This window comes from Eublepharis macularius, chromosome 6 (assembly GCF_028583425.1).
Source record: "Eublepharis macularius isolate TG4126 chromosome 6, MPM_Emac_v1.0, whole genome shotgun sequence".
Lineage (NCBI taxonomy): Eukaryota > Metazoa > Chordata > Lepidosauria > Squamata > Eublepharidae > Eublepharis > Eublepharis macularius.
The window spans coordinates 8,757,712-8,829,800 of NC_072795.1; the positions used below are offsets into that span (position 1 = coordinate 8,757,712).

The 72,089-nt window shown below is 43.5% G+C and overlaps 2 protein-coding genes across 3 annotated transcripts in view; both read left to right on the forward strand.

The window, feature by feature from the left end:
- Nucleotides 1–3,136: 3,136 nt before the first annotated feature.
- On the forward strand, nucleotides 3,137–40,001 carry LOC129332788 (cytochrome P450 2J4-like). The gene is made up of 9 exons (XM_054984039.1): nucleotides 3,137–3,378; nucleotides 19,758–19,920; nucleotides 22,013–22,162; nucleotides 25,687–25,847; nucleotides 32,386–32,562; nucleotides 35,593–35,734; nucleotides 36,393–36,580; nucleotides 38,111–38,252; nucleotides 39,352–40,001. Exons 1-9 carry the CDS (start codon nucleotides 3,211–3,213, stop codon nucleotides 39,540–39,542), a joined length of 1,482 nt encoding a protein of 493 aa, XP_054840014.1. The 5' UTR covers nucleotides 3,137–3,210; the 3' UTR covers nucleotides 39,543–40,001.
- Nucleotides 40,002–47,837: 7,836 nt separating this feature from the next.
- LOC129332010 (cytochrome P450 2J2-like) overlaps nucleotides 47,838–72,089 on the forward strand; it is a 27,020-nt gene continuing 2,768 nt past the window's right edge. Inside the window, exons 1-8 of one of the 2 annotated variants that reach the window (XM_054982758.1) lie at nucleotides 47,838–48,143; nucleotides 52,362–52,524; nucleotides 55,740–55,889; nucleotides 57,794–57,954; nucleotides 62,048–62,224; nucleotides 62,769–62,910; nucleotides 66,428–66,615; nucleotides 69,918–70,059. In XM_054982758.1, the coding sequence (XP_054838733.1) occupies nucleotides 47,976–48,143; nucleotides 52,362–52,524; nucleotides 55,740–55,889; nucleotides 57,794–57,954; nucleotides 62,048–62,224; nucleotides 62,769–62,910; nucleotides 66,428–66,615; nucleotides 69,918–70,059 (1,291 nt within the window). In that variant the 5' untranslated portion in view covers nucleotides 47,838–47,975. Of the gene's footprint in view, nucleotides 48,144–48,993; nucleotides 49,034–52,361; nucleotides 52,525–55,739; nucleotides 55,890–57,793; nucleotides 57,955–62,047; nucleotides 62,225–62,768; nucleotides 62,911–66,427; nucleotides 66,616–69,917; nucleotides 70,060–72,089 lie in introns of those variants that run through there. The other variant, XM_054982759.1, reaches the window with a different exon arrangement.

The window sequence follows — 72,089 nt, forward strand, 5'->3', positions numbered from 1 at the left end:
ACATGATTAACTCAGAAAGAGATTTCTCTTATTTGCCTATGGGTATGGCATAGTACATAGTGGTTACAGGTGCATCTTACTACCAGTAAGCTAGGCCAGCATACATATGTGGGTAGCCTTTCACCAAACTTCACTTAACAGGCACCTCACAGTGACTGGCATTTGCACATGTCATCTGCCTGGATACTCTACTCCAGTCTTCACACTCTGTTTCGCACAGTAAAAATACAGTTCAATTACATTAAAATGGGGAAGTCACATAAAATATTTCAGTCCATTAAATTCACTTTCCACAAAATTGTTGAACAAAGTTTGGTGTACGTGGAGTATGAACGAGCTTACAATTTATAAATATATGTGGACATGGAAATTATGGTCACCTTCAAAATTATCATAACATATATTGTGAAGTAGAAAGGATGCAGTGTGTGTTATGTACCGTCAAGTCGTCTCTGACCTATGGCGACCCTATGACTGAAAGAGCTCCAAAATGTCCTCTCATTAACAGACTTGCTCAGATCCTGCAAACTCGAGGACGTGGCTTCTTTTACTGAGTCAAGCTATCTCATTTTGGGGCTCCTGCTTTTCCTACTGCCTTAATCTTTTGCTAGTATTATTGAGATTTCCAGAGAATCTTGTCTTCTCATGATGTGATCAAAGTACTATAGCCTCAGTTTCATCACTTTAACTTCTAGGGAGAATTCAGGCTTGATTTGATCTAGAACCCACATATTTATCTTTTTGGCTATCCATGGTATCTGTAAAACTCTCCTCCAGCACCGTGTCTCAAATGAGCCAATTTTCTTCATTGTCCAGTTTTCACATCCATATATAGCACATACGTGCCAACATGCATATATGAAAGACAGACACATACCTAAAGGGACAGTAATATTAGAGACACAAAGCTATTAGATGCCCCTCTCTAGCAGTCCTACAAAGGATACTAGAATGCGTTCAGTGGTGTTTGAGTTCTTTTTTGAGTTATTGTGGATACAATGAAATGTATTATATAAAACTCTGATACTGTGTTTGCTGTAAAGTATAGCAATGACAATGACAGCAACAGCAACAACAACAATAATACGGCCCTCCCAGCCAGCAGCTTCCACTGATAAGGCCGGGGGCCGCTCTTTGGGTCCCTGGAAGGAGGAGACAGAGCATTTCCATGGTATCTGGGTCTCAGGCCGGATGGGCGGAGAAAGGAGCCTTATGAGGCAACTCTGCCCAGCCGGCTGGCAGTTACTCTGCATGCTCGGCCCACCCACCTCACCCTGTAGTAGTGCAGGACTAGCCGGCTGCTGTTGACGGAGCCAGGTAGGAATTTTTCCCCCCTTTTCCCTAATTGGCATGGGAAAGAGGTGGGGTTTTTTGCCTACCTTGTACTGTTTGCAGAGGTTTGAGGTAATCGGCAAGGTGGAGCCACCTTAGGATGGTCACTGGCAGGAGACAGTTTGGGAATAGGGAGCGGGCTGGTGAGTACCCTAGGCGCTTCTCCACTGATGGGGAAGAGGGGTCTGCCAGGAGCGGATGGTACTGCTTGTGACGGCCGCCATGCTGCATGGGCAGACTTCCCATGTGCAAGTCCTTCCCTCACTGTTGTACGGCTGAGGCTTAGGAGCTTGAGCTGGGGGGATCCATTTTGCCGGCTGGCCGGGTCTTAGCCATCCATAGGATGGCATACACTTGGGTCTTCGGGGCTTGCCCAGACAGGGTCAAGGTGGAGGTCCAGGGGTGACCCTGTGGCTTGACCTGTACTGCTAGGTGGCTCTTGCTGTATTAATGGTTGATGTTATGTTTAATAAAGTGGCCCTTTAGTTCCAAGCCTTGTGTCTGTCTCATTATTCCGACTAGGGTGGCAATGTAACTTTTCATATATCTTTAAAAGAATATGTTTTAATAATCATAATTATTTTTCAAAATACTTGATAATGAATAACAATATATTTAATTGGAAGCGTAAATGCATACAAGTTTTATGTCTGCTCAACCATCAAGCAGAGGCAGCAAGTTGGATGATATTATGGAGTAACGAAATATTACATGCATGTCCTCACTGACAAATTCAACAAACATTTGCCGGACCATGGCTATATTTTTATTTCATTTATGTTATTTATAGAAAAGAACAAGAGACCAGTAGCGCCCATAAGACTAACAACAGTTGTGCTACTGGACTCTTGCTCTTTTCTTCTGCTACAGATAGACTAACACAGCTAACCGTCTTATTTATAATCCACTTTTTATTTATAATCCACTTTTCTCACTGAGACTCAAAGTGGATTACGCAGTGTGAGTTAATATGATCAAGAGCTGGGACATTCGATTAGCAATAAAATGGGGTATGGATTGCAGAAAACAAGCATAGATTTGAATACAGATTTAAACAGAAACAAAACATAAGTAATTTGACATGTCATAACCTGGAAACTCCCATTAGGAGCATATCTACACAGCAGATAGTACTTGGCCAGTACCATACAGTCCATGTCTCTTTACCAAGGCATCTCTCTGAGCCATTTCTTTCAGCGCAGACCAGTTATCTGAGTAAAAAACACTCCTGAACAATTCATCATCAGTTTGCTTTACTATTTTTTTCAAGGAAAAATTAATAAACTCACATGTGCACTACAGGACTTAAAGAACACAGAATAAATGAAATATTTTATAGATTTTCTAAGGATATCTGACAGCATTTAAAGGCAAAGAAGGAAACCACAAATATAAATCAACTGGTTTAGCATGATTTATACACAGCATTAGGAAGCATCTGGTTTAGCATTTCCTTATGCAGTGTATAAATCACGAGTCTGTGGTAAGTTCTCTTTGAACAATGGTTGTTGTGGGTTTTCCGGGCTGTTCTCTTTGAACAATTTGTATGGCACGTATTGGCCCATTGCCTAGGTTTGAGTCATAATAGCATATAATAAACTATCCGCAGAATTATTTGGATTATATTTAAATTAATGTGCCAATCGCTGCACACGATATCCTACTACACACTTGGAGGATCATATTTCAAGGAAGTGGTTGTTTCGGCGTACAAAGTTTCTACATTCATTTTAATTATTGGGACATATAAAAGGGTGTTAATAGAAAAATCTCAGAGAAGCAGCAATATCTCTGAGGAGCACAAACTGCAGCTAGAGAAAAAGCATCTCATATTCCCAATTAAAAAGGAAAGCTACGAACACAGAGGGGGGAAAGATAATGTGGATACCGGCAACTTTGATAGCAGTGCTTATCTGTCTTCTGATTGTGCACTTTCTGAAACAACTCTGGTCACACAAGAACTATCCTCCAGGACCTCTTCGGGTTCCTCTCATTGGAAGCATTTGGCAGATACCACCGAACTTTTCTCAGGATATTTTCATTAAGGTATGTCCTTTAGAATTGTTAGCTGCTGAATAAGAGGATGCTGGAAGAGCTTTTTGACTTCTAACCTTTCCATGGTAGAAAAAAGTTATGTGTGTGTTTTATGTGCTGTCAAGTCACCTCCAACCTATGGCGACCCTATGAATAAAAGACCTGCGAAACATCCTATCACTAACAGACTTGCTCAGATCCTGCAAACTGGAGGACGTGGCTTCTTTTATTGAGTCAAGCCATCTCATTGTAGATCTTCCTCTTTTCTTACTGTGTTCCACTTTTCCTAGCATTATTGACTTTTCCAGAAAATCTTGTCTTGTCATGATGTGACGAAAGTACGATACCATTAGTCATGTCATTTTAGCTTCAAGGGAGAATTCAAGCTTGATTTGATCTAGTACCCACTTATTTGTCTTTTTGGTTGTCCATGGTATCTTAAGGAGGCGGTAACATTTTATAAAGCCCCCTATGACTGTGCTCTATCCTGAGATAATTTTGCTGTCTGGGGACATGATTGTGCTGCCCTATGAATTTATTTCACAACATTTCTCCTGTTTTGTCTGTATTATTTATGCCAATAAAGGTTGCTGTGCTGCTGGTATCTTAAGGAGGCAAAAAAGGAACAACAGTGAAAGTCAATCAATTATTCATTCATATAATGGTATTGCACAATATCCGGCAACAGTCCATATATAGTCACTAAAGTCCAAATATATGTCTTTTTACAGATAAGGAATCAGCAGTCACCGATGGGATATCCGAGGCATTTATTAAGCCGACCTGCTTGTAAGCCCAGTCATGGTTTCCTTCGCTGTGATGGCCGAAGGCTCCAGCGGAGTGGCAATGAGCCTGCCAGCATGTTTACTCTATGTGTGTTTAACTCAGCACTTTGAATCACATCATAGACATGAACGTGAATTTAGATTTTCTGTATTGGAAGTAATAAAACTATGTGATAGTGCCAGTAAGATATTACATCAGATTGAAGCTCAATGGATTTTTAAAATGGACAGTCTTGCCCCTAAAGGACTGAATAATGAAACTGACTTTTCTGTATTCTTGTAATTGGAGTCCACCATCAAATGTATATTTTTCTACTATATGTATTTTTCTACTACATGTATTACTCAATAAAATGAATTCTTCTATTTTTCTATAAAATGTATTTTTCTAATGAATATTCCATGTAAGAAATTGAATTTTTGTATATTGCACTGCTGTTTTTAATATGGTCCCTTTAAGATAAGAGCACTGTTTATGATCACACTGTTAAAATAGCAATTGGCTTAATGATTTGCACCCACACCTGACTGATGAATTGTCTTATGATGTATTGGAGATAATGAAAGCACACTGAAATGAAATAGTAAGTCCATTGCAAGTTAATTTTTATTTGAATGTTTACTATAAGGATGTTTGTAAAGTTATTATTGTAAATTGTAGAAATTGTGGCTGGAAGAAGAATTTCTCGAAATGAGCATAGATTAAACATGCTGGCCGGCTCGTTGCCACTCCCCTGGAGCCTTTGGCCATCACAGAGAAGGAAACCACAACCGGGCTTACAAGCAGGTCGGCTTAATAAACGCCTCTGTAAAAAGACATATATTTGGACTTTAGTGACTGTATATCAACTGTTGCCGGATATTGGATTCGGTTTCGTTTTCTCCACCATGTCGGACGCTCCTCTTCGCTGGCTCGAGAGGAAGCGGCCGAGCACCCTGTCCGGGCGGCTGATCTGCGAAGATTAGCCCCCAAAACTCCCAGTGAGGGAGGCTGGGTCCGGGACGCTGCGGGAAGAGCCCCCCAGAATCAATGCGGGGGGTTAATTGCCCGTTTGTCCCTACGGAGGCCGGCGGACGTGCGCGGCGCCTCGAGTGCTGCCGGGCCATGAGAAACGGCAAAGAGCAGAACTAGGCGAGAGCCTACAAGTAAGCGAATTCCTTCTGTTATTACAAGCGTACGTGAAGGAGAGGTGAGATCTGAAGCTAAGAAGGCTCACTCTTCCCCTTTGCTGAGTCTCAAAATTTGGTTGGCGGCCCCCCCCAAATGGCAACAAAAAAACAAAGTCCTGCCCTTGGCAAGTCAGTTTCGGCTGCCTTAAAGGGAGAATCGCTGGAGGAAATTGTACGGAGGGCGGTTGGTGAAGCTATAAAACCCTTTGTTGACAAGCTGAATGAAACAGATCAAAGGGTGGGCTTAATTGAGAGCGAAGTGAAAACCATCAAGGAAGCAGCGGGGGGGGGGCAGAGAAGTCTGCTCGGGAAAGTGCGTCACTCGTGAAGGCTACGAATAAAGAGCTTAAACTGGTGGAGAATCAGTTGATTGGGCTACAAGTGGAACGAACACAGACAATTTTGCGCCTCCAGAATGTGAAAGAGGAGGAAAACGAGGACTTACGGGGTCTTGTCTCGGAACTATTGGCGACACCCGCGAGGGCAACTAAAGAAGAAGTTAAAAGCGCCATTTTGGAAGCCCGTCGGGCTACTTCAAAGTATGCAATGAAGCGTCAGTTGCCGCGCGAGATCATAATCGATTTTTCATCTAAGAGGATCCGGGACACTATCCTATACAATTCATATAATGCGGATTTGGACTTCTTGGGCAACAAAATTAAGATATTGAAAGACGTCCCATTTCTAGTTCGGAAAAGACGTTTTAAGTATAAAAAGTTCGCAGCTCTTCTGAGAGAACGTGGAATAAAGTACAAATGGTTATTTCCGGAAGGAATCTGGTTCACCCATAAAGATCAAGCCTTTAAGATATTATCAGAAGATCAACTAAGGGATTTTGAGGACAGGAACCCAGAATTCCAGTGCACCAAGCAAGACGAAAAGGAGAAGTCTGAGGGGGAGGGGGAGGAAACGAGCACTGCGGCTGCAGTTGCGCAGAGAGAACTCCGTCCGGGACCCAGGAGGGGAAGAAAAATTTAACTTGAAATTAAATTGTAATTTGCATTTAGTAAGGTCAACCACTCCATCAATATAATATAAAGCTTTAACTTTTGAATAATGGCAGTATGAAGGGAAAACAGAAATGTAGTGTTTAGTGTTTAGTGTTTGTAGGGTACCTTCCCCTTTTTTCCACCCTTCCCTCCCTCTCTCTTTTTTCTCTACTCTTTCCTATCCCTTGTGCTATTGTAGTCTTTTGTAGTTACTGTTTTGTAGGGTATGTATGTATGTAGTAGTTGTATGTTAGATATTGAAAAAAATAAAAAAATTATATAAAAAAAAAAACTGTTGCCGGATATTGTGCAATACCATTATTTGAATGAATAATTGAATGACTTTCACTGTTGTTCCTTTTTTGCCTCCTTGAGCTACGCTCTCCCTGTTGTATTGTATGCTAGGAGGTTACCCTTGTCTGACACTGCTTAGTATCTGGTGTGGGGAATATGACTGATTATACAGTATTATACAGATACTTTTGCTTTTTCCTCAGAGGAGAGAGAAAAAAATACTCTCTATAGTTCCCTCCACTTCAGAAATTTGGGGTTTACCTCCAGCCAAAGACTGGGATTTACTAATCGAACAATTAACTAGACAGACTAGACTGAAACGGCATGCTGCCTCTTTAACTGAATATTGTAAAGAAAAAAATCATTCCTAGAGGTCTTAGAATCCATAAGCCCCCTGGAATGTATAAAGATGACGAGACCTTTAAAAAAAGATGGGCAGAAATATTAAATAAGTGCTCTTTCGACCTAACGTTATTGCTGATTGACTGTTTAGCTAAAGAGAAGAATCAAGTGACTACAGAAACTGATCAGTTGAAAAACCAGTTAAAGAGTTCCTATACAGAGGAGGAATTTACTAATTGTAACAATGAGGTAGACTGCCTAATTAAAGACTGTGAAAGTAAACTAAAGGAATTAAATATGAGGAAGATTAATAGGGACAAAAAGAATCACAGTACAGGTAACATATATATTTGGAAGGAAAATCAACCTCATAAAAACATATCTTGGGCTAGATCTGCAGCTTCTGGGTCAGAATTTGAAACAACTGACCCGTCCAATAACGAACAATCAGGAGATGGACAAGGGGGATGTATGCTTAGAAACCGTACTGTTCCTATGTACCGTACTAAGAATTTTTTAGATAAAAGCCACCGCACGAAGCGGGTGAGGTACAAAACTTAATCTTTAATCTTTCCTCCAAAATGCTTACTCCAGTTGAAACACGATTGTCAAACAAAGGTTTGGGATTTGTAACATTGGCAAAATACAATGCTTTTTGCACCAGAGTCGACTTCTTTAAATTATTTCGGCTTCTTAAACTGAGAAAACACTTTGGGAACACTACATATGCCCCAGGAAGTAGTGGGATTAAACACTGTTCAACCTTTACCTCCGAAACTTCTGATAGCTTAATAGAAACCTTTGAAAAATTAATTATCAGGGATGTCAAGGAAATAGAGAGTAAATATCACAAGGTATGGTACAATTTAACAAGAGAGGAACATATGGCTTTAACAAATCTTAGGGAAAATGAGCACATCATGATTAAACTCGCAGACAGGGTGGGGGGTAACGTTTTACTCACACCTCAGACTACATACAGGAAATTAATTGCCAGTTGTCAGACTGAGAATATTACAGACCTATTGATTATGATTTCCTTAATGAAATTACTAGAGTCATTCAAATTGTATTGGATGAAGCTCTGGGCTTTAGTGAAATTTCTCAATCTGAATATAGAAATTTAATTAACAAGAATCCTTGCAATCCTGTCTTTTATTGTTTACCAAAGATACATAAAGGTATATCGCCTCCACCTGGGAGACCTATTGTATTGGCAACTAATTCAATACTTGAACCTCTTGCTATATACTTAGGTCAAATATCACAACCTTATGTTAGTAAAAGTAATACATACATTAAAGATACCACCTCCTTCATTAATTTTGTGGAAAATTTAGACATCCCTCACAGAGCGTACTTAATGACTTTAGATGTACAATCTTTGTACACGTCTATACCACACTTAGAAGCTAGACAAGTTATCGAAACCATTCTGAACTCCAGACCATCAGATTATCCCTCCACCCCATTCTTGCTTAATCTCCTAGATATAATCTTAGAACACAACTAATTCAGATTCCAACAGCAGTTCTATTATCAAGTATGTGGAGTAGTCATGGGGTGCCCAGTGGCCCCCAGTATTGCAATCTTGTATATGGCAGATCTAGAAAAAAGATTTTTTTCTGAATAACTGTTAATCCTTTCTCTAATCAACTAGTTTATATGTAACGCTTCATAGATGACGTGTTTTTGGTCCTTTATAATCAATACTGTGCCAAAGAATATGTAGACTGGATGAATTCAGTAGATCAGAATATCAAATTTACCTACCAAGGCAATCAACAATATATTACATTTTTGGACATTGTTATGTATGAACGTACTTCGATGAAGCTGGGGGTGAGACCTTACCGTAAAAGCACAGATAGGTGTGCTTATTTAGAATACACATCTTTCCACAGAAATAATTTAAAGAGAAATATACCATACAGTTAATTTCTCCGACTAAAACACAATGCATCTGTATCTTCTGATTATATAAGAGAATCTGAAAAGTTGACCAGTTCATTTAGATCTCATGGATATCCACTACAGGTGATCCTACAAGCTAAGGATGGAGCAGACAGTATTCCAAGACACTATTTATTACAATACAGAAACAAAAATAAAAATCACAATGCCGATATTACCTGGGCTTTAGATTTTTCTCCTCTGTCAAAAGAAATTTCCCAGGTGATCAGAACAAATTAGCATATTGTGCAAGACTTGCCACATTGTAATACACCGCCAAAAATTGGTTACAGAAGAACAAAAAGCTTAAGAGACCTTTTAGTGAGCTTAGGTTTAAAGTCCCAGCATGAAGAAAGAAATTTACCACTCAGCCACTTCACATGCAGGCGTTGCAACTTGCAATGTTTGCTCATTGAGTGCCAATTTAAATACTTTCAAACATCCACACACTGGTCTCCCCCTTTATTCTAGAAATTTTTCTACATGCTCTATCTCCAATGTGATATATATTTTAGAATGCACTTGCGCTTTAATATATATTGGAAGCACTACACATCCTATTTGAACACGAATTCAAGAATATCTTTCTAAAATTAGGACTAAAAATAGAGAGGCTCCTTTAACTCAGCACTTTAAATCACATCATAGACATAAATGTGAATTTAGATTTTCTGTATTGGAAGTAATAAAACCATGTGATAATGCCAATAAGATATTACATCAGTTTGAAGCTCAATGGATTTTTAAAATGGACAGTCTTGCCCCTAAAGGACTGAATAATGAAATTGACTTTTCTGTATTCTTGTAATTGGAGTCTACCATCAAATGTATATTTTTCTACTATATGTATTTTTCTACTACATGTATTACTCCATAAAATGAATTCTTCTATTTTTCTATAAAATGTATTTTTCTAATGAATATTCCATGTAAGAAATTGAATTTTTGTATATTGCACTGCTGTTTTAACATGGTCCCTTTAAGATAAGAGCACTGTTTCTTTTATATATATTTTTTATTTTAATTTCTAACATAGAAAACTACAAAAGACTATAAAAATATAAAGGAAAAAAAGGGGACTGGGGAAAAGGGAAGAGCAACATATAAACAGAAAACACACAATACATCTACATGTCTTGTATTCCCTTCATACTGCAATTTTTCTTTAAAGTTAATCCTATTATTTGATTCTCCAAGAGCTTTACGTCTTTACTTGTTGCTTTCATGAGTACTACATTTTCGCGTGCAGACTGCTCTGCTCCAGATGCTGTTTCTTTAATGGTTTTCACTTCACTTTCCACTGAATCAACCTTTTGCCCCATTTCATTTAACTTCACTGCAAAGGGCTGCATAACTTCAAAGACCACTCGTCTGACCATCTCTTCCAGGGTTTCCCCTTTCCCCTGTAACATCGCCATCACCGATTTACTCATCGCAGGGCTCTGCTTTTTCATCGCCATCTTGGGGGGGGGGGGGCGCCAGCTAAGTTCCGAAACTCCGTGAAGGGGAAGAAATCCGAGCCTTCTTAGCTTCAACTCCCACCAATCCTTCGCATACGCTTAGAAATCAGAAGGGATTTGCTTACTTACAGGTTTTCACCTTAAATCTGCTTATTGCCGTTCTCCATGGCCTGGCGGCACATGATGTGCTGCACAAGTCTGCCGGCCTCCGTTGGAGCAAATGGGCAATTTACCCCCTGCATTGCTCTCAGGGGGTTCTTCCTGCTGTGCTCCGGACCCTGGCCCCCTCACTGGGAGTCCGGGGGGTTAACCCTTGCAGGTCAACCACCCGGTCAGGCTGCTCGGACGTTTCCTCCCGGACCTGCGGAGAGGAGCGTCCGACATGGCTGGGAAAATGAAACTGAATCAAGATAAGAGCACTGTTAATGATCACGCTGTTAAAATAGCAATTGGCTTAATGATTTGTACCCACACCTGACTGATGAATTGCCTTATGATGTATTGGAGATAATGAAAGCACACTGAAATGAAATAGTAAGTCCATTGCAAGTTAATTTTTATTTGAATGTTTACTATAAGGATGTTTGTAAAGTTATTATTGTAAATTGTAGAAATTGTGGCTGGAAGAAGAATTTCTCGAAATGAGCATAGATTAAACATGCTGGCCGGCTCGTTGCCACTCCGCTGGAGCCTTCGGCCATTGCACAGAAGGAAACCACGACCGGGCTTACAAGCAGGTCGGCTTAATAAACACCTCGGATATCCCATCGGTGACTGCTGATTCCTTATCTGTAAAAAGACATATATTTGGACTTTAGTGACTATATATCAACTGTTGCTGGATATTGTGCAATACCATTATATGAATGAATAATTGAATGACTTTCACTGTTGCTCCTTTTTTCCCTCCTTGAACTACGCTCTCCCTGTTGTATTGTATGCTAGGAGGTTACCCTTGTCTGACACTGCTTAGTGTCCATGGTATCTGCAAAACTCTCCTCCAGCACCACATTTTAAAGGAATCAAAGGGAAATTCAAGCCATGGCTTAGGATGCTGAAAGATCAACACAGAAATACAGTATCTGACCGGGACAAAATAAAGAAAAGATGGAAACAAAAGATGGATCAACACAGAAATACAGTATCTGACCGGGACAAAATAAAGAAAAGATGGAAACAATACACTGTCAAAGATTTTCTATTCCTTGGTTCCATCATCAACCAAAAGGGAGACTGCAATGAAGAAATCAGAAGAAGATTCAGACTTGAAAGAGCAGCCGTGAGGGAGCTAGATAAGAACCTTAAAGATAAAAATGTTTCTCTGGAAATCTAGGTCAAGATAATCCAAACTATGGTGTTCCCTTTTGCTATGTATGGATGTGAAAGCTGGACAAAGCTGACAGGAAGAAAATTGATTCCTTTAAAATGTGGTGCTGGAGGAGAGTTTTGCAGATACCATGGACACTAACTCCTTATGGAGTTTCTGCCATCCATCATATGGAGGCAGAAGGAGACAAACCTAGTAGTGGGTACAGGAAAACTAGGGGCTTAGAAACTGCTCTTACAAATGCAGCATCAGCTTTGTTGTATACATCAATTACACAAAGTTTCATAAAGATTGTTGATGTCAAATAGAATTTTTGGACAGGTCTACACCAAAAACATCTGCAGAGGAAGCAGAGGAAGCGACCATTAGTGGTGTGAACAAAAATGTTATTATTTGGATGTGTTGTCTGTTCATTTTTTGTTTCTAATTTTGTATGCACTCTTTAAAATGTTTTTTGGTTAAGGTTGGATTCATTTTAGGTGGCTAGCCATGTGGAAGAACAGCCTGATTTGAGTCCAGAGGCACCTTAAAGATGAACAAGATTTTCAGGGTGTATGCTTTCATGAGTCAAATTATATGAAGAAGAGGGAGCTTTGACCCTCAAAAGCTTATACCATGAAAATCTTGTTGGTCTCTAAGGTGCCATTGGACTCAAACTTAGGGGTTGGATCCGTTGCTATGGTTGAATTACTTTTCCATTGATCTCAAACGGGATTCCATTTCAACCTGGAATGTTTTTTGCCATTGCTAGTGTGATGAAGTTTCCAAGAAGTTCTCTTCCTCCTTCCTTGGGAAAAAACAAAAGAAAACAGACAAAAAACGTTTAAGCTTGTGTTTTCCTGCTCGAGTTTTAAATCTTTGAAAAGATGTAGGAGGAAAGGAACAGCCTGTCTCCTAATGATGAGTTTTCCTGATCTTTGAAGTAGCCACCTGAGGCTGTTAATTAGCATTAGAGGCTATTTGATACTTGTTTTGGCCCTTAACTTGTCAAGAAGCAATGTGAGAACACACACACCCATTCATCCTGAAAAGGAACTGAATGTGCACAACTCACCTGGTTATGAGTCAGCTTAGAGTTTTCAAGAAACAGGTTTCCCACCCCCTTCCTTTATCATATAATCTGTTGCACAGAACAAATATACATGACAAATATGTATGAACAGTGATGCACTTTGCTAACATATGATGCCACATATAAACACACATGCTTGCTCATAGATGCACACACAACTTTTCTGAGCAAGAACTGTGGTGGTAGAATTAGAAATGGGTGCAATTACTGTGGTAATGATATGATGTATGCCAAGCATGTCATAAGGAAAGCTGGAGTGAAAAGTATAACTATTTGAGATACGCAGATGATACCATGTATAGGCTTGAAATGACTACTGATGAAAGTTAAAGGAGAAACTGCCAAGGCAGGATTATAGCTGAACATCAAGAAGACAAAAGAAATGACTACCAAGGAATTACACAATTTTAAAGTTGAGAATGAGGAAATTGAAATGGTTCAAGATTTTCTATTCTTTGGCTCAATCATCAACCAAAAGGGAGAATGTAACCAAGAAATCAGAAGATTGAGAGCTAGAAGAGAAGCAGTGAGGGAGCTAGATAAGTTCCTTAAAGATAAAGATGTCTCTCTGGGAAACAAGATCAAGATAATCCAATAGATGATATTCCCCATTACTATGTATGGATGTGAAAATTGAACAGTGTTGATTGCTGACAGGAATAAAATTGATTCATTCGAAATATGGTGAAGGAGGATAGTTTTGTGGATTCCATGGAGGGCCAAAAAGAAAAATAAGTGGTTTGTAGATCAAATCAAGCCTGAATTCATCCTAGAAGCTAAAATGACAATAGTGAGGATATCATACTTTGGTCGTATCATCATGAGATGATAAGACTCTGGAAAAGTCAATAATGCTGGGAAAAGTGGACGGCAGCAGGAAAAGAGGAAGTCCTAAAATGAGATGATCTGAATCAATAAAAGAAGCCACGTCCTCCAGTCTGCAAGAACTCAGAGCGGAACTACAAGTGACAAAAGGCACAGGTTGGACACTTGTCAGCTTCCCTCAAGTTTTGATGGGAAATGTAGGCATCCTAGTCTTGCAGCTTGGCTCTCCGACTGCTGTCCAATGGACTTTTCAACTGTCACTTGTCCAACATTCTGCCAAGCTGCCTACATTTCCCATCGAAACTTGAGGGAGGCTGACAAGTGTCCAATCTGTGCCTTTTCCACTTGTAGTTCTGCTCTCAGTACGTCTGTTAACAATAGGACATTTTAGACGAATTCATGGGGTCACCATAGGTCAGTGACTTGACACATGACACACACAGTGTGGCAATAAATGCAAGAAATATGTAATACACTTTTATCCCTTGATGAACTCAGGGCTGGGTGAGAATGAATAAACTGCAACACTATTCAGACAGAATGCTGTTACTTGGGAGGTGGCATCTTTGGAGTTGAAAGTGGTATATTGTTTATTCTTAATGGGATAGCTTTAAAATACCGAGACTATAGTTGGAGGATACTGCCTAGTATAGAGTATCTGTTGCATAGTGGTTAAGTGGCTGGGCTCTGAACCAGCCCAGCACATCACTGATTCAATTTCCACTACTGCCATGAACTCTGCAAGTGACCTTGGGTAAGCCACTCTTCTCAGCCCCAGCTCCCCAGCTGTATTATGGGAAAGATGATAACACTGACTTTGTTCACTCTTCAGAGTGTGGCACTAATCTGTTCAGAAGAGCAGTAAAAAAATAATAGAGTTGGTATATCCAAGGTCATCTAGCTGAACCCCATGCACAATGCAGGAAATTCATGACTACCTCTCCCCACACCCCCAGTGACCCCTGATCCATGCCCAGAATATAAGCACTACGATCTTGTTGACTTAACTTTCAATGTCCAAGTGGCTTCTGTGATGAAATGTGTTTTACTGCTATTGATTGGTCCGTGAACTGTCATTTTTTTAAAAAAGGAAATAGCTTCAGTTATCCATATCAATGCTTAGTTAGTGGGGTACACATGTATGAACCTCAATATTTGGAGCATTCCTCTTGAGTGTAAAACATAAGGATGTATTCTTAGGGCAACTTTTAATAAAAGAGATCACTGTCTAGTGTATACAGGGGTCTGATATCAGGGCAATGCTTTATTGGAGTGGGGAGTCTCCCAGAAATAAACATGGAAAGCTAGTTTGGTGTTGTGGTTAAGAACACGGGACTCTAATTTGAAAACTGGGTTTGATTCCCCACTCCTCCACTTGAAGCCATCTGGGTGACCTTGGGCTAGTCACAGTTCTCTGGAGCTCTCTCAGCCCCACCCACCTCACAGGGTGTTTGTTGTGGGGATAATCATAATAATATACTTTGTAAACCACTCTGAGTGGGCATTAAGTTGTCCTGAAGGGTAGTATATAAATCATATATTATTATTTACTAGCAATAAAGCCTGTTGTGGGGGAAAAATACAACAGGCTCTAGAAAGGGGAGGGCAGGCAGGCAGGCATTTGCTCCTCCTCCGTCACTGATTCCAGCTGATGAAGAAGGGGAGTGGGTGGGCACTGTCATCTGCTCCATGCCTGATCTGCCTGGTCTCCGTCATGTGAAGCTTTGTTACCTGCTCCATGCCTGATAATGCCGGGTAAAGGTGGGGGCATTGGCTCCTGTTCTGCACCTGACTATGGCTGAGTGAAGGGGGGCAGGCATTTCCACCTTCTCCAAGCCTGATCCCAGCTAGGTGAAGGGAGTAACAGACATTGCCTCCTGCTCTGCTCCTGATTCTGGCAGGTTGAAGGGGGGGGCAGGCATTGCTACATGTTTGGCTCCTAACTCCAGCAGGGTGAAGACAGGGCGGGCATTGCCACCTGCTCTGCTCCTTATCTCAGCTGGGTGAGGGGAAGAAAGGCATTGCCTCCTGCTCTGCACCTGATCCCAGCCAGGTGAAAGCACGAGGTGGGCACTGCCACCTGCTGCAGTCCTGATCCAAAGTGAGTGATGGTAAGCAGTGTGCATTGCCACCTGCTCTACCACTAATACCAGCTGGTTTAAGGCAGGAGAGTGCATTGCCACCTGCTCCACTCCTAAAACCAGCTGGGTTAAGGTGGGGGATGGGCATTGCCACCTGCTTCACTCCTAATACCAGCTGGGTTAAAGCAGGGGAGCACTGTTAGCTGCGTCACACCTGATTGCAGTTGGGAGAAGGAAGGCATTGCCATCTGATCTGCTCCTGATTCCACCTGGCTGAAGGGGAAGGGTATTGTCACCTGCTCTGCTCCTGATCCCAGCTGTGTTAAGGTGGGGGCAGGCATTGCCACCTGCTCTGCTTCTAATATATGCTGGATTAAGGTGGGGGTGGCATTGCCACCTGCTCTGCTCCTAATACCAGCTGGGTTAAGGTGAGGCTGGGCATTGCCACCTGCTCTGCTCCTAATACCAGCTGGGTAAAAGCAGGAGGCGGGCATTGCCACCTGCTCCCATCCTGCTCCCGGCCTGGGCTTCCCATCATTTCACGTTTTCTGGAGGGACATGGTGCCTTGCCTAGGCTTCTCTCCATGGCAGCTCCCTCTGGTGGTGCACAAGGGTATAAAGGGAGTTGTCTGAAACAATTTTACTCAATTATATAGTATGATTAATATTATAAAAGACAATAAAATAAAAACCATTGTGACAATATAGTATAGGGAAATAGTAAAGAAGGCACGCTAAGAGTTGAGCACAAACTCCAACATATACACACTCATACACAGTAAGGCTCCAAACCCGAATTATTCCACCTAAATCCTAAACATTAGGAAAAGTAATAAGAGACAGGCAATAAAATGGGTAGGGGGAGGGAGAGAGACAGATGCTTGTCCTGAAAAGGGAGGAAGAGCTGGAGTATCCAAAGAAGAGTGTAGAAGACCCAGCAATACTTATGTGCTGTGTGATCCAATCCCAGGTGGTGATTTGGTGCCGATTGAAAAGGAAAAGAGGGCAGAGACAGAGGCTCGCTCAAAGTCTCCGACAGTCTTTTGGACAGTCAACAGGGAAGATGTAGGAAGTCTGGTGGAAAACTGCAGCAAAGTACCAGAGTTTCTGTGGCTTTTTGTGTAGCTAGTAAGTCCTGAGAGTGCAAGGATGTGGGAACTCATGGACAGGGACTGGATCGAGGATGAGAAGTTTGGATTTGATTCGAGGGTTTGGGCAGGAAAGTGTCAGAGTCAATAAAATGATGACAGCTGGAGCCAAACACTGGAGAATTGACAAGACTGTCTCAGACTGTGTTCATGGATGCTGATAAGTTTCTGATAAGGGTGATTGCTCAAGGAATCCTTCCTTGGGTCAGGCAGTTATTAGGTCTAGTAACTGAGGCATCTCTATAGTTCTGAATGTGAGGGGAGACTGATATGATTACTTCTAGGCTGACCGTTTTGTGCAATGGGCTGCTTCCTCCGATTGTGTGTTATCCTCTGGAATCCCTTCATTAATTTGCTATGCATTTTATTAAAGTTGAATCCTCTGAAGACAGAGGTGCTGTATCTAGGCTGTAGAATGATGAGTTTAGGAATCTGCCTCCCAACCAGTTGATGGCCATCGTTGATGGTGAAGAGCCTAGACATGATCCTGGATGCCACACTTTTGAAGGAGGCCAGTTCACGGCAGTTCACAGTTGCATTTTTCGTCTTCAGGTGGTCTGGCAGCTTGCGCCGTACCTCTCCTCCAGGACCTAGCTTCGGTGGACTATTGTAACTTGCCCTATGCAGGGCTGCCCTTGGGCCTGATCCAGAAACTGCAGCTGGTCCAGAATGCAGCAGCACATGTCCTTATAGGGACGCTGTTACCAGAAGTGGTCTCCTTGCAATAAAATAATTTGTGAGGGAATTAGCTAGCAAGGAGAATGGCTATGCAAGAGGCCGGTAACTGGGATCTTATGCACCAGTGTCTACGAGGATCCATTCCTCTAGAGAACCCTTTCAATAAGCAGGCAGATATTCAATCAAAAAGGTTTTTTTATTTAAAATATTAAGATCAATTGCATGCAAAACACACAGGACACACAGAGAGCTAACTAGAAAAAGAACAGGGAGGAAAGTTGGAGAGAGTTGCAGAGTTGGCTTTATAGTTACCAGATCCATTAGATTGGGGGTGTCCGAGGGAGAGCAGCTTCAGTGAGCAGTACCTCGTGGCAAGAGGGAGAAGGGCTCAAACATGCCATCTGAGGATGTGTGGAGGGTCCATGACACACACACACTGAGCACATGGCAGGACAGTCAGATATGCTGTGCAACATACCCTGAGGCAGGACTGAGCGTCTCTGCCCTAAAACGATGCCTTAATGGTTCTTCCCAGGGAGGGACAAAGGACTGGGAAACTGTCTCCAGGGTGAGACAATAAGCCTGGCGAAATGTCTCCAAGGTGGGACAATGAACTAGGAAGGTTTGATTAGGTCTTCCTGGGAGGAACTATAGGTGTAAAAAGATTATTTGATGACCCACGATGGTTGGACGGCTGAGGCTACAATAGGAGAGTGGGTAAAGGGTAGAACTGGCAGGGTGTGTGAATGGATTCATTCAAGTACTTCTGGAGACCTCCATTGTTCCATGGTTATGCACAACCCTCCGGGGTATGTGGCTAAGTTAGCCTTACTTCACTTCTCATATTCCAGTATTTTTCCATCTCCTGCCTAGCCAGGCAGCTTGTTTGTGTTTTAAAAACATGAGCAGAGGGGCTTATGATATTGCCATATTCATAAGCCTTAATATGGTGCGGGCAAGTATGACCACTTACAACACCATTTAGGGCACATATCCATCTGGTGCTATGTCACCTGCACTGGCTCCTGGTTGAGTTCTGGATTGAGTTTAAGGTTTTGGTTTTGATATGTAAAGCCCTTATTGGACTGGGAACAATATACCTGCTGGACTGCCTCTCCCGTTATGTCGCTTGGAGGGCCTTGTACTCTGCAGACAAGCAGTTAGATCTGGGGCCTGTAGGATTTGTTGCAATTCTGCAGGGCCTATAAGATGGAGATGTTCTGCCAGGCCTATGGCTGAGGTGTTGGTGATCTGTCCTTCCTTATTGCCTGTGCCCTTTCCTTGTGCACTATATCATGCCACCCAGATGTGATTGGTAGTTCCCTCTCACTTTTTCCAGGGTATGGCTTTATTACATCTAATTGTAGATGCTTTTTAATGGCTGGTTTTTATTTGATTTATCCATGTTTTGAAGTATATTTAATTGTGTGTGATTATTACTGCTGTGACCTGACCTGAGTCTCCTTACATGAAGCGTAGGATATAAATGGAATAAAACCAACCAACCAACCAACCGAGATATTTGGAACAAAGGGCTTTTGCCCCAGGGATGATAATGAAGCCTCTGGTACCAACTGGTTAGCTTGCTTACTCGTCATGAGGGTGGACAGGGCCTCTGGCCTCTTGCTGTGACCACACTGTCCTATTGGGGAAAAGCTGGGGAAACAGGCCTCCCGGGCATGCTCCCAGGGCTTTGCAATTACGTCACTTCTGGGAGTGATGTTGTTGCACCACCCTGGAAGCGCACCCAGGGGGGCTTATTCCCCCATTTCCCCTCCCCTTGCCAGTCAGGTGAGTGACAACAGTTAGGCAATGAACAAGGGGAGTACCAGGTCCTTTCTCTCCTGCAGGGAGAACAAGGGGACCTGGCAACCCTTGCTGCAAGTCTTGCATTCTTCTGTGCTAGATATGCCAATGTTTGTTAATGCATCTTCATTTTCTTTCCTGGTTTAGTTTACCTTATATGTTGAAATCGGTATAGTTATTTAAATGTTCAAGTAAGTAACTAAACCAAATCAATCCCTACATTTAAAGTGGCAGTACTGTATATCACAGGGAATGCAACAGGGAGCTAGAAAGGAAATGTCCAAGAAGCAAGGAGTGGAGGGAGATGTGAAGGAAGACAACTGGGAGGGAGAATAGGCAGAGAGAAGAGCTTCACCGGACAGCCGAGGAGCTGAGGAAGGATGAGGTTAACATATCTATTTGGAATCATCTTATCTGCTTGAAGATAATGCTTCTCTTCTCCTTTTCGGTCCAAACGGCAGCTGGCCAAGAAGTATGGAAACATTTACACCATATGGGTGGGGCCTCTGCTTGTGGTGGTATTTTCTGGATTTGAAGCAGTGAAAGAAATTATGGTCAAACATTCGGAATATTTTGATGAGCGACCAGTGACTCCTTTCTTTAAAACCTTAGGAAATGAAAAAGGTAAGTTCTCGTGAAGAGGAAAAGGTTTTCTTTGTTTTCCTTCCCGAGAAATCTTCAAGGAGTGTCACACAAAACACCGTTGTTCTCACCTCCCCGCTTTTCTCCTCAATGGAACTTGAAGTGGCCTGCACCATCATTCTCCCCTCCTTCATTTTAGCCTCACAACAACTCTGGGCCAAGCTACACATGACGAATGACACTTGAACAGCAAGTGTATTTCTCCCTGTTCACTTGCCCTCCACTCAGTCCACTTGCCGTTCAAGTGTCATTCGTCATGTGTAGCTTGGCCCACTGTGAAGTAGGTGAAGATAAGAGTGTACAACTGGCCCAACATTACCCAGCAAGCCTCCATAGCAGAGTACAGTTCGGGATCTCTGAGGGCCAAGCTACAAGTGACAAATGACACTTGAACGGCAAGTGTATTTCTCCCTGTTCACTTGCCCTCCACTCAATCCACTTGCCATTCAAGTGTCATTCGTCACTTGTAGCTTGGCCCTCAGATCACTGTCCAACCAGTACTCCACATACACACTACTATAATGAACTGGTCCCGGAAATTAATCAGTAGCCAGTGAAGGACCTCAGAATAACAGTAACAACATTCCCACTGGCTATCTATCTGTCTGTCTGTCTGTCTGTCTGTCTATTTATTTAAGCATTTATACTCTGCCTTTTCACACAGCTCAAGGCAGCTTACAAAGCAATTTAAAATTTCTCAGTTAAAACCAAGATAAAATCTCTTCCTGCTGTTACAACCTTGACATATCACCTTTCATTGTAAACTTCCCTAATACAGGTTTAGGGGCTTCACAGTCAGTTAAAAACCATGCGTTTAACCTCTATTTTCTAGGCAGAGAACCCTGACCCAAATATTTACCGGGTCCCCTATTTCCTCTCTCAGAGGCTCCACCAGGCATGCAGCTCATTCCCTACATTTACTTCCCCTTTCCCAGCAACTGCTCAGGACTATTGGGAACAGGGAACTCATAGTTAACTTTGCCTAATGTGTTGCCACCATTTATTTTAATTTTGGCCTGTTTGTGTTAACCAGAACATCTGACATTTGTATGTGTGTGTGTGTTTTTATTTCCCCTCAGAAAACAACTTCAAGCCAACCAGAGTTAAAACAAAAACAAGAATAAATTTTATTTGCAACATAGAACATGGGAGTGAATGATTTTAAAACTCCTAAATATACTGTGTTTAAACAGGGAATATTTCAGTGTATCAGAACAGGTTTCTAACAGCCAGCAATATCTCTGCTGCCTTCTCTTAGCAGCTCTGAAAACCTCCACCACACTAACTCTTTTCAACTGACTCCAATTGCCACTGGCCCAGCATTCCACCTGTTCTCATTGGCTGTTTCTGAGGGCAGGCAGAGCTGGAACCAGGCCTGTCTAAAAACCCCTCAGTTCAAGGTTGGTGAAGGACCTTATACCTAGCCTGAGTCAGCTGTGTCAAAGTAACTACAGGCCAAGCTACACATGACGAATGACACTTGAATGGCAAGTGGATTGAGTGGAGGGCAAGTGAACAGGGAGAAATACACTTGCCGTTCAAGTGTCATTCGTCATGTGTAGCTTGGCCCTACATTGGAATTGAAAGCCAATTTACATTGTGCATTGTTTCTCCATGTAAACTGTCCAAACCTTACTCGTGTGGTATACACTTTTACTTTAAGCCTTTAGGGGAGATATCCACGTGTAATACATTTGCATGCAAAAACTGTCATATATGATGCCATGATATGGCCATTAATCACAGGTATGTCTGCAGTGGTCTCTTTTATACCTCTCATGCAATATGACAGACTCACTTTTTAGAACTATTTTATGAACAAGTCCTACATTTCTTAGTAGTTAAAACTGGAAGTAAATGGTGCCCTTGAATGTTTGTAAGCATACAGAGAGGACCTGTTTCATAGATGTAACACTACAAGACAGTGAACAATTCTTGATCAATATTGTACTTCTTAAAGAATCAGTAATTCTGGAATGTTCAGTAGTTCAAAGGCACTGCATTTTGCACTTTTGGGCCAGTAACCTGAAACATGTTTATATTGATTGTTGTTATAATTTTTCACTATCTTCAGGTATTGGATTTTCAAACGGTCACATCTGGAAGCAACAGAGGAAGTTTGCAATACTTACCCTGCGGAAGCTGGGACTGGGGAAGAAAGGCATAGAGCACAAAATAGAAGAGGAGGCCCACCAGCTTGTTGAGACTTTTGCACGTGCAAAGGGTATGCATTACAAGGAGATTACTCTGATATTTGTTCCAATATGCAGAACTCTATGGATTCTCTTTATTTTTAAACTAGCAACAAAGCTCATTGTGGGATAAAATACAATGGGCTCTAGAAGGAGAGGGTGGGGAGGTGGGCATTCCTTCCTCCTCCATTACTGATCTCAGCCAGATGAAGGCAGGGGCGAGCGGGCATGGCCACCTCCTCTGTTCCTGATCCCGGCTGAGTGAAGAGGGGTGGGCATTGCCACCTGCTCTGCTCCTGATCCTGGCTGGATGGAGAGGGGATGGGCATTTCCATATTTTCCACTCCTGATTCCAGTTGAGTGATGGTGGGGAGTGGGCATTGCCACCTACTCCACTCCTGATCCTACCTGGGTGAAGGTGGAGGGTGGGCATTACCCCCTGCTTTGTGCCTGATCCCAGCTGGGTGAAGGTGAGCTGGGTATTGCCACCCTCTTCACTCCTGATCCCAGCTGGCTGAATGCAGGGGGGCAGGCATTGCCAGCTGCTCCCCTCCTCATCCCAGCTGTTTGAAGGGCAGGTGGGCATTGCCACCTGCTCTATAACTCATCTCAGCTGGGTGAAGGCATTGCCTCCTGCTCTGTTTATGATCCCAACTGGGTGAAGGCAGGTCATGGTGATTGCCACCTGCTCCACTCCTGATCACAGCTGGATGAAAGCAATGGATAGGCATTGCCACCTGCTCCGCTCCTGATCCCAGCTGGGTGAAGGCATTGTGTGGACATTGCCTCCTCTCTTCTGATCCCAGCTGGGTGAAGGCAGGGGCAGGCATTGCCGGCTGTTCTGCTCTGGATCCCAGCTGGATGAAGGAGGGGGCGGGCATTGCCACTTGCTCAGTGCCTGATTTTGACCAGGACTTCCTGCCACAGCATGTTTTCTGGAGGTCTGGCTGCCTCTCCTGGGCTTCCCTCCACAGCAGCGCCCTCTCGAGGCACACCAGGATAGGACGTGAGTTGTCTTGAATACGCTTAGCCTTTTATATATTAGGATTCCCTTGGAGCACAAGGAATTCTAACATTGCATTTTCAAGGTGTTCCAAATAGTTTGTTTCAAAAAAGTGTGTTGTTTTTGTTACGCTACTGACTCTATCATTCTTCTGGAATGCCAAATGGGATGTTTTGCAAGCATCCTTTCTTCCTTCCATCCATGTCTCCCCCTCTTTTCAGGCAGTTGTTTCCTAAAGAGGCTCCAATCATTTAAGAGAGATAAACCCAGACCTCAGGTGTATAATCTAAAATGACAAAACATACAGAAAAAAGGAAGGAACAGGTAGATATCAGAGATGTTTGACAGAATCAGAGAATCATAGGGTTGGAAGGGACCTCCAGGGTCATCTAGTCCAACCCCCTGCACAATGCAGGAAATTCCTATCTCCCCTTCCCCCATACACACCTAGTGACTTTTGCTCCATGCTCAAATAGTATAAACTGTTTTCATGTTACATTATCCTCATGTAGAATGGCTTTTTCTTTGCTTAAAGTATAACATGTAAATGATTTTATACAAGAACAGTGTGTCTTACATTGCAAATTTGCTACTGTAATTCACAGTGGCTAATCTTGGAAAAACCAGTATGCACGAACACTTAAAACTGCCTTATACTGAATCAGATCATTGGTCCATCAAGTTCAATATTGTCTGCTCAGACTTACAGCATCTCTCCATAGTTTTAGGTAGAGATCTTTCACATCACCTACTACCTTATCTTTTTAACTGAAAACCCTTGTGGTTGAACCTGGCACTTTCCGCATGCCAAACGCTATGTCAGATATGCCTACAAACCTATCTGCCATGAATGTGTTTTGCATACTGTACTGAACCTCTGAGAGTATATTGAGTGTATTCTGTATTCTGTACTGATTCTATGAGAGTGTGTACAATGCCTACTTGCGGTTAGACTCGTAGCTGCTTTGCTTATCTCGCAGGTGTCCACTTTCGATTTTGGAGCTGACTAGAGACTAGAGAATAGCCTTGAATACCAGCTGAGGTCTGGGAACGAAATAACTTCTTACTTTATCTCCTCTTCTCCTGTCTTGTCACCTCCTCCCCCTCCCCCTGGCTCCTTTGTGCCAGAATCCTAACCGTCCCTATCCTAAAGGCGGGAATTTCCCTATAACTAACCTAACCATCCCTACCCACGTCACTTCTGCCAATACTGTTGTCTGTGTGCACTGATAGTGAAGGATCTCTAATATAAAAACTTTAACTCTTACACGGGAGTGTTTGCAGTGAAGTACTATTGGGATCTAACTGCCAGAACCTGACACTTGGCTATGTGGCATCTGGAACAGATGCTCCAGACCCTGTCCTTGGAGGCCACAGGGTTATGTGTACATGGGTTACCACCATGCAGATGCCTTGGTTGCTGCTGCTACCTTTTCTTCAGTTGCAATAGCAGCTCAAGAGACAAGTCAGACAGATGCTACCCCACCCTACTGCCATGAAACTACCCTACTTACTCCTGCCTGCTGTTCCATACAAGGCCACCAGCCCACCAAGACCTCAGCATTTGCTCACCTCCCCCTAAATAGGCTTGCCAGATCGGGTCCAATTTAATACCGGACCCTGGGGACAATTGGGCAGGGGAGACTTACCTTTTATATGCACAGCATGCACGTGCTCCTAGAGCAGCATGATGATGTCAGTCATCATGTCAACACCTCTCCCTACTTCTGGCTGCCACTCCTTGGTGGCACCACACAGCCACAGGAAGCTGGCCTGGCACTCAGGCTGACTGGCCACTTTGCCAGCCCAGCCCAGCCCAGCCCAGCTATCAACTGCCTTCTCTCACCAGCCTCAAAAGTCATCTCGCTCACTCTCCAATGGACACCAACGATCATTGGCCCAGCATTGGCCCCACTCTCACTGTGTTCCAACGGACACCAACTGTTCCAGCTGCCATTGGTCCAGCATTCTGCCTGTGTCATGTCTGAACCCCATCCATGCCAATTTTGATTCTTATTGGCCGGCCCTGTCCATCACACAAATTTATTGAAATGTCTTTGATATTGACTGTACTGACTTATATGGTGTAATCTGCCTTGAGTCTTAGTAAGAAAGCTGGACTAATTAATTTTGCTTGCCTAACAGCATGAGTGACTACAGTGGAAATTTTTGGGTGTCCATGAAGTTATTCCCAGTACCACGTCAGGCCTCCCTGCACTGATAGAAGCAAATGTAAGAATGCTTTCCTTGGAGAAATCTCTGCTAAAAAGACTTGAGTAGAATACTGAGTAGACCTAATTAGGATTGCTCTGATAGCTTCCTTATAATATAACACTTATTACAACTGCTGAGACTGGTAGAATTTAAGTTTTATATTTTCTACATTTTTGGAATACTAATAAGTATGTTCTTTACTTGTTTTCTAATGTAAAATTAAATGGTAAGAGATTTCAGAGGCCTCACTTTCTCAGGGATCACTCCATGGTGAAATCCTACTCTCAGAATTAACCAGAGAGGTAGAAATATTATTATTATGAACATTTCATTTTTCAGGGCAGGCTCTTGACCCTTCATCACCCATCATTAATTCCATCACCAATGTGATCTGTTCTCTGACTTTTGGTCATCGATTTTCTCTCGAAGACGAAGAATTCATCAAGTTGAGAGATGCCTTCCAGGATATCGTACACTTTACCATGACCTTCTTTCATTTAGTGAGTTGCTTTTTTTTCTCCAAAGCATTCATCAGTACAATATACTCACAGACACTAACATTTAACCAAATTTCTTTTCTTATCTGGACAGGACATACATTTCTATGCCCTTGAATTTAGAGTGGGAGGCATGTGAAGGGGGGGGGGTAGGTAGATGATGGTGACTGACAAGGAGACATCAGATATTTTGTGGAGAAGTTATGAGGGATTCCTCTCATCCATTTCTGTGTACATACAGGAAGTTTTAAATCACATGAGACATACAAGTTTGGTTCCGTTCTAATGATGAAAACACCATTTAATTTAATATTCTTTTTATGTGTGTATGTATGTATGTATGAGACCCAAGGCAGATTACACAGTGCTAATCAAATAATCCACAGCTATGACATTCATTGAACAAATACAATATGGCAGGCAAGCAGGAACAAATGAGTCAGGGTACACCTACAATGGTGGAATGTTATTTCCAGTGCCCCTGAGGACTGCTCTTGCAGAGGTGGCTAGCCCCTGGTCCACTTACAGTATTCCTAGTCCATTCCCTAAAGGGATTTGTCAGAGGCTGGGGGGCAAGCAAAAGCCCCAGAGGGGCGCTCTGTGAGCCGTGACTGTGCCAGTGTCCGTAGCAACCATGCTGCTATGCCCAGAAGACTTTTAAAAAATAAAGTATTTATTTATAGTCTGTTCTTTTTTTCTTTTCTTAATTTTTTATTATTTTATTAGTGCAAAACAGAAAAAAAAAATTAAGAAGCCAACAGGGAGAGAAAAAAACCCAGTGCAGGATACAACAGTACTATTAGGAAATCTATACATAGGTATTGATAAAAGGTTTCCAAATATCTAAAAACTAGCAACAAAGCCCGTTGCGGGAAAAAAATACAAAGAGGAGGTTGGGCAAGCAGGCATTCACTCCTCCTCCGTCACTGATTCCAGCTGATGAAGGAGGGGGGTGGGCACTGTCATCTGCTCCACACCTGACCTTCCTGGTCTTGATCATGTGAAGGGATGGTGGGCTTTGATACCTGCTCCATGCCTGATAATGCCGGGTAAAGGTGGAGGCATTGGCTCCTGTTCTGCACCTGACTATGGCTGAGTGAAGGGGGGCAGGCATTGCCACCTTCTCCAAGCCTGATCCCAGCTGGGTCAAGGGAGGAACAGACATTGCCTCCTGCTCAGCTCCTTATTCTGGCAGTTTGAAGGGGGGGCAGGCATTGCTACATGTTTGGCTCCTGACTCCAGCAGGGTGAAGACAGGGCGGGCATTGCCACCTGCTCTGCTCCTTATCCCAGCTGGGTGAGGGGAAGAAAGGCATTGCCTCCTGCTCCGTGCCTGATCCCAGCCAGGTGAAGGCACGAGGTAGACATTGCCATGCAATCATGATCCGAAGTGGGTGATGGCGACGGGTGAGCATTGCCACCTTCTCTGCCACTAATACCAGCAGGATTAAGGCAGGAGAGGCCATTGCCACGTGCTCCACTCCTAATATCAGCTGGGTTGGGTGGTGGGCATTGCCACCTGCTCCGCTCCTAATGTCAGCTTGTTGAAGCCAGGAGTCAGGCATTACCACCTGCTCCCATCCTGCTCCTACAGAGAAATAGGTTGTTCCTGTAATGAACTATAATGCAAAAAGGAGGGAGGTAAATCCCACAAGGAACAAAATAATCAATTTCATGCAATTTATAATACAACAAATTAATTTATAGGTGCAATTGAAAGTGCAAAGTGCTAATCATTCATAAATATTCCAACAATATAACAGATTCATAAATATCCATTCACAAATGTCCATACCAGTCCATGCAAGACAATATTTCATATATGAGCATTCTCCAAATAGTCCACAACTTCCGGGTGAAAATCAAGGTCTGTTCACTTTCTTTCCAAAACTTCGTTCTCATACATTCATAAATATAAAATAGAAAGGCTTTCCTGCCGTGAGGTGAAGCATAGGACCAGCAGTCAACCTCACTCCTGCATAACACTCGTGGAGTGAGTTGTAAAGGCAGCAGTAAATCTCATTTCTGTGTCACCATCTCCTGTATAACACTAATGAGGTAAAATCAAAAAGAGTCCAGTAGCACCTTTAAGACTAACCAATTTTATTGTAGCATAAGCTTTCGAGAATCAAGTTCTCTTCGTCAGATGCCTGATACAGAGACTGGTATCAGCAGGGCCGGCGCGCCCATGGAGGCCAGGTAGGCGGTGGCCTCGGGCGCGTGTGCACGGGAGGGGCGCTGGAGGGGGTGTTGGGGGTGGAGGCGCGCGCAGCGAAGCTGGAGTGACTGGGCTGCCTTCAGCTACTGCTGCAGCCAGCCAGCCAGCCCCTTGCTGCCACCGCTGCCGCCACACACGCCAGCCGGGCACAGCCTCTGTGCGCCGCTCAAGTAGCGGCTCGCGGCTTCTGCGCCCAGCTGGGGCGTGCGGCGGCGGCGGCACGGAGCTGGCTGGATGGCTGCAGCAGCAGCTGTAGCCAGCCCACGCCAGCTCCGCTGCGCGCTCCTCCACCCCAGCTGGGCACAGAAACCGTGAGCTGCTGCTGGGGTGGCGCATGGAGCAGCCTCCGCGCGCCTCTCCAGCCCCGGCTCGCAGCTTCTGCGCTTGGCTGGGGCATGTGGCAGAGGCGGCACGGGGCTGCCTGGCTGGCTGCAGCTACTGCTGCAGCCAGCCACCTCAGCTCCACTGCGCACTCCTCCGCCCCGGCCGAGCGCAGAAGCCATGAGATGTCATCACGCCGCGCAGAGGCGCAAGGCACACTGCCGCAGGCACTAAAAACTCTGGCGCCGGCCCTGGGTATCAGGCATCTGACGAAGAGAACTTGATTCTCAAAAGCTTATGCTACAATAAAATTGGTTAGTCTTAAAGGTGCTACTGGACTCTTTTTGATTTTGCTACCACAGACTAACACGGCTAACTCCTCTGCACTAATGAGGTAAGTTGTAAAAGCAGCAGTCAACCTCCCTCCTGCATAACCCTCAATCTGTGGCCGGCTGCAAGCAGATTTCGCGCTTGCTTCTTCAGGAGTCTATTTCCTAAATAGAACATAAGTCCTGTCAGTTTTCCTATCATATGGATCTAATAAAAATTTTTAAAAATATTTTCTTTAAGGTACATTTATACTCACAAAACCCTTATGGGGAACTTCCCTAAGCAATTAGATCACTCATCCCGGACAAGGCGGCGGTGTTTCTTCACGCGGTTCCCTTAAATAAACAAACTTCATCTGTCTCTTAAAGATATACTGTCACATTACAGCCATCCGGTTTCCTCCACCCTGTTACAAATAGCAACTCAAAGACAATTCATTATTCAGCCCTTTTGGTTTAACTGATCCCAATCTGAAAATCCAAAATACTTCTCTTTGAAGTAGTGCTGTTTGTGTAGATTCACGATCTTTCCTATGCATAACCTCCACAACCGTCACCTTAAAGTCATTTTCTGCATGTCCCTGCTCCCTAAAATGCTGAGTCAGGGGTGCCTCCTGGATGTTGTTACGTATACGTGATATGTGTTCTAAAATGCGTACCTTAATGGGTCTTAACGTGCAACCTACGTATAGCAGTGTGCATGGGCATTCCAAAACATAAACAACCCCCTTTGTTTGACAATTCGCAAAATGTCTGATAACACATTTATTCTCACCAAACCTAAACTCTTTTCCTTCCTGGAACAGTTTACAAATTTGGCAGTGGGCACATTTATAATTTCCAGATGGTAAATTGTGCCCTCCGCTAGTGTCCCATATGTCAGCCCTAATCAAATTATTTTTCAAATTCTGTGTTCTGCGGAAGCCATTTCTAGGTTTCAATTCACAGCCTTTTATAATTTCCACAAGTTTCCAATGTTGAAAGATGATCTTTTTAATTTGATTCGCCCTTGGGGTAAAATCTAATCCCCATATAATTCTATTTTCCTGCAGGTCTCTATGTCCTTCAAATAGGGATTCTCTTTCCACTACTCTTGCTCTCTGCCAAGCAGTCTGGATCACTTCTTGTGGATAGTTCCTTCTTCTAAATTGTTTGCACAAATTAGTACCATCCCTCTCAAAGTCCCACATAGAGGAAGAGTTCCTTTTAATCCTTAACAATTGGCTGTCGGGTATATTTGCCCGTAAATGTCGCGGATGGAAGGATTTGAAATCCAGATAAGAATTCCGATCTGTTTCTTTATGGTAGGTCTTGATCCCAGTGCAGTTTCTCTCATTCTTATAAGTGACAACATCTAAAAAATTTATTTCAGATTCACTATGTTGCCACGTAAATTTCACATTGGGATCTCTGCTGTTAATCCATAAACAAAACTCTTCCACATTTCCTATATCCTTATAAATAAAGTACAGATCATCTATAAAACGGAAGTACTGTACAATGTATGTCCTGAAGGGATTAGTAGCATGTAAAATGTACTGATTTTCCCATCCTGCTCCTGGCCTGGGCTTCCCACCATGGCATGTTTCCTGGAGGGAAGCCTAGGCTCCCCTCCATGCCAGCGCCCTCTGGTGGTGCACCAGAGTATAAAATGAGTTGTCTGAAATACGTTTACTCAATTATATAGTAAGACTAGCAGTAAAGCCCATTGTGGGGAAAAATACAACGGGCTCTAGAAAGGGAAGGATGGGCAGGCAGGCTGTCCAGCATTTGCTACTCCTCTGTCACTGATTCCAGCTGGTGAAGGAGGAGGTTGGGCATTGCCATCTGCTCCACACTTGATCTGCCTGATCTCGGCCATATGAAGGGGTAGTGGGCTTTGCTACCTGCTCCGTGCCTAATCCATGTCGGGTAAAGGGGATGGGCATTGCTTCCTGTTCTGCGCCAGACTACGGCTGGGTGAAGGGGGGCAGGTATTGCCACCTGCTCCACTTTTAATACTTGCCGGATTAAGACAGTGGGTGGGCAAAACCACCTGCTCTGCTTCTGACCCCAGCTGGTGTCATGGGCTCTGATTCCTCAGAGGATGAAGACTTCATGGAGGACGACAGGGGACAGAGTTTTCCAAGCTCCTCAGGAGTCAGGCATGTGGCGGGCCAGTAGGGAGTGGAACAGCAGGAACCCTTGCCAGAGCAGGTGGAGGAATCCTTGGCAGAATCAGAGACAGAAGCTGTTCCCTTACCTGCACCAGCAGCTGAGACCAGGGCAACATCCCCACCCAGCTCCGCTGAACCTGATAAGCAGCGTAGGGTGCAGCAGCTTCTCGTTGTACAGGAAAGGAGGCAAAGTGTGAGGCTTCCGGCACTGAAACAGCGGCGTAGTGACCTTGAGTGCTAGCAGGATGCAGCACTGCTTTGGAGGTGATCGCTTTTAAGCCAGGACACCCTTTCCCTCCTTGCAGAAGCACCTGTGCAAAGACCCACCTGGCTCTACTGCGACCCAGCTCTCTGCTCTATCTGCTCTCTCCCGGCTCTGATCCTTGGACTCAGTGTCCTGGACTACGTTTTCTCCCTTGTTCCCTAGATGGCTTTGGTACACTTCAGACTCAAGTTAGGTTTGTGTCTGTTTTCCTGCCCATACTCAGCCCAGCTGGTTTAAGGTCAGGGGTGGCATTGCCACCTGCTCTGCCCCTAATAACAGCTGTGTTAAGGTGGGAGGGGGAATTCCACCTGCTCAGCTCCTAATACCAGCTGGGATGGGCTATGCTCTTGGTGGGCGTCTGGACTCTCTATAACCACCTGTGAAAAGAACATAAACAGTTATTCAAGAATCATCTGAGTACTTACCCTAGAGACTTACTTGGGGATTGTGCCCTATGGATTATATCAATTTACATGGACTAATACGTTTATACATGACAGCGACTTTAGTTTGCACTGTTTGCTGTTTGGCCAACTGATTACTGTTTGCTAATTGATTTATTGATGTTTACTTTTCATCCTATTTTTTCATTGAGTAAATTACAATTGTTGACTTTTTCTAAAATGTATGGTATTAATTAGTGTATAGCATTTGTTAATTAGTCTTTTCCCCTTCACATGTAGTTGACTCGTTGTAATCTTGTGCAGTAGTGAAGGTACCTCTGTTGAATTTGCTTGAGCAGCCAAGAGGCAGCAGAGCGAGTCGGGCACCTACCTGCCTGCCTGCCTGGCCAGCCGCTGGGACACAGTGGCGGCAGCATCTCCTGCCTTCTCCCTGGAAGTGTTGCCGGCAAGTTCAGGGGCTGCCTCGGGGCACTTCTCAGCATGCCTTTGAGCCCCTGAGCTGGCTGCTCCCTCTATGTGGGAAAGAGCTGAGCCGCCTCCGCCAGGAGCCACTGAGAGGGCACCCGGATTTGGCTCTGGCTGCAGCCACTGACCAAGGGGGCAGAGCAGCACCAGGAAGCCTCATGCACCCGGTCCTGGAAGCGGCTGTTCCGGCCTCTTTAGCTCCAGGTCGGGCCCTGCATAGAGTGCAGCCGGGAGACTCCACCTTATCCCCGCTAGGGGCGCACTCGTGCCTGCCCTCTGGGAACTGGGGTCAGTCATCCGAAACTCGTTAAGGGAATTATGTAGTAGGATATTGCAGAACCTCCTTATGGCAGTCACATGACTTTGCTTTTTTCCTTCTTGTAGCTGTATGACACTCTCCCCTGGCTCATGAAACATCTCCCAGGGCCTCACAAGAAGGTATTTGCCTCCCGTGATTTTGTACTCTCTGTTGCAAGGAAGGAGATAGAAAAGCATAAGACACATCAGGCTGTGTATGAGCCCCAGGATTTCATTGATTACTACCTACTTCAGATAGAGAAAGTAAGTACTGGCTTTGTGTTCAGCTCTTCTGAGCCAGCATTGCATCACATGCCCATAGATGATCTTGGGGCATTTTCTCCCTCCCAGCCTAATTGACTTTGTATGGCTGTTGTGAGAATAAAATGAGAGGGAACCATGTACATGGTTCGGGGTTTTTATGAGAGTGTGATAAAAATGTAATACTAAATATTTTTTTTAAAAAAATGGTTAAAGAAGCTGGGTGGATGAATATTCCTGAAGTATATTGAATATGTAGCACTGACTGTGAAGGATGGGCTATAATTTGTGAGCACAGTTCACATGCTTTTCCTGGCAACACATTGTTTCTCCATCACGTTCATTTATGTGGGGAGGAAAAGGAGAATGCCACTCAGGGGTTAATTTCGAGAACTAGTGTGGTATATTGGTTGGAGTGTTGGACTAGGATCTGGGAGACCCAGGTTCGAATCCCCACACTGCCATGAAAGCTTGATGGGTGAACTCGGACCAGTCACACACTCTCAGTCTAGCCCACCTCACAGGGTTGTTGTGAAGATAAATGCAGGCAAGGAGAATAATGTCAATCACTTTGGTCCCCACTGGAGAGAAAGAGGGGGTATAAATGATGTAAACAGAGAAAGAAAGTAATGAAATTAGAAATATTGACTCCTCAACCTCTCTGTAATCTGTCATATTATTGGAGGGGAGGCTGGTTGCAGTTACGATGAACCAGGCCCCCTCCATTAGGTCTTTACACAGAAAGTGACGTGATTGGCCACATGCAACTTGTCTCTCCCTCTTTTGTTAGCTAGCACAGCAATATCGTCACAAGTAGAACTTGCATTGGCTTTGCAACTTGGCCCCAAACCCCCCTGCAGTTGCATGAGTAAAATGCTGGAAGAAGCTTTGTGGAGGGATAATTTAAATATTTTAAGAACATGCATTCAAAAACAAAGCACACTTTTTCATAATATCTGGTTTCCATTGAGCCAAGCCAAGGGTTGCCAACCTGTGATTTCCCCAGAATTCCTGCCGACCTGTAATTTCCCCAGAATTCCAGGTGATGTCCAAATTAGAGATATCACTTCTTCTGGAGGAAATGGCAATTTTGGAGGTCAGGCTGTATGGAATCATATCCTGGTTGAATTCCCTCCTCCACAAGCTCTGCCCTCCCCAGGCTCCACCCCAGGAATTTCCCAAGACAGAGCTGGCAACCCTAGATGAACCATGAATTTGGAGTAGAGGTGGGCGCGAACAGCATTACGAATGGAAAAAGACTACGAACAGCGCGATCGGCTGTTTATGAGCAAACTATTCATGCGGTGACATTTTAAGTGAACAAGTGGTCGTTGTAAGCCTTGTTTGTGCATTTGTACGCTGTTCAGGAAGCCAGACAGTCAGGCACCTTCAATCAATTCCCTTGGCAAAGGAGGCAGGGACTGCCTGAACTCTGTCTGCACTCCCACCACCGCCTCCCTGAGCCCCCCAGGCCTGGCTGCCGCCCACACGCCCCCCCTTACTTCTTTCTGGAAAGTAGCCTCTGGGAGGCCTGGTGGATGGGCAATGGGGGGCCGCTGATGAGCAGCCCAACCCCCACCTTCTAGAGGGGAGGCAGCCCACCATGGGAGTCCTCCACTTGTAAATGGGGCCAAAGTCAGCTGATGGCTCCAATTTTATTGAATGGGAGTTTCCTGGGGGCATCAGATTTGGGAATGTATAACTCCAAGATCTGTGTTGCAATCTTGACCAAACTTGGGTGATGGCTGGAGGAGAGCCTGTTGAACACTCCTTGTAAATATGGGCTCTCTAAGTTTGAAGGGGTCCGTTCTGGCCCTGACGAACGATGAACAACGAACATGTTAGTTAACGGGAAAAGTACGCTTCTGCTCATTTGTTCATGTTCGATGGCGGCAACTAACAATGAACAGCATGCTCTTTTTTTTTCTTGTTCATGCCCATGTCTAGTTTGGAGACATGGTGTCCTCACCATTTAAACACTCAGGATCCTGCGAACCAGGAGAAGGCAGGGGGAATTTCATTTCTACAACATGTTGGGATATGTAACTTCAGGCCAGGCCTGTGTAGACTTGGACTGCCTTGGTCCTTGAAAAGAAAAAGGACCTAAAAGCAAAATCACTTCATAAGAAAAGAAAGATGAAGCAAAAGAAAAATTGCTTTGTCATATGCATTTTGATGGCAACTCAGCCCGAATCTCTGGATGACTTCTCCCAATGGCTTTACACAGATGTTGAAAAGCATGGGGGGGCAGAAGTAATTCTGAGTGGGTGTGACTGGCCCAAGGTCATCCTTTGAAGTCAGAATGGAGATTTAAAGCTGTGATTTTCCAGGTTCTAGTCAGATATTTTAAACACTATACCACCCTGGCTCGTTCAATGAGACGTCGTTTAAAACACACAGTTTGCGGATTTACTGCAAAAAATGCTCCTATAGTCACTTAAAGCTACTCCTGTGTCAACTGTAACCATTTCAGAAACATTTCAAAATGGGACAAAATGGTAATGATGAATCATCACAAAGAACCAAGGCAGTTGTCAGCACAGATGATTAGCTTTGTGTGTGTTTGCGTGTGCATGCATGTGTGCGCTCAAGCGTGTATGGGTGTGTCTGCATGCATGCATGCTGAGACACAGAGGAAGAATTTCTGGCCTAAAGTGTATCTGGAATTTGGAGAACACATAGGGATAATAAAAGATTGTGTGTAAAGTTGCCAAGGTGATAGTTTCAACATTCCAGATCTGGCAAATGTGTCTTTGGGTAGAGATAGGATAGTTATACCATATTAACCAAGAGGAATACCCAAGTCACAAACTCCTTAATTAGTTTCATCTTAACTTCTGTTTCTTTGGTCCATCACATACAATTCTAGATTTGTGGCTGCAAAGAGAGTTGAGATCTATTTCATTGTTCAGATTGTTCAGTCTCCAGTATTTTCAGTATTTACAGTTTTCGGGAACTTTGAAAAGTGCTTTGAGATATGAATGGCAAAATGCTTAGCATTCAATATTTTACTTTTCCCATTATCGATAACAGAGCAAGAAAGATCCCAACTCCTCCTACAATGAAGAGAACCTGTCCCAGTGCATTTTTGACTTATTTGGTGCCGGAACAGAAACAGTCACCAGCACGCTTCTCTGGGCACTAGTCCTCATGGCGAATCATCCAGATATCCAAGGTGAGAGACTGTTGTGCGATGTAAACAAAGCCCCTTTGCTATTTACAGAGAAGATGCTAACTTTGGCTTTTTCTAATGCAATGGATTGCATACTAGATTGCTGACACAGTCACACACATATCTAATGTGACTCTAAAATGAGAACGTCTGGAGATGCCACATGCACACACATGCTCCAGCCCTAGTCAAACCGCCTAGGTGAATGCTCAAGTCCTCCAAAGACCCTGCAAGTTTCAGGGAGATTGGACCCTGGGGAGGCCATGATCCATGTGTTTCTGCAATGGGAGTCATTGTTTCCCTAAAATAGAAACAAATGGAGTGGCTGGGAGCACCTTATTTGGGGGGGGGGCATAAAATGGCTCCCCAAGGTCCAATCTCTCTGAAACTTGGGGGACTTTAGAGGACTGTTAGGAGTAGGTGCCTTGAAAATTTGGTGGATTTTTCTTGCAAAATGCCACTCCCGTCCCCTAGTTAACTCTCCTAGGTGTCTGTCAAATTTAATTATCACCTTTGGGCTCCTTTCCTCAGTTCTTGCAACTCAGCTGACGTTCCGACTTCTTTAAAGGAATGACATGGAATAATTTTATTTATAATCCATCTTTTTCAACGTTTACTTAGTGCAGTGTCCAAAGTAAATCTTTAATTTTATTCCCCTTAGGAAAAGTCCAGAAGGAGATAGATGACGTTTGGGGTTCCTCTCGGTCATTCTCCTACCAGGACTGGAAGAAACTGCCCTACACCAGGGCTGTGATTCACGAGATCCTGCGTTTCAAATATATCTTATTGTTTGGGATCCCCCACCAATGTGCAAAGGATGTGAACATTATGGGGTTTCTCATCCCTAAGGTAATAGAAGATTCCTCTCCTGTATCATACGTAAATTAAGCACCACATAATAGCACTTGACTGATAAAATTGCTAATATTTCAGTTGACATTCAGACCAACCTTGTTCAATAAGGCACAGTTTTTGTCAAACAGAGCCTCTCTTTTAATCATTTTGAAGATTTTCATATATAAGTACAAAAGAGGTTTGCAGTTGTGCAGTGCCAGCATTTAGCCTGGTGGCTGCGTAACTCCTGATCATCACGCTCGATTCCTGGGACCAGGGCGCGTTGTTGACTCTCTCTGTTTGAGAGCCTTACAGTACGTATCCTCCCCAAGTCCACTGTAGGTCCTGATGACCAGTGTGTATTCTGGTTGACTACAACGACAAGCACAACACATAGGGAGAGGGGGCTTAAGCTCCACCTGTGGCATTTTCCTCACTTGAAATGATCCTGGGGAGCTCTTCTTTGCCCTGGTGGGGAAACTTACATACAGCATTCAGTGCATTCAAGGTTTTCCAGTGGGATAAAAAGTGTTTCCATGGGGTTGTTTTGGCCCAGGAAAACAACAGCCGTGGGGGATCCCCCATATATGCTTGAGATCTAAGTTCCCAGCCCAGAACTTGCAGTGCTTTCTCATCTCCAGGTCCCATGGTGGACCTGCAAGAATGCAAGGAAAGTGCAATTTAGAATATTTAGAACCAGCTGCAACAGCTTCCCTGACTGGCAGCTGCTCCAAGACAGCAGCAGCAGCCAAGATTCCTTCAAAAGCTGGAAAGGCCTTTGAAGGGCCAGTGGCCAAGCAGTGGCCTTGGAAAGGCCAGTGGGAAAGGGACTGAAAATACCAGACATGTGGAGGGGAGGGGAGAGGAGGAAGGGGAAAGCAATGAAGGTGAGGGAGCAGCACAGCAAGCAGCACAGCAAGCAGGGCTTGTTGCCGTGGAATAAGAGGGACTTAATCAGGGGACCAGCACCACTTGCAGGCCAGGCCCACAGTGCCCTACCTCTCTGCTCCCCATAGAGGGCCACATCCCCACAAGGACTGGGCTAACCAGGCTGGCTGCCCACCACTGGCCCCTGGCTATGCGGCACTGCCAGTGAGAAACTTGGGGGCTGTGGCCTGGTACGATGACATCAGAAAGTGATGTCATTGCACCAGGTCCAGAAGTGAGTACTGGTGGCCCCGTCTCCCCGGGATCTGTGTTTTTGGGGGGAAACCTCCTGGCAACTCTACCTGTAGGAGTTGCCTAGGCCCACACCCCATAGTACTGATGGTGTGATCTCATGAGACTTTGCGAAATGTCAGTTGTCATTCTGTTTTGGATGAATTTTAACCCACCATTTATTTTTTACATTTTAGATTTTTGTGCAAAACTAGGGGTTTCTGAGGTAATATATGTCTCTCTGCACACTGGACAGATGTTTTTTTAAATACACATTCTGCAGTTTAGCATCATTATATATTATATGTATAAAACATTAGTACCAGCTAATGAGGGGGAAAAATGATGCTCTGGATACATACTAATCCAACAGTTTCTTCCTTTCAGGGGGCAACAGTTTTTCCAGATTTCCGCTCTGTTCTTCTTGAACCGAAGCACTGGGAAACTCCTCAAGAGTTCAATCCAAATAATTTTTTGGACAAGGAGGGCAAGTTTGTGGAGAAAGAAGAATTCCTTGCATTTGGAGCAGGTAAATGAAGTTCTACCTACCTACCTACCTACCCACCCACCTACCTATTGGTGGCGCTGTCCCCAGTCAGTTTCTAGTGATGTGCCAACCCAGCAATCTAAAAGGGTTCTGGAAAACTGTGACTCAATGGGACTGTCAATGAACATCACAACAGGGTATGAACTGCAAAATGTGCAGAGATTTGAAAGCAAGCAGAAATCCAACATAGAGCTGAAACAATGCTGAAAGAAAGCATAATAAATTAAACGCGGCATATTAAAGAGGGCAGAAACGATCCACCAGAAACATACAGACAGCAACAGACAGTCTACATTGGTATAATCTACAGTCCCTATCTCTTTACCAATGCCTCTCTGATCCATTGCCTTACAATATAACCCTCCAACTTGTGTAAAAAAGCCCTCCTGAATAATTCAGTTTTGCATGGTTTGCGGAAGGCCAGGAGTGCGGAAGTCCTCTAACCTCTTCAGGTAGTCTGTTCTACAAGATGGAGAACACAATAGAGAATGCACAATAGAGAATGTTTGGACAGTCGTTGATTTTGCCCATTTGCAGAGTGATAATAATAACAACAATAATGATGACATTTAATTTATATACCACCCTTCAGGACAACTTAACACCCACTCAGAGCGGTTTACAAAGTATGTTATTACTATCCCTACAACAATCACCCTGTGAGGTGGGTGGGGCTGAGAGAGCTCTGGCAGAGCTGTGACTGTGAGCTGTGATCACCTAGCTGGCTTCAGGCAAAGGAGTGGGGAAATCAAACCTAGTTATCCAGATTAGAGTCCCACCAATTTTAACCGCTACACCAAATGGGCTCTCGCATCAAACTGGCTCTTGCAGAAGGCTTTGTTTAGATGAGTGCCCCTGCCATGGTGGAGCATAGGGAGAGACCTCTCAGATTTGAAGGCTGTGAAGGGATTTGAATGTGATAGCCAATACCTTGAATTGAGCCTGGTAATTGCTGGGGTGTCAATGGAGTGATTATGAACATCAATCTAAGTCTAAATTAGTTGTTAGGGAAATATTCAATGGAGAGTAGGTAGAGTAGATTATAACTCACTTGCTGATGATTTCCATATTTTCTCTGCAGGGGGCCGGGCATGTCTTGGGGAGCAGCTGGCAAAAATCGAGCTCTTCATCTTCTTCACCAACCTGTTGAGGACATTCACCTTTCAGCCACCAGAAGGAGTGAAAAAAATCAGTGAAGACCCTGTAGTACGATTGGTCATCCCTTCCCAGCCTTTTAAGATCTGTGCTGTTCCCCGCAGTAGTGGATCATAAGGCACAAACATATTTAGAGAAGCTTATTTATTACTCTCCATTCCATCCTATTTCATTGAAAGATCATCTAACATTCTGCTTCAGGTAGGTAGCCGTGTTGGTCTGCAGTGGAACAGCCGGATTTTGGTCCAGTGGTATCTTAGAGACCAGCACATTTTTCAGGATATAAGCTTTTGAAAGTCAGAGCTCCCCTCTTGGGATACCTGGGACCCTAACATTCTGCTGATCCTTGTGAAGCCCATTCATTCTGTCCTTTAGTTTCTTCATTTGATGAGAGCTATTCAGAGAAGAAATACCGATCTATGTTGTTGTTCACTGTTTGCTTATTATCACCTAATATATGCAATATAGTTTGCTGATTCTGCAGAAAAGCTCAATAAAGAATGATTGCCTTGTACAAACTAAACGTTTCTTATTATATCTATGTGTCCTTGAAGGACAAAATGCGTTCACTGAATAAACTCTGTGGCAAGTAACCTTTATCAGCTCGTTGTCCATTCTCTATGCTTTTTGATGCGACAGGTCTGATTCTGAAAATGATTGTGTTAAAAAAGCAAATGTACACGCTGAGAAGGACTTTCATGTCAGTGCGTCTATGATTCTGATAAGTCAAAGGAGGAAAGAAAGTAACAGAGTGCTGATGAAATTTGCAAAGTTTAGGAAAACGGAGGTGGGCGAAAGCTGCCATTTTGTGTTGCTTTGGTTGATTTTTATTTGAAGTGATATGGAAATGCACATACTTAGACCTCTGTTGGGTCAATTAACTTAACAATGGTGTCACATTTAAAGTAACCAAGTGCTTTATTAACTGTTTGCTTCCACCCACATCCTCTTTTGCAACAGGAAGAAGACTTTACACTGACAAAGCCATGCATAGGATTTGGCCCATATTTTCTTCAAACCATCAGGACACTTAATGCATCACCTAAGGCTCAAATTGTGGCAAATGGCTCAATATCAGAAGAGTTCAGGCTAACAAGGGGTACACACCAGGGCTGTCCTCTGTCTCCTTTGCTTTTTGCCATGTCGATTGAGCCACTAGCTGAATCAAATAGAAACAATAGAGAGATTACAGGAGTTCTCATCAACAAACAGGAATATAAGCTCAGTTTGTTTGCTGATGATATGGCAATTTATGTCACCAATCCAACTAAATTGCTTCCAGTCTTGGAACATTCCTTATCAGAGTTTAGTCAAGTATCTGGTTTCAAAATCAATTTTACTAAATCTGAGCTTTCCCCCATAGTCATCCCTCCAGTACAAGCTAAGGTCTTATGTGAAGTAACACCATACACTTGGATAAAGACTGAGTAGAAATATCTGGGAATTAGTATCCCTGTTTGCTTGGAGGATCTGAAAGAACACAATGATAAAGAATTGAATAGGAAAATTAGTTCCATCCTCCGGGAATGCCAAAAATTAAATTTGAATCGGAATGAAAAAATTAACCTGATCAAATCATTCGCCCTCCCTCTTTATCTATTTTACTTTAGAATGCTCCCAGTTCTCTTGACAGACAGGGAACTTGGAAGGTGGCAAACTAACTTAAACAGCTTCATTTGGGATTATAAAAAACCCAGGGTTAATTTGCAAACCATGAGTAGGAACATAAAAAGAGGAGGACTGGCGATTCCGATTTTACGTAACTATTACTTATCTTTATACTTGGCCAATCTGCTTTCGCTGACAAGTCATTATGAGCAAATTCAGTGGGTTGACATTGAAAGATTTTATTTTATTTATTTATTTTATCATATTTATATTCCGCCCTCCCCGCAAGCAGGCTCAGGGAGGATTATGACCCGTGGCACCTCTCAGGTGTAATTTGGAACAGCCCTACAGAACATCCAGTCCCCAGCATTAGTAATGAGATGAGCTTGGCTACAATAAAAGTATAGGACAAGGAGAGGAAGTAGCTAGCACTCAATTTATCACCTTTAGCTTCCTTCCTTGAGCAAAGTTGGTTTCAACCAGCATTACATCCCCAAAGCTATGATTTATGGAGGGAAGCTCATAAATCTAAATTAACCGATGTGATCAAAAAAGGACAGCTCTTAGAAAAGTCAAAATCGGAGGAAGACTCTCAGACCAGGTTCCCCTGGTTCCAATATCTGCAAATCAAACATCTGTCAGAAAGTGAGGAAGTCAGAGGGGCTTTCAAAACCAGATTTTGAGTTAATCTTGGATCGAAAATGCATACAGCATAAAGGCCTCAATTCCAAGCTCTACCAAATCATTAATGAAAGAGGGGGAGAGACCCCTCTGAAATATCAGATCTACTGGGAAAAGACATGTGGCTGAAAAATATCAGACGTCCAATGGAACACAATCTGGAAAACCAGAACCCTAAACACTAGATCTATCAATAATCGGACTCTCAATTTTAAAATAATGTCCAGATGGTATAGGTCCCCAACTCAACTACACATGATTAATCAGAGTTACAATCCCCTTTGCTAGAAGGGATGTAGCTCAAATGGAGGCTATTTTCATTGCTGGTGGTCCTGTCCCATCATACAAACATTTTGGGAAAAAATCTTTATTCATATATTCAAAATTACAGGATACAGGTTCCCTCCACAACCGGAGACAGTTTTGCTAGGTCTTTGGGAAGACACTTCTGTTCCCTCTATTAGGAAAGAATTAATATTTTTCTTCCTAGCAGCAGCCAAGTCAGTATTGGTTTCTTATTGGAACAAGCCATGTCTGCCACCAATTACGATGTGGTACAATAGATTGTGGTTTTTTTTTTTCTAATGGAGAAGATTGCTGGTCATTTATGATCAATTGATAACCCAAACTTCCGATTCAGACCAGTCACAACTATCTAATGCAGTAATTTGCAATATACTATCTAATCTTTAGATTTTAAGGTTTAAGAAGCTGTTATATTTGTTATATTACCTGTTGCACTACTGATGCTGCTTACGTTGTTCCTGATCAAAAGGTTGTCCTGTTGATATATACTGTCATTGTCCTTTGACATATTATAAAAGATGCTGGGGTTTATGTTTGGTTGTTACAAAATTTGAAAATAATTTTTTTTTAAAAAAAAATGAAGTCATAGAAAAAAGCACTCCAGAAGACAGCTAGAGTATTGTTTCACACAGAGATCAGAGAAAACTGAAAAAGTGTTATAGATGGCATTTGATATCAGTGAGATTAGCCTAAACTTCAGGTGAATCAGAGTTAAATTGTGTTGGCAGATAAGGATAAATGGATTACAATGCAAGTGGCAATGTTTGTAACATGGATAAACAAAATACAGTTAAGACTATTGAAGTAAGTTTTATTTATTTAAAGGCATTACTAATAAGTTTTTATTAGTAAGATTTATTATATTATATTTTATGCTGCTATGGATTTTATAGATTTAGAGTTTTAGATGGAGGTTTGTTAACTTTTGTTTAAATTCTATGATGTAGTAATTTAGTACTAATATTATTGTATTTTTCTTGTTATTTGCTATGGCTGTGCTGAAGCAATAAAGCATTCTGACTCAGAGTTAAGTTGGAAGTGCGGGGATATTTTCATTATAGAGGTCTTCTACATTGGTACAAAAATTCTGGAACAGGTTCATAAAGAAATAGACAGTATTTTGAAATATATTTTTAATATAACATCAAAGACTTTTAGGTGAACTACCACCTAGAAATGGAAGACATCAGAGAAAACATCACAGTTGGTTATGGTGGCTAAGATGACTTTAGCTCAAAACTGGAAACAAGTAATTTCATCTTTGAGGAAATGGTTGAACAAAGTCTATTATATGTGGACTATGAACAAGGTTACAATCTATAAATATATATGGACATGGAAATTATGGTCACTTTCAAAATTTGTAGACATCTAGTCTCCGTTTGGCAAATACTAGAATTATCATAACATATATTGTGATGTGGAAAGGATACTAGCAGGGGTCATTTCGTAGAAAAAGAGCTGGAGGAACACATTAGCATAACTCATTAGCATAGCTTATTAGCATAAGCTACATCCTTTGACATCACCGGAAGCGTGCCATTAGCACAACTGATTTGCATATGCCACACCCCTTTACAGCTCCAGTCCTGGCTGTTTTGGGCCCGATCCTGGCTATTTTGGGCCCGATCGCAGCAGAAATGGGCCCCAAATGGCTGAAAGTGGCCATTTTGTGCCCGTTTGGGCCCAGATCGGGACTGAAACAGCCAGGACCGGATCAGTGCCAGGCAGGGGAGGGTTCCTCCACCCGGCACTGACCTGATCCAGGCCATTTTAGCCCCAATCCTGGCCATTTTGGACCCAATCCAGGCTGCAACAGGCCCCAAATGGCCGAAAATCAGGTGGGCGAGGCCACCTGACATGTGACCTCTTTGGAGAATTACCAGAACTGCATTCCTGCACATTCCCCCTCAAAGTGAGCCCTGGATACTAGAATGTGTTTAGTAGTGGATGAGTTCTTTTTTGAGTTATTGTGGATACAATGGAATGTATTATATAAAATTGTGATGCAGTGTTTGTTGTAAAGCAAAATAATAATAATGTAATATTTCATATATCTTTGAAATAATGTTTTAAAATCATAATTACTTGTCAAATACTTGATAATGAATAACAATAGATTTAATTGGAAGCCTTTTCTCCATCCTAATAAATTTCATTATTATTTTTTGCCATCCTCTGAAACAAAAAATGAAATCATATATCTAATAGCCAAGTGTTCCCCCAAAGTAGATACTTAAATACTTACCTGAGAATTGGAACTGCCTGATTGCAAACCCAATGCTTCTACAACCCTCAGAACTCCCAAGGGTTGTTGAAATATCTGAGAATCTGAAAAAATCACCTTGGGGTTTAAATGCCCCCAAACTAAACTTACCGCTTCCTCCATTGGTGATGGAGGCTGAGAGGGTCTGTGGTGGATGTGGCAGCAACAGTCAGGAGTGGGAGGAACTTGGTTTCTCATCCCACCCCCAGCCACCTCCTGCTTACCTCCTCAATGAGTCTGGAGATGAAGGAGGCAGGGTCCTATGCTGGGTCCAGCGGCGACAGTGCCCAGAATCTACCCCAGGCCCAGGCTCTGGTCCTTCTCTTACTGCCACTGGGCCCAGTGGCGGTTCTTGTCTTGCCAAAGGAGACAATTAAGGAGGTTGGGGAGGAGGGGAGCTTGGAGGCACTGTGCTTGTGGATGGGCAGCCAGTAGGGTAACTGCCCCAGAACCAAGAATGAGGAGGTAGGCTGTAAACGTAGAAGAAACTGCTGCAGACAAGCAAGGTGGTGGTGGGGGTGGCTGAGGGAGCAAGCTACCACCACTGGGGGGCAAACAAGGGGGGTGCTAAGGAGGAGGGCTACTTTTTGAATGCTCCTTGAAGCCCATCCCCGCAATTCTGCAGGGTACCTTTAAAAAAAAAAACCTGTTGATTTCCAATAAAATAAAATTAAGCTTAATTTCCCCCACCATTAAAACGAGAGCTGTTTAAATAATAATTCATACCTAATTGCTTGCGATGTTTTTAATATTACTAGGCTATTACAATGCCTCTTTATATGGAAGAAATGGTCTTAAATGTAGATTTCCTTCCATCCTTAACTTAGGCAGTCCAGAATAATACCAAGGCTGATGGTTTTGAAGTTATGAAGTCATTTCCCCCCCTCCCTCACACATCGTCTCACTGTTTTATCTACATGGTGCTAAGATTAGCCTAAATCCCAGAGTGACCGAGATCAAGATAATTAGCACTGGATGCCTATATCTGGTTCTTACTGTGCAGCTGAGTTAACATAACTTAACAACAACAACAACATTTGATCTATATACCACCCTTCAGGACAATTTAACGCCCTCTCAGAGCGGCTTACAAAGTGTGTTGTTATCCTCATGACAATCATCCTGTGAGGTGGGTGGGGCTGTGAAAGAGCTGTGAAGTCACCCAGCTGGCTTCAAGCGGAGGAGTGGGGAATCAAACCCAGTTCCCCAGATTAGAGTCCTGCTGCTCGTAACCATAAGAGATTGGCATGTAAGTTGCAAAGTCAAATGGGATTCACTGTAGGAGGGGTGGCACCAGACCCATCCTCCTGCCAACCTGATGTCATTCTGGCTAGCCTCCTTTGATCTTGGATGGGAGAGGGGAGGGGGGTCTCCTTCTCCTCTCTCTCCTGCCTCCCTTCTTCTCCATCAAGACAGAATAGGTGGATCCCCTCGTTGGCCTTGCTGTCCTCAGTTTTAAAGGACCAGCCATGCCACTGGATATCACCTGTCCTCCCCAAGGAATAGGAGTCTCCCACAGCTGGGCGGAAGTAACTTCCCAGCAGCTTTCACCATTGTCACTGCCTACTCCTTCCCCCCATCTGACTCCTTCTGGATCTGGCAAGTTGTCAGTCCCGGCTTACCTGCTCCTCCCTGCCTTTGGCTGCCACTGGCTGCTCTACAGCAGCTGATCAAACACCAAATCATGCCATAAAATACCAGGCAGCTGCAGTGACTCCTGGCTCCTATTTGGGACACTGGCCCCCAACTTGGCAGTGGATGGGTCTTTCATTCATAGGGCCACCGTAGGTCAGAGGTGACTTGGCGGCACATAAAACACTACACACACAGGTCATTAAAAGGCCCTGGTTCCTGACATAGTTCCAGGAGGAACACTCGTATTGACCTCTTTAGGAGCTGTTTAATTACAGCTTTCAAAGAACAGCTTAGATCTCTTCCCTCAGTATAACATCATGTGTGATGAGGATGATTTTTTATGCTCTAGACTTTATCAGAAAGGGTATGAATTAAGAGCACATATTGCTGGGATAAACAACTTGCTCCAGAGATTGAGGTTCTGACACAGTTGCTAGCATCACGTTCACAGAGCCAGCCATTTGCATCCAAATCAGTCTGCAACTTTCCTGGGAACGTCAACCCCGTACAGGCCGTTATTGTTCAAGTAACAACAACAACAACAACAACATTCAATTTATATACCACCCTTCAGGACAACTTAATGCCCACTCGGAGCGGTTTACAAAGTATGCTATTATTATCCCCACCAACAGCAAGGAAAAAGCCTACAGTGGTATGGTCAGGGCTTTTTTTCAGGGGGAACGCGGGGGAACGGAGTTCCGGAACCTCTTGAAAATGGTCACATGGCTGGTGGCCCCGCCCCCTGATCTCCAGACAGAGGGGAGTTTAGATCGCCCTCCACGCCGCTGAGCGGTGCGGAGGGCAATCTAAACTCCCCTCTGTCTGGAGATCAGGGGGCGGGGCCACCAGCCATGTGACCATTTTCTCTGAGGGCAACCCACTGAGTTCCACCACCTCTTCTCCCAGAAAAAAAGCCCTGGGTAAGGTCAATATCAATATCAAAGGTACCAAAAACACTGCGGCAGTTATGATACAAAATCTTTATAACATAGTAATACACAACCAAAAACCACAACACAGACACCAGTTCTCCAAACAGTTCAGTGATGACAGAGAAATACTTCTTTCAGTCTCTTAAAGGATTCCAACATCTGCAGGCAGGCGGAGAAGCCAACTCCCTGGCTGGAGATCCTGCAGTGGAGATACAAGGCATGTTCCAGCTATCAACAGCTCAACAGGGTGCAAGCTGGACTCCTTTTTCGGTGGTGCTTTTTCAAGAGCATTGATAACCAGCAGCAATTCAAAATTAGTTCCAAAGGCAAAATTCTCCTCTCTAATCCCATATGGGTAACCCAGATACTCTTCATTTAATGAACAGAAACATCATATATGTTGAAAACTCCCAGTAGGAGCCAACAGACAGTATCTTGCCAGTACTATAGTTTATGCTTGCTCTTCCTTTACCAAGGCACCTCTCTGAGCCATTTCTTACAGCACAGGCCTGTTATCTGTGTAAAAGCACTCCTGAACAATTCATCATCAATTTGCTTTACTACTTTTCTAGGGAAAAATCAATAAACTCAGATGGGCAGTGCAGGAATTAAAGAACTCAGAATATATGAGATATTTCATAGACTTTCTATGGATAGCTCAGAGCATTCGAAGGCAAAGCAGAAAACTCCGCAAAAATAAAGCATCTGCTTTAGCATTTCCCTTATGCTGTGTATTAATCACAAGTCTGTAATAAGTTCTTTTTTGAACGATTAGCATGGCACGTATTGGCCTGTTGCATAGTTTCGGGTCATAATGGTGTTTGATGTTAAACTTCCTTCCACACAATTATTTGGATTATATTTCAATGAATGTTTCAATCGCTACACGTGATATTATAATACGCGCCTGGAGGATTACATTCCAAGGGAATGGTAGTTTTGACGTACAAAGTTTCTACATTCATTTTAATAACTGGGACATACAAAAGGGTGTTAATAGAAAAATCTCAGAGAAGCAGCAATATCTCCGAGGAGCACAAACTGCAACTAGAGAAAAACGTATCCTAGATTCCCAGTTATACAGGAAAGCTACGAAAACAGAGGGGCGGGGTGGAGATAATGTGGATACTGGCAACGTTGATAGCAGTGCTGGTGTGCCTTTTGATCGTGCGTTTTCTAAAACAACTCTGGTCACACAAGAACTATCCTCCAGGGCCTCTTCAGTTTCCTCTCATTGGAAGCATTTGGCGGATATTACCGAACTTTTCTCAGGATATTTTCATTAAGGTATGTCCTTTAGAACTGTTAATCTGCTGAGTAAGAGGATGAGTGAAGCTTTTTGTCTTCTAGCATTCTTATGGTAGGAATAGACTACTTGTCTGAAATTGACAGTTACCTGTTCTGCCACTTATTTAAGTTCTGCCCTTGAGCCTGTAGGAATTGGCTGTAGGAATTTCAGGACAAATCAGATGCCTTGGTCCATCCTTTCAGGAGGATGTTTGTGCATCTGCCACAGGAAGGGAGAGTGCCTTCTTCAATACCAGCATATAATGCCCAAATCAGAGGACTTACACCTGCAGAAGAAAGGGGGAATGGGCTGTGCACAGGTAACCTCTAAAAATCAGTCCCAAGTAAGCAACCTGGTCTCCTTTTATGGAGTTTCTGCCATCCATCATATTGGTGGCTGTGAAGGAGACAAACCTTATAGTGGGTCCAGGAAAACCAGGGACTGAAGAACTTCTCTTAAAAATGCAGCATCGGTTTTGTTGTGTACATCAATTGTACAATGTTTCATAAAGATTGAATATGTCAAATGGAATCTTTTTACAGGCCTGTAGGAGAAGCATCTGCAGAGAAAGCGGAGGAAATGGCCGTTAGTGGTTCAAACAAGAATGTTATTATTTGGATTTGTTTTCTATTCATTTATTTGTTACTATGCGGCACTCCTGGCCGGCAGCAACAGCTGCTGTGGCTGGCAGCCGTGATTTGACTCTCTGGAGGAGGAAAAGGCAGTGCTGTTTTCTCGGCCATCTGGGATCTCTGCAAGGGGCAGAGCCTGAGGCTTTATAAGGCTACTCCACCCCTTGGTGCTTCAGTTGTGCCTCATGCTCGGCCCACTCACCTCACCTCACCCTATTTCAGTGCGGGTTTAGCCGGTCACCGTTTATCGGGACCAGGTAGGAATTTTTCCCCCTTTCCCTCATTTGGCAATTGGGTGAGGAGTTTTTCACCTAACTTGCACTGTTAGAAGAGGAGGGTAATTGGCGGTGGTGGGTCGAGTTTCCTTTCCTTGGCAGGTTATAAATTGGGAAAAATGAGCAGGCTGGTGACCACCCTTGGCCTATTCCCATTGGTGGGGAATTGGAGTCTGTCAGGAGCAGCTGTCTGCTTTATGGCCCAGTTGTGAGAACAGATGCCCTGGTAGGGAACCCCTGGACAAACCAGTCCCCCCCACCTGCAGCTTTATGGCTGGTTGGGGGAACTTTAAAGGGGTGAACCACTTCGCCTGTCCACGCCTGGTCCCAGCCATACAATGGATGGTTTGTAGCCATGGCAGCAAGTGGATTGCCCAGACAAGTCAGGGTGGAGGTCCAGGAGTGACTTCAGGGCCTGACCTGTACCTCTAGTTAGGCCCTTGCTGTGTTGACAAATATGTTGTTGTAATGTTAATAAAGCGGCCCTTTAGATACCTACACTTGAGTCTGCCTCTTCATTCTGATTAAGGGGGCGAATTTTTATATGTACTCTTTAACATGTTTATTGGTTAGAGTTGGATTCATTTTAGGTGGCTAGCTGTATAGGTCTGTGCTAGAACAGCAAGATTTGAGTAGAGGTGGGCATAAACAGCAATACGAACAAAAAAAGCTATGAACAGCCCGATCGGCTGTTCATGAGCAAACTGTTCATGAGGCGCAATTTTAAACAAACAAGTGGTCATTGCAAGCTTCGTTCCTGCGTTCGTCCGCTGTTCGTGAAGCCAGACAGTCAGGTACCTTCTATCAATTCCCTTGGCAACAGAGGCAGGGACTGCCTGAACTCTGTCCGCACTCCTTCTGTTGCTTTGGAAACTCCAATCTAAGACCAACTTAGCTTGATGGGCAGGTCTTTCTTCCAAGTATGGAGCTCCAAATTGGTTACATGGGAGCAAAGACCAGGGGAGAGGGGAGTGTTCTGTAGCCATGGGAACTCCAATATCATCCCTGCAAACCCGGTTAGGCAAATCCCTGCAAACCCTGCTGAACACTACCTGTGAATATGGGCTCGCTAAGTCCCAAGGGGGCCATTCTGGCCCCCATGAACAACAAACAATGAACATGTTTGTTAACAGGTTATGTCCATTACTGTTAGTTTGTCCTTTTTCATGGATGGCAACGAACAGTGAACAGCAAGACCACGGCTATACAGCCCGGAAAATCCACAACAACCAATGAACAGCATGTTCTCCCCCCCCCCGCCCCTGTTCGTGCCCATGTCTAGATTTGAGACCAGTGGCACCTTTGAGACCAACAACAAGATTTTTGGGGTGTAAGCTTTCGAGAGTCAAAGTATCTGATGAAGAAGGAGCTTTGACCCTCAAAAGCTTATACCATGAAAATCTTGTTGATCTCTATGGTGCCACTGCACTCAGATCCAGGGGTTGGATTTATTGTTATGGTTGACTTACTTTTCCATTGATCTCAAACGGGAATACATTTCTACCTAGAATTGCCTTTTTCACAGACAATGTGATCAAGTTTCCAAGTTCTCCTTCTCCATCCTTGGGAAAGAAGAAAACAGACAGAAAGTTTTAAGCTATAGTCTTTGAAATAAACACTTTACTAAGTGATGAGAAAAAATCTAGTTAGCCTCAAAACAGAAGTGAACGACAGAAACTGCTGCTTTATGAATTTGCAGTAGACATGCCTCAACTAGAATACCACAATCATAGAATACAGTCCAAAATACATTTCCAAACTTTAGAAATTTTTTAATTAGTCTTTCTAGCCTGAGGGGTATATCATAAGTATGGTTGAATGCTGCTAAACATTGGGGCCTTTTGTTTATATCAGATCATGTCTGATTGTTTAATTTTTGGCTTTATACAGATAACTTTATGCTCACAATTTTATGATTATGTTATTATAGTGTTTTTTACCTGAGTGCCACCTCATTCAGGTGTCTGGGGAGGCAGCATATACAGTCTAAATAAATAAATTAGAGGAGAAAAGAATGTACTAAAATTCAATTGGATTCTTTTGGAATGTGGATATTCAGAAATCATGAGCTCAAAAATACAAAAATACATGCTATAAATAGTACTCTATTCCACTATTGCTTGGCCGTTGCCAATACTGGAATAGAGTACTGTTTATAGCATGTATTTCTATATGTAAGTATTTGTGTATGAATGTGTTTTTGTATAACAATTGTAAAATACATTAACATTGTTCCTATTGATTCTGCACCTGTACACTTTACACGAATATATTTAATAGAAGGTATCGATTAATTTGTTTACGTTAGTGACTATTCAATTCCCTGGATTGTGGTTTTCCACTTTTTGCTTCCGCAAGGAAAGAGAATATGGCTTACATACAAACAGATAAAAGATGGCAATGCATCTGGTCAGAGTATAGAAATCTTAATGACAGCAGTTAGAGTTAAGAGCAGGAGTCCCCAGTCTTGCTGAGCCTGTGTACACTTTTTGAATTTTGAGACTGGGGAATTTGTGCCACCAAAAATGGATGTCCTAGGGGCTGGGAACAAGCACAAAGTGGCTGCCATAGGGTGCTGGGACCAATCACAAAATATGGGGAGGTTGCAAATAGGCATCCCAGATCCATTGGTGGGGGCAGAGGATTCCATGCTCCCAGACTCTGCCCCCCCTTCCACCACCAAACTGGCCAACAGGGGTGAAAGGTGGGGGAACAGGCCTCCCGGGCATGCTCCCAGGGCTTTGCAATCACGTCACTTCTGGGAGTGATGTTGTTGCACCACCCTGGAAGCGCACCCAGGTGGGCTTATTCCCCCATTTCCCCTCCCCTTGCCAGTCAGGTGAGTGACAACAGTTAGGCAATGAACAAGGGGAGTACCAGGTCCTTTCTCTCCTGCAGGGGGAACAAGGGGACCTGGCAACCCTTGCTGCAAGTCTTGCATTCTTCAGTGCTGGATATGCCAATGTTTCTTAATGCAACTCCATTTGTATTTCCTGGTTTAGTTTACCTTATATGTTGAAATCGGTATAGTTATTTAAATGTTCAAGTAAGTAACTAAACCGAATCAATCCCTACATTTAAAGTGGCAGTACTGTATATCACAGGGAATGCAACAGGGAGCTAGAAAGGAAATGTCCAAGAAGCAAGGAGTGGAGGGAGATGTGAAGGGAGACAACTGGGAGGGAGAATAGGCAGAGAGAAGAGCTTCACCGGACAGCCGAGGAGCTGAGGAAGGATGAGGTTAACATATCTGTTTGGAATCATCTTGTCTGCTTAATGCTTCTCTTCTCTCTTCTGGCCCAAATGGCAGCTGGCAAAGGAGTATGGAAACATTTACACCATATGGGTGGGGCCTCTGCTTGTGGTGGTATTTTCTGGATTTGAAGCAGTCAAAGAAAGTATGGTCAAACATTCTGAATATTTTGAAGAGCGACCAGTGACTCCTTTTTTTGAAGCTATAGCAAAAGAAAAGGGTAAGTTCTGGTGAAGAGAAAAAGGGTTTCTCTGTTTTCCTTCCAGAAAAATCCTCAAGGAGTGTCACACAAAACTCTGTTGTGCTCACTTCTTCCATTTTCTCCCCAATGGGAACCCAAAGTGGCCTGCAACTAAAGATGGGCATGAACTGGGAAAAAACTGAACCATGTGGTTCATGGTTTGTCAAATTTCACGAACCATGAACCACGAACCACAAACTTTCATGAACCTGCCCCTGCTTCGCAAACCAGCTCGTTTGGTTCATGAAAATGCCACTTCCGGGTCAGAAAATTGGCACTTCCGGGTCAGCAGAAGTTCACTTCTGGGTCAGCAGAAGATCTGCAGAAAGTCCATCCCCTGTTGCCTAGGAAACTGATTGATTGGCACCAGGCTGTCTGCAGTGACAAATCAAAAAACAAACCAAATGAACCACTCTAAAAGTTTGGGGTGGTTCATCAGAAATGGAATCTGATGAACCGTGGTTTGCAAACCATGAACCAGCCTGGTTCATGCTTAATTTTGATTCATATTTCGGTTCATGCCCATCTCTACCTGCAACCATCATTCTTTCCTTCTTCCGTTTTATCTTCACAGCAACAATGTGGTGAGATAGGTTAAGATGAGAGTGTATGGCTGGCCCAGTGTTACTCAGCAAGCCTCCATAGCAGAGTCGGATTTGGGGTGTCTCTGATCCTTGTCCAACCATTACCCCACATACATACCAGCACCATGAATTGGACCTGGAAAAGTATCAGTATCCAGCAAAGAACCTCAGAAGAGCATTAACAATATTCCCACTGGTTATTTATTTATTTATTTATTTATTTATTTATTTATTTATTTATTTATTTATTTATTTATTTATTTGTATTGTCGAAGGCTTTCACGGCCGGAGAACCACGGCAATACAGCCCGGAAAACCCACAACAACCATATTTATTTATTTGTTTAAGCATTTAAGCATTTATGCTCTGTCTCTTCATAAAGCAGCTTACAAAGCAATTTAAAATTTGTATTGTCGAAGAACGATGGTTCTTCGGCCGGAGAACGATGGTTGTTGTGGGTTTTCCGGGCTGTATTGCCGTGGTCTTGGCATTGTAGTTCCTGACGTTTCGCCAGCAGCTGTGGCTGGCATCTTCAGAGGTGTAGCACCAAAAGACAGAGATCTCTCAGTGTCACAGTGTGGAAAAGAGAAGAGATGTAGGTCATTTGTATCTACTCAGGAGGGGTGGGGTTGAGTTGAGTCATCCTGTAAGAGTTTCCCAGGGTGTGGAATGCTAAGCCTCCCGCCATTAGCATTCCACACCCTGGGAAACTCTTACAGGATGACTCAGCTCAACCCCACTCCTCCTGAGTAGGTACAAATGACCTACATCTCTTCTCTTTTCCACACTGTGACACTGAGAGATCTCTGTCTTTTGGTGCTACACCTCTGAAGATGCCAGCCACAGCTGCTGGCGAAACGTCAGGAACTACAATGCCAAGACCACGGCAATACAGCCCGGAAAACCCACAACAACCAATTTAAAATTTCTTAGTTAAAACCAAGATAAAATTTCTCCTCATCCTGTGATTGCCTTTACCCACCATCTTCCTCTGTAAACCTCCCTAACACAAGTTTAGGGGCTTCACAGGCAGTTAAGAGCCATGTATTTATCTTCTATTTTCCAGGCAGAGGGCCTTGACCCAAATTCATACCAGGTCCCCTCTCTCCTCCAGACAGGCAGCTCATTCCCTATATTTACTTCCCCTCATCCAGGGCTACTGGCAAGAAGGAATTCAGAGTTAACTTTCCCCAAAACGCTACCAACATTTATTTTAAACTTGGCATGTTTGTCTTGACCACAGTATCTGAGGCATGTGTGTGTCTTATTTCTCCTCAGCCAACAGCTTCAAGTCAGCCAGGATTAAAACAAAAACAAGAATAAATTTAATTTGCAACACAGATCACAAGAGTGAATGATTTTCAAACTCCTAATTATACTGTGAATAAACAGGGAATCTCCCCGGTGGTGGCAACAGGGATCTCCTCGGTGGTGGAGATCCTGGTTTGTGTATTTTTGGGAGCAAATAAAAAAACAGGTACCTTAGGTTGCACGTGCCTTATGAGCATGGTCCGTAATATATCCCATAAATCAGTATACTAACCATCTTTGACAAAGACACGGAAACGGGACACTCCTACGGGAGAATACAAACAAACCGGTCAACTCGTTAGATGATCTTTTTCACCTGTACCTTCAGATCTACGCTGGGCTAAATGGACTGGCTGAATTGAAACAGTTGTGAATTAATGGTTTTGTTACGTTGCTCATGGTTAATTCCATCTTTGTAAATAAGGCACTAGCACTGTGTCTAGGTCTGGTTAAGAAGACCGTTTACATTGACTGGCACTTTGTATATGAAATAATATCAAAATAATTTTGTAATTGGTGTTTAAGAATTTATTCGTTAGAATGTCACGATTTCTCCTTTTGTTAGTGTCATGTTTAGCCTGACCATTGATGCAGCATCTTTAATAGAAAGAGTGCTCCACGTACCATTTTTTTCTGCCAACAGGATTGATTCAGCAGGACTAGTCCTTTTACCAAAATTGATGATGTGTCCATGATAAGAACATGTTAAATGATTCTATAGATATATGGATACCCTCTCTGTCCCTCTTTGTCTTTCTCTGTCTCTCTCTCTCTCATAAATAGGAAGATTAAATTGGAATATGTTGTCTCTAAAGCCAATTCACATGGTACATTTGTTTCTCCGTGCAAACTTTCCAAACCTTTCTCATATTGTACAAACTTTAGCATTTAGGGGAGATGTCCACGTGTTATACATTTGCGTGCTGAAATTGTGATATATGGAGATGCCATGATATGGCCCTTTAAACACAGGTATGTCTTCAATGGTCTTTTTAATACCTTTTATGCAATATGACTATGAATACGATAGGGACTTTTTAGAACTGTTTTATGAGCAAGCCCTAAATCTCTTAGTAGTCAAAACTGGAGGTAAATGGGGCCCTTGAATGCTAATATATAGAGACGGCCTGTCTCATAGATGTAACACTACTAGACAGCAAACAAATCCAGATAAACATTGCAGTTCTTAAAGGATCACTAATTCTGGAATGTTCAGGAGTGAAAAGGCAGTTTCTAGGCTAATAACCTGAAACATTTTTACATGAATCGTTTTTATAATCTTTCACTGATATCTTCAGGTATTGTTCTTTCAAATGGTCACACCTGGAAGCAACAGAGGAAGTTTGGACTAGTTACTCTGCGGAAGCTGGGACTGGGGAAGAAAGGCATCGAGCACAAAATAGAGGAGGAGGCCCATCAGCTTGCTGAGATTTTTGCACGTGCAAAGGGTATGCAATACTTGGAGATTACTCTGACATTTGTCCCAGTATGCAGAACTCTGTGTGTAGATTCTCTTTCTCTCTATTTTTAAATTCGCTTCGAGCACAAGGCATTCTAACACTGCATTTTCAAGGCATTCCAAATAGTTTGTTTTAAAAATCTGGGTTGTTTTTGTTACGCTACTGACTCTACCACTCTCCTGGAATGCCAAATGAGAGCTTTTGCAAGTGTCCATCTGTCCGTCCGTCCTTCCTTCCTTGTCTCCCCCTCTTTTTAGACAGTTGCTTCTTAAAACAACTCCAGTCAATTAAGAGAGACAAATCCAGCCCTTAGGTGTATAATCTAAAATGATATGGCATACAGAGGAAGGGAAGGAACAGGTAGATGTCAGAGATGTCTGATAGTATAAGACCTTTCCACATGTTACATTATCCCCTTGTAGAATGGCTTTTTCTTTGCTTAAGGTATAACCTGTAAATGATTCTACACAAGAATAGTGTGTCTTTCATTGTACATTTGCAACTGTGATTCACAATGTCTAACCTTGGAAAAACCAGTATGCATGAACACATGAAACTGCTATATACTGAATCAGAACATTGGTCTATCAATGGTATATCAATATTGTCTTCTCAGACTTACAGCAGCTCTGTATGGTGTTAGGTAGAGGTCTTTCGTATCACCTACTACCTTATCTTTTTAACTGGAAACACTGGGGGTTTAACCTGGCACCTTCCACATTCCAACCACTACCAGCAGTCTTAGCTATGTGGCAACTGGGACAGATGCCCCGGTGCCTGTGCTGGGAGGCCAGAGGGATGTGCGTGCATGGGTGACCACCGTGCAGATGCGTTGGTTGCTGCTGTTATCTCTGCTTCAGCTTCAGTAGCAGCTCAAGAGGCAAGTGAGAGACAGATGCTATCCCACCCAACTGTCACAAAACTACCCTACTCACCCCTGCCTGCTGTTCCATACAAGGCCACCAGCCCATCAAGACCTCAGCATTTGCTCACCTCCCCCTAAATAGAATTGGCAGAGGGAGGGGCTAATAATGTCCCCCAGGGAGAATTGGGGGGAGACTTACCTTTCACATGCACTGCATGCACACACTCCTGGAGTGGTGTGATGATGTCACTATAGGAAGTGAGATAATCACATTGACTCTGGCAACACTTCTGTGTACCCCTCTGGGGTGGCACTGCACAGCCACAGGAGGCTGGCCCAGTGCCCAGGCTGGTAGGCCACTTTTCCAGCCCAGCCCAGGTGTTAGCTGCCTTCTCTCAGTAGCCCCAAAAGCCCCCCCCCCACTCTCACTATCTTCCAATGGATACCAATTGTCATTGGCTCAGCATTCTGGCTGCTCTTATTGGCTGGTCCAGTCCATCACACATGCTTATTGAAAAGTCTTTGATATTGACTGTACTGACTCACACTGTGTAATCTGCCTTGAGTCCCAGTGAGTAAGGCAGACTATAAATAACAAACAAATAAATGAATTTAGCTTGTTTAACAACATGAGTGGCTACAGTCGAAATTTTTGGCTGTCCATGATGTTCTCATTCCCACTACCATGTCATGCCTCCCTGCACTGATAGATACAAACATAAGAATGCTTTCCTTGAGCAATCTCCGCTTAAGAGAATTCAGTAGGATTCTGAAAATAGGAATGCTCTGACAGCTTCATTATAATATAACGTGACACAACTGCTGAGACTAGCAAAATTTAAATTTTATATTTTCTACATTTTTGGAATACTAATAAATATGTTCTTTATTTGTTTTCTAATGCAAAAATAAATGGTAAGAGATTTCAGAGGTCTCACTTTCTCGGGGATCACTCCATGGTGAAATACGTTCTCAGACTTAACCAGAGAGGCAGAATTATTATTAATACAAACATTTCATTTTTCAGGGCAGCCTCTTGACCCTTCATCACCCATTATTAATTCTGTCACCAATGTGATCTGTTCTCTGACTTTTGGTCATCGATTTTCTCTCGAAGATGAAGAATTCATCAAGTTGAGAGATGCCTTACAGGATATCGTACAATTTACTGTGACCTTCTTTCATTTCGTGAGTTGCCTTTTTTTCTCCAAAGCATTCATCAGTACAATATACTCATAGACACTAACATTTAACCAAATCTCTTTTCTTATCTGGACAGGACATAAATTTGTATCCCCTTGAATTTAGAGTTGTAGGCATGTGAAGGGAGAAGGGGGGTAGGTGACGGTTACTGACAAGGAGACGTCAGATATTCTGTGGAGGACTTATAGAGGGTTCCTCTAGTCCATTTCTGTTTATATACAGGGAGTTTTAAATCATGTGAGATATATAAGCTTTGTCCAGTTCTAATGAGGAAAACACCACTTGATTTAACATTATTTTATGTATGTATATACGTATAATCCATCTTTCTCACTGAGACCAAGGCAGATTACACAGTGCTAATCAAATGATCCACAGCTATGACATTAAAAAAACATATACAATATGACAGGCAGGCAGAAATGAATGAATCGAGGTATACCCACAATGGTGGTATGTCACTTCCAGTACCCCTGAGGACTGCTGTTGCAGAAGTGGCTAACCACTAGTCCACTTGTAGCAGTCCTAGTCTGTTCCCTAAAAGGCCTTGTCAGAGGCTGGGAGGCAAGCAAAAGCCCCAGGAGGCGCCTTGTGAGTCGTGACTGCACCAGTGTCCATAGCAATTGATGTATTGTCGAAGGCTTTCACGGCTGGAGAACGATGGCTGTTGTGGGTTTACCGGGCTGTATTGCCGTGGTCTTGGCATTGTAGTTCCTGACGTTTCGCCAGCAGCTGATGCCAGCCACAGCTGCTGGCGAAACGTCAGGAACTACAATGCCAAGACCACGGCAATGCAGCCCGGAAAACCCACAACAGCCATCGTCCATAGCAATTGTGCCGACTAGACATGGGCACAAACCGCATTATGAACCAAAAAAACCCACAAACCACGTAATCATCTGTTTGCGATCCGGCAGTTCGTGAGGGTCCATGGTCAATGAACCAGCATTCGTTGAAAGCCTGGTTTGTTGCATTTGCTTGCGGTTCATGAAGCCAGACAGTCAGGCACCATCAATCAATTCCCTTGGAAACGGAGCTGGGGGAATGCCTGAACTCTGTCTGCACTCCTTCTGTCACCCTGGAAAAGCAAATCAAAGCCCAGCTTACCTTGATTGGCAGGTCTTCCTTCCAACCATGGAGCTGCAAATTGGTTACAATTGGTTACATGGGAGAAGACACTCAGGGGAGGGAAGGGGAGGGGGTGTTCTGTAGCCATGGGCACTCCAATCTCATCCCTGCAAACCCTGATAGGCAGTTCTGACAGCCAACCCCTTGTACACTGGGCCAATGTCAACTGGTGGCTCTAATTGTATCGAGTGGGAGTTTCCTAGGGGCCTCGTATTGGAGAGGGTATAACTCCAAGATCCCTATTGCAATCTTGACCAAACTTGGATGCTGGCTGGAGGAGAGCCTGCTAAAAACTCCCTGTGAATATGGGCTCTCTAAGTGCAACGGGAGCCGTTCTGAGCCCCACAAACCACGAACCGCAAATTGGTTTGGTAATGGGAAATGTTTGTTTCGGTTCATTTGTTCGGGTTCATCGGCAGCACCGAACCACAAACCACAGGTTTGTTAATTTTGGAGGGGTTGTGCCCATGTCTAGTACCAACATGTCCAGAAGGTGTCTTTTAAATAAAATATTTATTTATAGTGTGCTCTTATTTTTGTTTTTGTTTTTCTAAATTTTAATTATTTTATTACTGCAAACCAGAAAAATAAAGATGCAAACAGAGAAAAAGAAACAGTGCTCCCTGCAACATCACTATTAGCAAATCTATACATAGGTATTGATAAAAGGTTTCCAAATATCTAAAAATAAGTCCCTACGCATTTGCCGTCTATATGCAATACATTCAAATGTTGATAAGTCTATAAGATCTTCAATCCAGTGATTTACAGGAAGTGAGTTTTTGTCTTTCCGATGTTGAAATATAAGTCTTTTGGCAACTGTAAGGGCATAAGGCCACTGTGGTGTCCAGTATACTGTAAACTGTTTTTTTTTGCTGAGTAAGTTGGAGGTTAAGATTAGAGATGTGCACAAACTGGGAAAAAATAAACCATGCAGTTCATGGTTTGTCCCATTTCACGAACCACGAACTTTCACAAACTTGCCTCAGTTCACGAACTGGTTCATGGCTTGTGGTTCGTGGGGTTTAAATGCCCCTTTCTGTACTGCTGCGAAGCAACACAGAAAGGGGCATTTCATCCCGGCAGGCATGGATCAGCTGTTTGTCTGGGAGATCCCCGACAAGCAGCTGATTGGGGTTAGAATGGCCCTTTCCTTGCTGATGCCTGCCGGCTGTTCTGCTTCCCATGTTTACAAGAGTTTGCTTATTCCCTGCTGGCTTTAAAAGACAGGAAAGGGCTAAATGGCTGGTTTTCCCTTCCTCCTTTGGGGTATGCACACATACTCTTTTTTTTTTTTTAAAGGCAAGAAAATGTTGCAATGTTGTAACATTGTAACATGGAAACATTGTAACCTCACTGCACTTTCCTCCTGGCTTTAAAAGCCAGAAAAGGATTAAAGAGCTGTTTTTAGCAGGCTGTTGCTTCTCCAACACAGAACAGTGGCACCTTAGACACCAACAATATTTTCATGGTGTAAGCTTTGAAAAGTCAGAGCTCCCTTCTTCAGAATTATTTGGAGAATTAGATAATTTTCTGATTCTACTTGTCAGAAAAATCACATCATTGGAGATGGAGCATTCTGCAAAGTGGGGCCATGGTTCTTCATTGGTGTTCTGTAGGATTCCTCCCTCCCCATCCACACCACACATTTTTTAAAAAATGCCAGATACTGGACACATTAAAGTAGGATTTATTAAACTTTTAAGCTGCTAAACTCCTAATGAGTAAATAATTCCCTTTCCTTTAGCGTAGCCTCCCAAAGGGACTATGCAAACGGTTTGCCAGGGTTTGGGCAGAAGCAGAAGCTTGGTTGCTTCTCATTGCTTCCTAGCCTGCACATTAAAATGTGCAGACATTTGCTGACCTTCCACACCATCCCCAAAACTGGTGTGCTGCTACTACTCACTGAAGCACCTTGCAAGGAAATTTCCAAAGGTTGACAATATTGGGGATATTTGCTGATTATTGTAGCAAAGTTGCACAGTCAGGAAAATGTGGAATTGCCTGTGGTGAAATGCTCTTCAAGCCAGTATATTGCAACAGAGAAAAGTTACTTTTATTGAAGCTGATTCCCATTCACTTGCATTCCTATCATAGCAGAAGAAATACATAGAAACCTAATTTAAAGAACACTGTTCCCTATTACAATGGGCTAATACAAATAGCTGTTGTAGAGTGGTTAAGTGGCTGGACTCTGAGCCAGCGCTCTGCTAGTTCGATTCTTACTACTGCAATGAACTCTACAGGTGGCCTTGGTTAAGCCACTTTTCTCAGCCCCATCTCCCCAGCTGTATTGCGGAGATAATAATAACACTGACTTTGTTAAACACTCTGCATGTAGCACTAATCTGAACAGACAAGCAGTATGTAAGCACACGGTTGTTAGTGTTATTACATGTTCACATGATAGGGAGTATGGGTGTGCATCTTGGCCAGATAGGGAGTCCCATGGATGAATAGCAGTAGCAATGGAAGATGAGATTTGGGGGTGGGTGGGAGATGTCCCTCCTCTAGCCATCAGATATTCTGGGTGCTGCAGCAGCTAATTAGCGACAATGACCCTTGGAGTCTGCAGTTAGGTGAGGGAAAGTGGTATTCTTTTTCCCTATGGAAAAGAGAAACTCCTGGGAGGGAATGCTATTCTGAACAGACAAATAGAGTTACACAAACAGAGTGTATGTTTAAGCACTTTAATTCCCACAGTTCCTCTTCTGAAACATACCAAATAGGCTTTTTCAGAAGGACTGCTACAAACTAGCAGGAACATCTGCATCCAAAATGGACAGAATGAAAAGGCGCACAATGACGCCTTTAGAAAACAGAAAGAAATTAATATGGGCATATTCACACATTCATATGCCAAAGTGGCAACTCAAGGGATAGGTTTATGGAATATATTACAGCACCTTCTTGTGGCAGTCACATGACTTTGCTTTTTTCCTTCTTGTAGCTGTATGACACTCTTCCCTGGCTCATGAAACATCTCCCAGGGCCTCACAAGAAGGTATTTGCCTCCTGTGACTTTATAAGTTCCTTTGCAAGGAAGGAGATAGAAAAGCATAAAGCGCATCGGTCACTGGTTGAGCCCCAGGATTTCATTGATTACTACCTACTTCAGATAGAGAAAGTAAGTACTGGCTTTGCGTTCAGCTCTTCTGAACCAGCATTGCATCACGTGCTCATAGATGATCTTGGGGCATTTTCTCCCTCCCAGCCTAATTGACTTTGTATGGCTGTTTTGAGAATAAAATGAGAGAGAACTATGTATGTAGTTTGGGGTTTCTAAGAGGAAGAGCGGGATAAAAATGTAATACTAATCAATTTTTAAAAAATACAGTTAAAGAAGCTGTGTAGATTAATACTCCTGAAGTGTATATTGAATATATAACATTGACTGTGAAGCATGGGATACGATTAGTGAGCACAGTACACGTACTTTTCCTGGCAACAGATTGTTTCTCCATCTTGTACATTTATGTAGGGTGGAAAGGGAGAATGCCACTAGGGGTAAATTTTGGGCCAAGCTACAAGTGGCGAATGACACTTGAATGGCAAGTCAGTATTTTCAGTATTCAAAGCTTCTGGAACTTTGAATACTGTTTTGATATGAATAGCATAATGTGTAGTATTCATTGTAGACTCTATTTTACTTTTTCCATCGTCAATAACAGAGCAAGAAAGATCCCAACTCCACCTACAATGAAGAGAACTTGTCCCAGTGCATTTTTGACTTATTTGCTGCCGGAACAGAAACAACTGCCAACACACTTCTCTGGGCACTAGTCCTCATGGCGAATCATCCAGATATCCAAGGTAAGAAACTGTTGTGCGATGTAAACAAAGCCCCTTGGATATTTACAGAGAAGAAGCTAACTTTGGCTTTTTTAATGCAATGGATTGCATACTAGATTGCTGACACACCCACACACATATCTAATGTGACTCTAAAGTGAGAAAGTCCAGAGATGCCACATGCACACACATGCTCCAGCCCTAGTCAAACCACACAGGCGAATGCTCACGTCCCAATGTCTGGGTGAATGCCTCGCATTTTCATCCATGTTTTTTCCCTAATCAAAAGTGAAACTAAGCAAGGGGAAGTCCAAAACAAAAATCTCTTAAAATGGGTGAATTCACACCGACCACGACATGCAATAGAAGGGAAAATAGAATTCTCTCTTTTTCTTTTTTTAATAGATATTTTTATTGTTTTTCACAGATACATAAGGAAACATGAGACAGTTATCGTTATGTTTGTCTTTATCCATTATCTAGTTTTTCACCTCCTATATTTCATCCTACTACATTTTTAGGTGTGAGTTTCATTATATCATGTATTCTTACCCTTAATATTACATTACATTTAATCATTGTATTTGTTTATCATCCATTTGTAGAAGAGATCCCATGGTGCGGAAAAGTCTACTTCCATTTGCCCTTTCATTAATGAAGTTAATTTGTCCATTTCCGCAGTTTCCATTATTTTCTCTATTAGCTCTTCTTGCTGTGGAATTCTTTGTTGTTTCCAGTAAGACGCTAGTAAAATTCTAGCCACCGTTACTACATGAATTATCAAATGTTTTTTCTCCTTGCTCATATCCGGCATTCAGTTTAATAAAAAAATTTCTGGTTTGAGCGGAATTGTTATCTGCAGAATAGTTTGTATTAGTTTGTGTACAATTATCCAGTATCTCTGCACCTCTTTACAGGAACACCACATATGAAAGAATGTCCCTGTACATTTTTTACACTTCCAGCACTTATTTGACATATTTTTAAACATTTGTGCCAGTCTATCTGGTGTTAAATACCACCTATGGAACATCTTATGTAAGTTCTCTTCGAACATAGCAGATTTAGTTATTTTAATATTTACTTTCCATATCTCATTCCACTGGGCCAGACCAATATTATTACCTAAATTCCGTTCTCATAATGTTTTACATTTCTCCACGCCTTCATTTTCTTTCATTTGCATTAGGAAGATATACATTTTCTTAATCAACTTTTCCTCTGAATTATATAACAATTTTTCAAATTCTTTTTGTTCTAGATAGAAACCCCCATTTTCTTATCTTTATTATATCTAGATTCAATCTGTACTCTTGACCACCAGTCCAAATTAATATCTTGATTTAGCAATTCTTCTTTCATTTTTAATGTTCCTTTATCATCTAACAGTTCTTTATATCTAATAATCTTATTTGCGGAGCATACATTTGATTGTGTGAATGCTGCTAGTGGGGAGACCCATTGAGGGGTCTTCACGTATATTTGTGGTGCAATTCTTCCCCATATTTTTATAAGGGATTTCCTTGTCAGGTGGTTCTTAAAATATTTGTGTCTGGCTGTCTTCCCATACCACATAAATGCATGCCTTCCTAACTACAGATCATGACCCTCAAGGGCTAACAGTCTTGAATTTTCCAGTAGGATCCAATCTCTCATCCAAATTAGACAGCACGCTTGGTAATAAGTTTCCCAGTCTGGTAGCGCAAAGCCCGCATTCTCTTTCAAGCCTTGAAATGTTTTCAGTTTAATTCTTGTTTTTTTCCCTTGCCAGATAAACTTGCTTAGGCTTCTATTTAATTCTTCAAAGTAAGATTTGTTAATTTTCTGCTTACCATGTTCTTTATAGAAGTGCTCAGCACACTGAGAGCCAAACTACACGCGATGAATTACACGAGTTTCTGCGAGTGATTAGGACAACGTGTGCTCCAATATGCCCATGTTGACTTTTCCCCTAGTCGGGCACGTGTCCTGTAACTTCAATCCTTGCATGTGTCTTGTAACTGCAATCTATGCATATGAGTGTTCATGGTCATAATCAGCGAGTCGCTGTAGTACAGCGCCAATTTTGGGCAGCTTCCACTTCCCTCTCCACTCTTTTTGCCCTTAGATCCTGCTTACCCCCAAACTGTTTCACTTTTGATCTGACATGTTTTAAATTCTCCCATTTCCTAGTTGTCGCCGCCTCCCTACTCCTCTTTCCTGCACCCTCCTTCCCCCTTAACTTTTTCCTCCTCCTCTCCATGCAGTGTCTTTGGTTGAGATAAGGAATTGGGAAGAAAGATTGTGGCAACACAATTAACCATCTTAGCGAAAGTTCAGAAGTCTGAACATGAAAAGGACAGTATGGGGGGGGGGTATTTCATTTTCCAGTTTGGCTCAGCAATACAAAGTACATTTGGTAAAATCCAGCCATTGTTTCCAATGAAAAATGTGATTTGGGGCTTTCTGGGGGCCTGGGGGGCATTTTAGGACTGAATGTTACCAAATTTTCTGGGGACCTACCCATAACTGTCCTCTAGCAAACCCCAAGTTTCATGAAGATTGGACTTCATGGGGCCATTTTATGGCCCCCCTCAAAGAAGGTGCCCCAGCCACCTCCGATCTCCATTATTCCTTATAGGGAAAACTAAGGGAGCTATCTAGGGGGCTGGGGTGGCAGTTTGCAAGTAAAATTCACAGAATTTTCAGGGAACCTACTCCTAACAGTTCTCTAAAGACCCCCCAAGTTTCAGGGAGATTGGACCCTGTGGAAACCATGATCCATGTGTTTCTGCAGTGAGAGTTTTTTTCCCACAATAGGAACAAATAATGTGTCTGGGGTGTCTCTATTTGGGGGGCTATAAAGTGACTCCCCGAGGTCCAATCTCCCTGAAACTTTGGCGGCCTTTAGAGGACAGTTATTAGAAGATATTCCTGAAAATTCAGTGGATTTTGATTGCAAAATGCAACCCCAGCCCCCTAGATAGCTCCACTAGGTATCTCCGCTAGTGTTCTTTTTTGTGACTTAACAGGCTTCATTTTTTGCCTATTTTTTCTTTGAATTTGGACACCATTTGATAATACAGCAACCATGGAACGTTTTCTCCTTCGTCTTGAATTTCTTGCCATGATTTTACTTTCCCTTGTTTATCCATCATGTATTCATAATTTATACGATCAATTTTAGTTCTTGTATTAATGTCAATCAAAGATATCAATGGAGATTGGAGGACTTACTCTATTTCTGCAGTGAAACCATATTCTTAATACTCCATCCCTTAAAATAAGAGTGCCATCTTGTCTTTGAATAGTTTTTTAATGACACAACCATAGGTTCTTGATTTAGCCACTATTGCTAGACAATTCTCCCTCAGATGTCATGCTATGACCAGGCATGTCATAGAAGGATACGTTCTCAGCCCCAACATTACTCTCAGACATATATTTTCTGTTAGACTGCTTCCAAGTCAGAACACTGACAGATTTAAACTTCTTGGCTATTTTTCATTTTTTGCTCAGTGCAGTGTCCAAAGTAAAGCTTTGATTTCTTTTCCCTTAGAAAAAGTCCAGAAGGAGATAGATGACGTTTTGGGTTCTTCTCAGTCATTCTCCTTTCAAGATTGGAAGAAACTGCCCTACACCAGGGCTGTGATTCATGAGATCCAGCGTTTCAAATATATCCTGCTGTTTGGGGTCCCTCGCCAATGTACAAAGGATGTGAACATTATGGGGTTTCTCATCCCTAAGGTAATGGAAGATTCTTCTCCTGTATCATCTGAAAATTGAACATCACTTAATGGCAAACCACCTTTGTTAGTCTCTTGCCATGAAAGCCCCAACAGGGGTCGCCATAAGTCAACTTTGGGCCCACTACACACAAACAATAACACTAACTCATGAAATTGCTAAAATTGCAGTTTGACCTTCAGACCAATTTTAATCGTAATGCACTGTTTTTGTCAAACTGAGCCTCTCTTTTAATCACCTGGAAGATTTCCATGCATAAGTACAAAAGAGGTTTGCTGTTGTGCAGTACCAGCATTTAGGCTGGTGGCTACGTAACTCCTGATCAGCACGTTTGATTACTGTGCCCTGGATGCATTGTTGACTCTCTTTGTTTGAGAGCCTCACAGTAAATATCCTTTCCAATGACTAGTATGAAAAGCACAACACTTTGGGAGAGGGGGCTTAGGCTGCACCCGTGGCATTTTCCTAATCTGAAATGTTCCCAGGGAACTCTTATTTGCCCTGTTGGGGAAACTTATATGCAGCATTCAGTGCATTCAAGATTTTCCAGTGGGACAAAAAGTGGTTCCATGGGGCTGTTTTGGGTCAGGAAAACAATGTGGGAGTAGAGGGAAGCCCACTCCTTGCACATCATGATGCTTAACCTCTGCATGCATGAGAACTGAGTTCCCAACACAGAACTTGCAGTGCACACTCATCTCCAGGACACATGATGGACCAGTGGGAATAGAAGGAAAGTGTAATGTACAATATTGAGAAGCAGCTGCAACAGCCTCCCCAACTGGCAGCTGCTCCAAGACAACAGCGACAGCAGCCAAAACTCCTCCAAAAGGTGAAAAGGCCCTTTGAAAGCACATCGGCCAACCAGCCTGGCTCACAAGCAGGCAAGGAAGTGCAGAGACTTAGAACTGGAGGCCATTTAACCAGTTAGGTGCTGGAAAGAGCGCAAGTCAACTATGTGTTTGCCAGTCTGTTTAACTCCCTGCCCACTGTATAGCAGACTGGTAGGCTAGAATCTGACTGGGAGGCTAAATAAGCAACTGGCATATCAGTCAGAAGGAAGAGGTGACAGTGGCTCCCAACTCACCTGCTGATAGGTGCCTGGAAATAAGCACCTCCAGACAGGGCAGTGGACAGCTGCCAGGCATGTGCAGCCTGGGGCAGGGCCATCATAAGTGGGAGGGTGCAGAACTAGGAGGAGGCATCAGACCAGAGTCCTGAAACTAAAAGGAGCAAGATTAGAGAGTGGGAGGAGAAACTGGGTGACAGGTAAGCTCCTCTCAATTCCAATACCTGTGAGGGATTCAGAACAGTGTGTGTGGACCTTATCCCTCAACACACAGAAAGACCCTTAAAAGCAGCAATGCCCGACTGGATTTGTTCCATTCTGCAGCTTCAGTTGGCAACATTCCTCCCTCTGCTCTTCTTCTCTTACTGTTCACAGCCCTTTCCTTCACTCCCACTCCCACCACATATCTGAAAATGTTGACTTTCATGCAAAAAACCCAAGTCAAATTCAATTTAGGAACCTGGGCTTTGAACTGATGGTGAGTGCCCCTCATAGCTGACTCATGGCAACCCCTGGTGGAGTTTTCATGGCAAGAGATAAACAGAAGTGGTTAGAAATTGCCTGCCTCTGTAACCCTGGTCTTCATTGGAGGTCGCCCATCCAATTACTAACCAAGGCTGACCCTGCTTAGCTTTTGAGATCTGATTAAATCAGGCCCACCTGGGTTATCCAAGTCAGGGCAGATTCTGAAGTGTACTCTTCCAAATTCACCCAGTTCATGGAAATGAATTTCATCCAGTCTTTTTATAGCTAAGCAAGCTTCATTCAATTCAGTTCACTGGGTGACAACTTAGCGCAATTTTAAATATGCTTACTTAGAAATCAGTCCCATCAAATTGAATGGGTCTTACTCACAAGGGAGCAGGCTTTGGATTACCACCCAAGGAAGCAATCCTAAACATGTCTACTCAGAAACAAGTCCCGTTACATTTATTGGGGCTTACATCCTGGAAAGCATTCTTAGGATTGAAGCCTACTAGTTTGGAGGAGTACAGGTTCAAATTTCCAAACTTGAGAACTTGAACTGAAATTGCTTCAAGAGGAAAGATACAAAATATATCTATATGGGATATGTTTGTAGTTTATCATGGAAAATGAGAACTAAGAGACTTTAGCATGCTTAGTAAGTGGGTTTATGGGTACAAGTGTGCAGCTTCTGTCTTTATGAAGTAAAAAGGAAACAGGTCCTGAATTCCCGATGAAGATAAATATAAAGAAAGACCTTTCTCTCCCCAGGCCTTTCTCCTCTACCCGTTTCTGTTTCCCCAGACTTTTCTTCTTTTTCTCTTTCTCTCTTCTGACCCCTATTCCCCCCTCTTTCCAGCCTTGTCTCCCCACATTTTCCCCACACTCTGTCCTCTCAGTCTTTTCTGCACCCCCCCTGCACTCATTCACCACTTCATCTGCTGTCACTCAACCTTTGTTCTGTAGCTAGGGTTGCCAGGTGTCTGGTTTTCACCTAGACAGGCTGGTATTTTATTGGACTGTCCAGGGGAAATGGACTCAAAATACAAGACACCTGAAGGGGAGGGAGTAGAAGAGGAGGAAGGGAAAATTGAGGAAGGGAAGTGAACACTGCAGCAAGCAATAAGCTGGCTCAGTCGCTGCCGTGGAACAGGAGGTTCTTGGCCAGGGGGCCAGCACCACTCGCAGGCCAGGCCCACAGTGTCCCTGCCTCTCTGCTCCCCATTAAGAGCCACACCCCCAGAAGAACTAGTCTGGCCAGGCTGGCTGTCTACTGCTGGCCCCTGGCTATGTGGCACTGCTGCTGTGAAATTTGGGGGCTGAGGTCTGCATGGCCTGGTGCAATGACCTTAGGAAGTGATGTCATTGCACCAGGGCCAGAAGATCTTACCTAAAGTGAGTAGTGGTGGCTCCTGTCTCCTCAGGATCTGTGTTTTTTGGGGGGAAACCACTGGCAACTCTATCAGTAGGGGTTGCCTAGGCCCAGGCTCCAGTGCCTTGGTCTCCAGCAAACCCCAGAGTACTGACAGTGTGACCTCATGAGACTTTGTGAGATGTCAATTGGCATTCTCTGTTTTGGACAAATCGTAACGCACCATTTTTTTTTTTTTACATTTTAGATTTCTGTGCGAACTTAGGGGTTGCTGAGGTAATATACCTCTCTGTGCACATTATATATTATATGTATAAAACATTTGTACCAGCTCATAAGGGGGAAAAAAGTATGATGCCCTGAATACATACTAATCCAACAGTTTCTTCCTTTCAGGGGGCAATAGTTTTTCCAGATTTCTGCTCTGTTCTTTTTGAACCGAAGCACTGGGAAACTCCTCAAGAGTTCAATCCAAATAATTTTTTGGACAAGGAGGGCAAGTTTGTGGAGAAAGAAGAATTCCTTCCATTTGGAGCAGGTAAATGCACAAATTCTGTCTGTCTGTCTATTGGTGGCACTGTCCCCAGTCAGTTTCTAGTGATGTGCCAACCCAACAATCTAAAAGGGTTCTGGAAAAAGCAGTAGTTGCAGTAATGGGAATTGTTGTTGGGCCACTTTGAGACGAGGGGATGGGCTTTAGTTTACAAGCCCACTTTTTATTTATTTATTTACCTATAGTTTGTCTTTCTTACTGAGTCACAAGGCGGCTTCCTCAGTGTAAGTCAATGGGGCTGTCAATGAACATCACAACAGGGCATGAACTGCAAAATGTGCAGAGATTTGAAAGCAAACAGAAATATAATGCAGAGCTGAAACAATGCTGAAAGAAAGCATAATGAATTAAGCACGACATATTAAACAGTGCAGAAACGATCCAGCAGAAACATACAAACAGCAACAGACAGTTTACACTGTTATAATCTGTGATCCCCTTACCAATGCCTCTCTGATCTATTTCCTTACAATATAGTCCTCCAACCTGTGTAAAAAAGCCCTCCTGAATAATTCAGTTTTGCAGTCTTTGCGGAAGGCCGGGAGTGCAGAAATCCTCTAACCTCTTCAGGCAGGCTGTTCCATGAGGTGGGGAACACAACAGAGAATGCACATGTATGGCCAGTCATTGATTTTGCTCATTTGCAGAGTGGTAGTCCTATAACATAATCGTGTTAGCGTCTATCCGACGACTCACATGGATTCTACAGCGCAGGCGTGCTCTCCAGCGCCCCTAGCGGAGACAAGCTGGGAGTTAAGCTGGCATTGAAGAGCTCGCCAGGCGCCTGACTCTTCCCCCCTCCCTTCCAACCCGATCGAGCCCAGAAGCTCGCCGGGCGCCTGCCTCCTTCCCCCTCACCCGCACCCTCCCAGCCCTTGGACGCCAGAGAAAAGGGTGCCTGCCTCCTCTCCCCTCCCATGCCCCGCCCCTGGCCCTTCCATTCCAACCCCATTGGCCCCAGGAGCAACAGGCGTCTGCCTCCTCCCCGCCCCCCTCCGCGCTCCCGTCCCTTCCAGCCCGATCGGGCCCAGGAGCAATAGGCGCCTGCCCCCCCACCCCCGCTCCTAGCCTTTCCCGTTCCCTCAGAGACCAGGTCTACCTTTCCCTTCCTTAGCTGGGCAGGTAGACCTAGCCTCTGGATCCACGGAGGCCAGGTCTACCTACTATGATGCTGCTGGATTGGTATACCTGGCCGCTGTACTCCCGGACGCCAGGTCTATCACCCAAAGTATTGTCGGTGCAGTAGACCTGGCCTCTGCTCACTCCGAACAGGTTTGCCTTTGCCCTTCCTTCCCTAGGCTGGTAGACCTGGCTTCGGGACCTGCGGAGGCCAGGTCTACTCGTCAGAGGCCAGGTCAGCCTTTCCTTTCCACTGCAGGACCAGTAGACCTGGCCTCTGTACTCCTGGAGGCCAGGTCTTCTTCCCATTTTTTTACACAGTCAGACTTGCAGAAGCCAGGTCTCCCTGCCCCCCCCCACATGCGCAGCACTCCTTGCTTCTGCAGGCACCCAACTTAGCCCCAATCGGGGCTGAATTGGGCGGCTGTGGGGTGCAGGAGCGCACCAGGGGGCTTGCCGCCCTCTGACAGCTCTCCCTGTGTCTCCAGCCATCTGATTCTGCCCCAATCGGGTGTCTGTGGGAAGCAGGAGCACACTAGGGCCCTTGCCACCCCCCCCAGCACTCCCCACCCTGCAGCCGGTTGTGGGGGCGCGCCAGCTCCAAGTTGGGAAATTCTTGGAGAAGTGGGGTTTGGGGAGGGAAAGGACCAGCCATTTTCTCCAGGTGAACTGATCTCTGTCCTGGAGATCAGTTGTAATTCCAGGAGATCTCCAGCCAGTACTTGGAGGCCGGCAACCCTACGTGGAGCACGCCAGGGCTCTTGCTGCCCACCAGCGGTAGTTCCCACCTCTGCAGCTGGATGCAGGAGCATACCAGGGGGTTTCCTGCCCTCCTGGCAGTTCTCTCTGCCTCTCCAGCTGCCTGATTCTGCCCCAATGAGGTGGAATCAGGGGTT

Coding starts and splice junctions, on each gene's coding strand:
- LOC129332788 (XM_054984039.1), top strand. CDS start 3,211: ATGTGGATACCGGCAACTTTGATAGCAGTGCTTATCTGTCTTCTGATT. Junction 32,563..35,592: donor ACCTACTTCAGATAGAGAAA/GTAAGTACTGGC, acceptor TATCGATAACAG/AGCAAGAAAGATCCCAACTC. Junction 36,581..38,110: donor TGGGGTTTCTCATCCCTAAG/GTAATAGAAGAT, acceptor TCTTCCTTTCAG/GGGGCAACAGTTTTTCCAGA.